The sequence below is a fragment of the Lytechinus pictus genome, unplaced genomic scaffold (assembly GCF_037042905.1).
Source record: "Lytechinus pictus isolate F3 Inbred unplaced genomic scaffold, Lp3.0 scaffold_20, whole genome shotgun sequence".
Classification (NCBI taxonomy): Eukaryota; Metazoa; Echinodermata; class Echinoidea; order Temnopleuroida; family Toxopneustidae; genus Lytechinus; species Lytechinus pictus.
The window spans coordinates 15,717,527-15,789,615 of NW_026974141.1; the positions used below are offsets into that span (position 1 = coordinate 15,717,527).

The 72,089-nt window shown below is 35.8% G+C and overlaps 2 protein-coding genes across 2 annotated transcripts; one reads left to right on the forward strand and one right to left on the reverse strand.

The window, feature by feature from the left end:
- Positions 1-757: 757 nt before the first annotated feature.
- Positions 758-20,617, forward strand: LOC135157818 (uncharacterized). Its single transcript, XM_064114762.1, has 4 exons — positions 758-883; positions 11,994-12,620; positions 14,526-14,688; positions 18,494-20,617. The coding sequence occupies exons 1-4, from the start codon at positions 758-760 to the stop codon at positions 18,775-18,777; spliced, it is 1,200 nt and encodes a 399-aa protein (XP_063970832.1). The 3' UTR covers positions 18,778-20,617.
- An 8,835-nt stretch (positions 20,618-29,452) lies between these two features.
- Positions 29,453-58,719, reverse strand: LOC129282971 (uncharacterized). The gene is made up of 12 exons (XM_064114715.1): positions 58,267-58,719; positions 55,549-55,676; positions 50,831-50,949; positions 47,005-47,050; positions 45,720-45,838; positions 45,090-45,156; positions 43,787-43,909; positions 41,022-41,110; positions 36,735-36,874; positions 35,294-35,933; positions 33,863-34,019; positions 29,453-33,317 (listed from the first exon to the last, which is right to left on the reverse strand). Exons 1-12 carry the CDS (start codon positions 58,445-58,447, stop codon positions 33,219-33,221), a joined length of 1,908 nt encoding a protein of 635 aa, XP_063970785.1. The 5' UTR covers positions 58,448-58,719; the 3' UTR covers positions 29,453-33,218.
- Between the last annotated feature and the right edge of the window lie 13,370 nt (positions 58,720-72,089).

Consider the following 72,089-nt stretch of genomic DNA (forward strand, 5'->3'; position numbering starts at 1 on the left):
AACACATCGGAGTTTCGGGAATGAGACACGGTACATGTCACTTTGTCCAATTTCTAGGACAGAAGAATCCAGTCATGTATTTTGCCTGCCTTAAGTAGAAACTATTCAAAATTTCCCTTCACGTTGTCTTTTAATGAGAACTTCCTAATTATTGAATTTTCCCCTTCATACTGGGCGTAAGACTTGCGTTGTTTTCTAAACAACATTTTCAGATCATTGGATGACGTCTGCTGCGGCGAAAAGGTGCGTGCCTGACCGGAGTATAGCCATACCAGGTAAAATTAGGCCTTTTACCACTTGTACTATCTGACTATTATGGAATTCACTTTTCTGCCAAGATCACAATCTCGGCCAAACAGGTGTCTTTTGAAATCACTGCATGATCTCTATCAAGGAATTAGGCTTAACATTGTAGTTGCCACAAGCTGTTAGTGAAAAAAAAAACGCGCGAGTGCATCCACGGACGATTGATAAATCACAAGGACGTCGTCTGCTACGTACGACAGAAATCTGGACAGTGTTTCGCTATTCTAACTCGTGTCAGTGTGTGTTTACATTGTCTTACAGTATTTCAATTTGATTTGGCACTGTGCCCCACATTATATCGCGTCTCAATGTGAATTCAACAGTTCTTGCTCGATCCATACATCATTCAACTTGACTTTATTCTGTGAAGTATACGACTCATTGTGGATGATACGCCTATACTTTCAGTAAATGTTAAGAGCATTGGTGTGACTTTAATCTTCTTGGTACAATGGCGACATTAAAGGAAGTGGCCTTGCTATACTCCCCCTTATCAACTGACCACCGAAATGAGATCGAAGAAAAGACAGACGATGAGATCATGGAATACAAAGGATGTACGATGTCCACTGAATCGGTACGATGTTTTTGTTTGTTTTTAATCTATTTATAAACCGACTTAATAATGAACGATGAATGATAAAAGTCAATGAATCAATCAATGCTTTTGTGCTTATAAATGCGCGAAATTTCGGGCACTCCACTAATTCTTCGCCGGGCTTAGAACGAGAATTATTGTTGATTGATTATCGATTGATCATTGATTGCTGATCATTGTTGATTATTAATTATTATGTTGGTCATATCGTAAGCTGGCACACACCAATCCAATAATTCGATCGTTTGCCAATCAAAAGTATTGGCTTGTATATGCTATTATAAACTGCTTGCTCTCACCGGTATTTCTTCATATTTGAATAAAAAGCGATATCAGGGTAGCACTGAACCTCTAAAATGATGACCTTTTTTCAAGCCTACCCAAAATATAGAATTTTATTTCAAATGCGCTTCACAATTTTCTCCATTATAACGTGTGTTAAATGACAAAAGCCATCTTCACTTTCGCTATAGGCGTAACCCTGATTTTTTTTCCTATCAAAATACAATTATATTTATTGTCTGTAATAGGCCTATAAACTAATTGTGTGCCCCTCTAATAATACAAAACAGTTAAATCCCCGGCAAGTACATACGTGACGAATTCGTACTTTCGATTAAGTCACTTGATCCATGTGGTTTGTCATTACTATGTGTTTATCATGATACATGTAATTAACATTACATGACAATTTCCTTTAGGAATACCACTTAAAGGCAGATATTCTACATTGAAATAAGACCCCCTTTGATTTGTGCTCATGGTATACCTGCTAGGAGCAATTGCAGATTATGGTGTTTTACTGATTTATTTAATTCAAATTGCAGAGAAATTGAAGAGATCATCCCACACTCAACTGAATGCATGTGTTGCATGTTATAACTTCTTTATATATATATATACTCTTCTTTATTATTTTTAAACACTTTTTTCTTTCGTCCTTTTTTACCAGAAATCAGAAGGGGTGAGCCCACTCCCCTCGATAGCACCGCCCCTAATAACCCATTCGTAAGGGGTGAAGATTTAGAGGAAATGCCAGTGTATATGTACATATTTTTGCTATTATGATGTTAGTATAATCTAATAATGCGAGTAGCAATATCGCATTCGACTGCCATAAACACTTGATGGTTTATCAATTTCATTGGAGACCGAAAGCAATGCACAGTAAAAAAATATTATAAACGCTGTTTAATATATGAACCATACAGTAATTGTTTAAACCGTTTAAACAAGTGTTTAAATCTTAAGCAACAAAGTTTAATTTTCAATATCTAATTTTCAATAAATTAAACATGATTGTTTAAACGGTTAAACAAATACTGTAAGGTTCATATAGTAAACAGCGTTGTGTAAAATCTTAAACAGCGTGTTTACTGTGTGGGGAGGTGAGGTGTGTCAGTTATTGAGAACGTAACTGCCGTTATTGCCACTTCCCTCAAAATCAATTACACCTTTAAAGGTGCTTTCTTAGGAAGCCGTTAACAAGGTTCAATAATTCATAACAATATACAAAGGGCATAATTACATGTGAACTCGAAACATATCCTTCTTTCAAATTGACCATAATTAAACAAGATATCCTGTTATGTTCTTCTTCCTCCTCTGAAATACCCCTCTTTCGTCACAATAACCGCCGTCGCCGAGGTCTTTTTTTCTTTTATTGAGTTAACACAGAGTTAAACAGACAACGCCCTTTCTCTATAGGCTTCTTCAAATGAGGAAAATGAAGAAAAAAAAAAGAATGGGAATCGAATCCTTTGAAGAATAAGTAAAAGAAATGTCATTATAATCCTACAATACTGTTTGCGCATTCTTCAATCAATTTTAGCCATATTCACGCTTTCGTTCAACCATCCATTAGTTTATTCATTGTCTCGTTTAATAATGTATCGACGTTGCTAATTGTATCGATGTACGCATTATGCTTATATGTAAATGTTCATTCATTCACGATTCAAATTATTATTTCTTATTGAATTATTTGCTTAATTCATCCATTACCTGTATTCATTTATTTAGTATTCGTTCATTGAATTCATTTAATATTATTCATTGATTTCCAACAATTCATCAATCCATCCATAAATCCACCCACCCACCCATTCATTCATTCATCAATTCATACATTGATCTATCCATCCATTAGTTGATTCATTGATATACTAATACCATTACTTATGAACTTGTAATTCTATTCATTCATTGCTCCATTCATTCAGTGAATTATATTGTATCATTTGTTCATTCATTCCTCAAGTTTCTGTTATCCATTTTACATGTTTTATTATGCATTTTTACCCAATTGTCTATTATTACATTAATTTATTTACAATCTGCTATGCGGATATGGAAGCGTTCGCGGTCAAGTTCTCATTCGAGTTCAACTTTCGTTCATTTCAATAATCTATGTCCCCTGATTAAAACTTTGACATGGACGTGCCTTGTTTCTACTAATCTTCATATCATTATAATCCGTTTGATAATATGGGTTTGATCTTTTGAACCCTGCACGTTCGTCGGAAAGTTATTTTCACATTTATTTTACGTTCATGTGGCTATACGTTAATCCCACATAAGGCTTAATAAATATACGAACGTGTGTTATAAGTGATTTTGTTTATTCAAATCCCTTCAGCGTAATGTTCCAAGTTCGATATTTGAAAGTAAATAGGACACGGGATTAAAATGGTGTATAGAGAAGCAAGACTACTTATCACTGGCGTATCTAGGATTTTCCAAAAGGGGGACACATTTTTTGAAGGATATTTCGTCCGGGAAAAAATTTGACTAGCAAAAAAAAAAAAAAAAAAAAATCAAGGATTTCTTACCAGATTTCTGCCCCCCTGCCCCCCCCTTAGGTATATACGCTAGTGCTGCTTATATATAATTGTATAATTTTAACCATAAATTCAACCCCAAACCCCATTTTGTTTAGTTATTTATATCTGTGGTAATGCATTTATTATTCCTTCTGTATTTAGCCTATATTAGGCTTTAAACCATTTATCAGTATTTGATGATATTTGTCCATCTAGCCATATATCTTTTGTTTATTTATTCATTCACTTATATACTACATTTCATATTGTATACTTTTATAATTTTACACGAATTATTTATCAATAAATCTAGTATTTATTCATTTAATATCATATTTTATTCATTCATTCATTATCTGCTTACGTTGTTCCGTGTTACGCCTATCTTTATATCATACTCCCCATGTCGAGAAGACATAATTAAAAATAAGATCTTGACCACCTCAACTTACAGCTCAATATCACCGGCATTAAATTACTTAATTTTGATGGACTTTGACATCCCATTATGATAATCATGAATTGAAAAAGTATCAATGTAACGTTTGTTTTGTGTTTCACTTAATTTTACTTTATTTTGCACCCCCAAACTTTACTTGACCACTTTGACATTGCATTTTGGTAGAAGAGCTAGCTCGTGTTTATGCCAATTTTCTGCTGATAATTATGTGACTTTAACACAGCTGTTCATATCTTGACATTCTATTTGGCATGGTATGTATTATTCGAGGCGACGGCATATAGCAGATGGCAAAAAACAATGTCAAATATTTCATGAAGAGAGATTAACGACATGCCATGTTTTTTTAATCAAAATAAAAACATACTTAGTCGAAAATAGAGTACAAATATACCAGTTTATTGGCTTTATTCGTCTAAAGATGTAGGGTTAGGATTAGGGATGGAGGTACGTCTTTAGTGTATACTATGAAGCTTCAGAAAGTGGTAAAAATCTGCGATGTCATTTTCGTAAAGAAAATATCCTTTATCCATGGTTATCGAGTGGCATCACTTACGAGACTGCAGTTTGAACGGAGTAGGTGCCAGTGGCTTTGATAATTTGAACTCAAACTCGGTATGAAATACCAGTAAAACTTTAGCATTTTAAGCCCCAACTCATTAGCGCTATACAAACACTTTAATTTCCAAGGTTTAAAAAAAAATAGATCGGTCGTGAATTGTGGCTAACCGAATCTTGGATTTTTTTTATTTTAATGATTAAGTTTTAAATCTCATAAGATTTAAATTGGATTCTTTTAGCCATATATTTACTCCCACATGTATAAATCTGCGTACAATATTCGCAGCCGATCTGCATATATTTCATATTAAAGGGGAATCCAACCCAAATAAAAACTTGTTTTTATAAGGAAAAGACAAATCAGACAAGTTGATAGGGCAAGGACTACTCTTCCATGTACTCCAATACATATCAATCATGGCTAAAATTTCATTTTCCCCAAAAGTTTTATTTCAAATTATATTTTTCTTTCATGAGGACATAAAACAATATACTACCTGGGTTATATTTAGATTACTGCCCCAGGGGCATGGGTACTTAGGAGAAAACCACAAATCCCTGATAATAAAGTACATGGCCTATGGGAAAGTTGTCCTTGCCCCTTGTCATAATTTACTTACCCAATTGCCAATTTAAAATCTACATAGTATTAGTGATCTCAATTTTAAAGCGGCTATAACTTTCTTATTGCTTGTCCGATTTCTTTCAAACTTTCACCATTCTGTTTTATTCATTTTTCTCCTTACCAACACAACATTTTATGGCCAAGGCTGGATTCCCCTTTAAGCCTTGGAATTTAGATACTTCAGGTTAGTGTCACTTGGGAATCAAGATGGATAGTGACCGAGCTGGTAATTTTGTTTTTACCTCCTTGAATTTTAAGTTAAACATATAAGCACATAACAATATCGGGCATTGTGGTGAATGGAAGTTTTATGCAAGGGAGTGTAGCGTTCGGGCGAAATGTGACATTTCAAGTAGTGAACGTAGTTTTACTTTTCATATCATAAATAGGGGTAGGGACTTTTCATTTCATTTTTTTTATTGCGGATCAGTAATGACCCCCCCCCCCTTCCATTCTCGGCTACGCCAATGATTACGATACACGTACCAACTACTTCTATTGCTACTGCTAATAATATACTACTGAAATGATAAAACAAAACAGCAACAATATCAACAACAATAATAACAATGACAGAAATATCACAAGTAATAGTAATAACCATAATCATGATAATTATAGCATAAATGATATTAAAAATTATATAATCAATAGCTTTAGCAAAAAAAGAATAAGAAAAAACAATTGGGCATACTTTTTTCTCTATAGAATGAAATGCATTAAACCGTCCCTTATAAAGAGCAGAACCCTTATGAGACATTGTCTCAAAGTCAATTCCTGATATTTTCTTTGACTTTAATCCAAGATCTTTCTGATAGATATTTTAGAACCCTCTATGTTAAGAGAAGGAATAACCAAATCAAGAGCCATTGTATGACTAATAATAAACCTTAAACACTCGTCCATCCATTAATAGACCTTTAAAGTCAGCCAGTAATAAAACAAATTAATGTTCTCTCAAATGTTATCAAATTAATCACACAGTCAAGTACATAACATAAAACAGTACATTATATATTTCAGGTTAGCCCCAAATAAATGATGGCATTATAAACGAGAAATGAATAAGGTGAATAACCAGTGGTGTAACTACGGGGGGCATGGGGGGCACGTGCCCCCTCCCCAATCGGCTGGCCAAAGGGAAAAAACGGGGGAAATTAGAAAAAAGGGAGAAATTAATAGAAACGTAATGGAAAGAATAAATTATTGTTCATTATAATGTTATATTAAATTATAATTATGCTATGTTACTGAATAAGAAACTTTTTTTTTTTCATAACTTTATGAAACATAATTTGCTCTGGGCCTATGTCTTCATTGTTCATGGTGCTCGCATTGTCTGTTTAACTAGATATAATAGATCAATTTTTTTAACACTATAGTTTTCAAGTATATTTGAGAGACCTGACGTTGTTAACTCAAATCAATATACACCAAATATATTTCCTCGCACTTCGAGTTATTATTGTTTTATGTAGTGACATATGGGCTATTCCACGGTTACCCACGTTACATTTGGAGACACCTTGACTCATACTTGGAGCTGTAACTCCGTTATTATTGATAGGAACTATACATCTCTATATCACAACATAGTACGCAGTCCGACTATCCTTTGTATAAAAACAAAACTTGGGAAATTTTATTATGCTCCTGGCAAATCTTTGAAATGTGTCGGTTACTCACGTTACATGATTTGGACATGCATAAAATGAAAAGTCGACATAAGTGAAAAGTGTCCTCATACAAGGCTTTTATGAAAGTTGATTATATCCATTTCAAAGAAGTATAATAGGGAGACAAACTTTGTATACAATTAAAAAAATAAAGAACACATGGTTTTTACTAGAAGTGCAGATAAAGTGGTTACTCACGTTACGGTTACTCACGTTACAGTTTGTCCATGTATTGTCAACAACATAAATGTCACTAAAAATTCAATAATGTGTGTAAAATGTTTCTGTTTCTGTAATAATATGAGTAGGATTTCAGACGCCGGTTTATGTTTAAAGTTAACATTCTGAATAAGTTTCCTCCTCTCTTTTACTTATTGGTCAGTATATTGGTCATGTATTCACTATAAAACTGTACGAGATCTGGCTTGGGCTGTGTAAATACAAAAATGTAAAACCCTCAATATCATTATTAAGAACCAGCTATAAGTAAAAGTAAGGCAAACACAATTAAAATGTACAGTTCAGATGGGCTATACAGTACAAAGACACATTGAGCTTCTATTTCTTGATACTCCCTGTGTCACTTTAACCTGCATTTTGACTGTACTATACAGCTGATTAAAATGTGTCTGTGAATTTAAAGTGTCCGCTATTATCAGCAATAGACGGTTGATCTAGTTTTTTTTACACGGAGAGTGTCAGTAATATTGATCCTTGCAGAATGACTGTCAAAGTAAAACTGAGATTCCGATACATGTACATCAACACTGGTAAATGAAAAAAAAAGCTAGAAACTGATCAACCATTCACACCATTATATCAGGGTTAGAAAAGGAGCAGGTTCTTCAAAGTCAATGCAAATTCTGTTTTCAACAAAAAATCATAAATGTATGATTATTTTTAGTTTTGCTGGTCTAAATGTATTTATTTTATGCCGTTTATGATCTGAGAAGAGTCCCCAACAAATTTAATTGAAAAAACAATGAAAAACAAAAATGTCAAAAAAACAAGGAAATACATAATGCAAAAAATAATAAAATAAATAAGAAAATTATCTGATATCGCATTTTTTTTTCAAGTACACTTGCTAGGAACACCAAAAAGAGTTTTTATACCAAAAATTGGAACAATTGGAGCTTTATGTAGGGAGTAAGAGGGAAAAGTATGATTTCGCTTACTAATTATGCATAAATTAGCATAATTGCTTAATACCAATTTGCATGAAATAAATTACTGTAAAGTTTTGTAGATTATGTCCAAGACGACCTCCGTGCCAATTTTCGGCCAATCGCGCAGCCAATGGCCGAGATCTCAAGGGGGGCCTCCCAGCCCCCCCCCCCCCCCCCCTGGCCACACGAACTCCCAATATACCCCGGCCTAGATAGAGTTACAGGTAAGGGCATTCAATGTATTGTTCAAACACTCTTTAAAAGTTTGGTTAATCGAAACTTTGAGTCTTACTAATGAACTCTCGCATTGTGAGTACTTCTACTTCTATTCAATTTTTTGTGTGATTGTATGACCACTGATATTTTGATGAAAAAAGAGTCACATCAAAGAGATGTACCCTCATTTTGCTTTTAATTAATCAAAAATAACTTCACAACTCACCATGAGACTTAAAACTTGACATTCCACAGAAAATGTTACCTAACTGCATAATTTTTACTGGTTACTCAAATTACATGATGGTTACTCACGTTACAGTTTTTCTTCATCATTTTTTATAAAAAATTGATTTTTTTTAATTTTGAGTCATCACCGTGTCAAAGATTGTTTGAAGGAAGAGAATTTAAAATCCCTCCAATTAACCGTGAAGAATTTTTCTCTCAGAAAACAAAGTCAGTTTTTTTGGTAACTCACGTTACATCACCTGAGCAGGTTGCAATATTTATTTTTGAATGAGTACTACAAATTTACTTGAAAAGCTGTTGTGTATTTAAGTAATTTGACTCTTCTAAACTTCAGAAATATATAAAGTGGTATAATGTTGCAATAACAAAATGGTAATAAGGCATATTTAATTTTTCACTATTTTTCTTGTATTTTGATACAGAATGGAAGACACAACTTTTGACTATTTTTTTCCAAAGTATACATATGAAAATAAACTTTTATTTTTTTTTCCTGAAACTATAATGTATGAAGGACTAAAAGTATTTAAAAATTCAAGAAAATATTGAATTTGAATTTTTAAGCTCATGTCCACCAACCTATGGAATTGCCCATATGCTTATTGTTCATGACTACTTAAAGTGATTGCCCCATTTAAGGTCTAAACATGAAACATTTCTTGTCCGTGCTTACGTTTGCATTAGTGGATTGGTGAGATATGTCTGCTCTTCACGAATTCCTAAAATCAGTCCTTAAAGGACAAGTCCACCCCAGAAAGATGTTGATTTGAATAAATGGAGAAAAATCAAACTAGCATAACGCTGAAAATTTCATCTAAATCGGATGTAAAACATGAAAGTTATGGCATTTTAAAGTTTCGTTTATTTTTCACAAAACAGTGATATGCACAACTAAGTGACATGCAAATGAGTCAGTCGATGATGTCTATCACTCACTATTTCTTTTGTTTTTTATTGTTTGAATTATACAATATTTCATTTCTTACAATTTGACCATTAAGACCAACTTGACTGAACCATATGATATTAAATAATGCTAATTCCACGTGTTCAGGGAGGAATTAATCGTTGTTTCACTTGACAATGATGAGAAAATTAGAATATTTCATATAATAAAATACAAAAGAAATAGTGTGTGAATGACGTCACCAGTCTCCTCATTTGCATATCGACTAGGATGTGCATATAACTGTTTTGTGAAATTAAAGCGAAACTTTAAAATGTCATGACTTTCTTATTTTACATCCGATTTTGATTAAATTTTCTTTCTCTTTTTATTCAAATCAACTTTTTGTTGGGGTGGACTTGGCTTTTAAAATGACCCCTTTTCTGATCTAAATATCAAAAATTTTCAGCTCGCGCTTCGCGCTCTCATCATTTGGTTAGTTAAATACGTATTGTCTTGGTGAATTCCTACAAACAAGCCTTAGAATGCCCCTCTTCGCGCTCGCAATATTTGATTAGTGAGATGCGTATGATGATCATGATTACAATGACTACAAAAAGTGATTCATGACTTGTGTTTATAGATGCAATTCTAACAAAATCAGCAAGCGCTCGCATTAGATGACTATGGTGAAATATGTATACTCTTAATAGATTGCATAAAAAATAGTCCTTAAAATATTCCTGTTTGGAGTCAACATATACATCATTTGATTAGTGAAATACGTATGGTATTCGTGAATTTCTACAAACAAGCCTTGAAATGCCCCTCTTCAGGTCTGAATTTCCTAAATTTCAGCTCACGCTTCACGCTCGTAATATAATTGATTAGTGAGATGCGTATGTTGATCATATCCGCTTAATGGCACTGTCCTTAAAATGTCTCTATTAGGTCTGTATACCTGGCAACTGAGCGCGCTTCGCGCGCTCACTAATTAAGTGACTAAAAATTGTTGCTGGTGCCCCCCAATGCCATGACCCACGGTACGTCACTGTGAATAACAATATTTTAAAATCAATATTCAGCCTTTTATACTTATTAATGATTCAGGTGATTGCAGTCACCTTTATCCAACGTATATGCACTTTTACATAAAATATTACCGTTGTGTTCACAAAATCTTTACATAAATCATTGTTGAACAATTTAAAGCAGTATACACAGACATATAGGCCTATGACTTATTGTATTTCTCCAACATCGCTATTTGTAACAATTTGCTAACTATTATGAGACTGGATATGCTTCTCATACCACTTGGTAGATAATTCCATAAAGAAGGACCTAAAACAAAAATTGATGATTTCCCCAAATTAGTGTTATTTTCCCCCAAAAAAAAATGAATTTTGCTTGTGATCAAAGGTAGCTTTATTTTCAACCAATAAATGGCGCGCATTTATAGTGACTTGCATTTAATTCAAACTCAACTATTTCTGAAACAGATCCCGAAACTGAATAAATTATGATAAGCAAGTCAATATGTATGGGCGAAGTCGTGTTTTGACTGTAGATAGTTGACTCATAATTGAATCACAATTAAGCATCCTCTAATAGGCCTACTTATTTTGAGGGAAGTGAACAATAATTATGCGTATAAGCCATTGGTGATTCTTAATTAGTGCCTGAACTAACACACGGTCCCTAACAGGCGGTACACATTGTACTAGCTCAAACCGACATCAATATATGTTTCCCCCCTTGTAAATGATTTACATATTTCCTTCTAATACTCATGTTTAAATAATTTAAAATAAATATATTCATACCCTGGTCGGTATGCAAATGAGGTAACTGATGCCGTTATCCAGTCACTAATTGCATTGTCATGTTAAATTTTTACTCATTATAATGCGAAACACTGTTTGATTCCTCCCTACACTGGCATAAGAAAAAAAAGAGAGAAAGAAAGGAAAAGACAAGACAAGACAAGGAAATGGTAAAATGTAATATATTTTCAAGAATCACGTGAAGAACCTTCTTCTTGCCAGACCTGCCAAATGGAAATATTGTATAATTCAAACAACAAAATATTTAAAAAAAAGATAAAACTGATTGACTGTGTGACATCATTGATTGATTTGCACATCACACATAATTTAAATATAACCCTGTTTTGAGAAAATAAACGATATTTTATGTATTTTTCAAGGTGTTTCACTATTAGAATGTATTTGTTTAATCATTTTTACTGGTCTATGGTTGTTCATTATTATTATTATTAAGACTTTAATGTTCGTTTCAGTGATTCATTTTGTTGCTATCGTTTTGTGTATCATATAATAGGCCTATATCATCGAATTAAAGCAATCCTTGACAAAAAAAACTTATGCATTTTCTCCCTTTTTATTTTTTCTTTTTATTCAAGATTTCACGGAGTTCAAACTGCACAAGCATTGGCCTTCATGCATGCGCAGTTGATATCAGACGTAACGTATTAGAAGCAAACTCTATCACATCTTTACCTTCGAGTCTTCTCGAGACATCATCCGTAAAGACATCGGCATTATCCGGAACGAATCGGAAACTCTCTCTCAATGACTCTTCGAGCAAACTCTTCGACTCGCCTAATCGAAAAGCTTCGATTCCGTTTGACATTGGTCGGAAGATTTCGCTCCATGACATCTCAGTCCCTCCTAAAACTTCGTATTCTTCTCGGAAATCTTCGTTGCCAGTCGGTGTTGACCGAAAGATTTCTCTTGGAGACTGCAACAGTTTGATCACCTCATCTCGCAAAACGTCGTTGGCATTCGATCAAGATCGGAAGATTTCGTTGAACGATAGTATCAGCTCGGTCACTTGCCGAATTTGTCTCGATGGAGAAATCCCTGGAGAACAACTTGTTAATCCGTGTTTATGTACAGGTAGTGCGAGTCACGTGCATATCACGTGTTTGAAAAAGTGGCTGATGACCTCCGGAAGTAATATTTGTGAACTCTGTCAATATGAGTTGGATGTTGGTTGGAAGTCAACATCGATGTGGAAGGCGCTCAAGGTAAGTTTGGACATGGCATGCTCGTCGCTTTCCATTCTCTAAAATAAACACATTGATACCTTCATCACTGTACAACCCCAATACCATCATCATAAGCAACAACAATACCATCATATCATTATTAACAACAGCAGCAATGGTAATCATATTTCATCACTGTCATAGTCTTGATCATTATCATCTTCACGGGGGGGGGGGGATGAACAAAAAATCACCATCAAGGCATCACCTCCATCACCATCAACACAGCAGCATTTTTGTATAAGTGTTGTGGCTCAGTGGATAAGTCTCCTGACCTTTAACTACAAGATCCGGGATTCAAATCCCACCATGACATTCTCGCCCTTTGGCAAGGCATTTATCTACATTTACCTCTCTCCACTCAGGTGTAGTTAATGAGTACCCGGTAGGAAGGAATTCCTTGAATGCTCGGGCGTCCGATCAGGGTAGCCGTGCCGAAGCCGGGAAATAGTACGCAGCTCTTAGAAACATTTGTATTAAGCACTATATAAATGTTGCATATTATTACTATTATCATCACCATCACCACTACTATCATCATTCTCTCCACCATTACAACAACCATCATCGTTATCCCCACCACCATAATCACCAACACAAACATCACCATCATCAAGACCATCATTTTCAAAACCATCAATACCACCACCATAATCATCATCATCATCACCATCATAATCATCATCGTCATAATCATCATTATCAACACCACCACCACCATCATCACCATCATCATCATCAAAATCTTCATGATCACCATCATCATCACCATCATCATCATCATCATCATCACCATCATCATCACCATCATCATCACCACCATCACCATCATCATCACCATCATCATCATCACCATCATCACCATCATCATCACCATCATCATAATCACCACCATCATCATCACCATCATCATCATCACCATCATCATCACCATCATCATCATCACCATCATCATCACCATCATCACCATCATCATCATCGCCATCATCATCATCATCATCATCACCATCATCATCATCACCATCATCGTCACCATCATCACCATCATCATCATCATCACCATCATCACCATCATCATCACCATCATCATCACCATCATCATCATCACCATCACCATCATCATCACCATCATCACCATCATCATCACCATCATCATCATCACCATCACCATCATCATCACCATCATCATCATCACCATCATCATCATAATCACCACCATTATTCACCATCATTTCCATTTTAACATGTTTAATAGGGGAAATGGAAACCAATTGGAGACCATCGCCACCATCGCCATCATCTTTCATCAAGAATAAATTTGTTACCCATGAAAACACATTTTTCGTCTGTTTGAAGTAAAGATATTGGAGGAAATTTGAATAATCATAATGCCATTAAAAAAAACCTATGATAATATCTGATAAATCTGATAAGTCTGATAAGTGGATCGTGTCGTTATCGTGAGAGAGTTATCAGAAATAATAAATGAGTGAGAACAAATTTTTATTCTACTCTGTTATTGTTTGGCATAAGGATTGAAATAGAGTAATATTCTATTTACTTATCAAATATCTAAATAAAATGTTAGAATAATTTTAAGGAAATAGAAAGAATTTCTATTTAAACTGTCACCTCTATCTTGTTTATACTTTCATTGTTACCTACTCTTCATGGTTTTTCGTATTTTTGTGACAAAAGTGCATGTACGATTATAGACAAGAGGTTTAGACAATTCAGTTTTACAATTTTGAACTGTAGTTGATGTTCAAGAAGTAACTATTTTGCGTAAAAATATCCCTACCTATACAATCCGCACTCTCTTTCTGTCTCATCTTTATTATTAACAACAATTTTCATATTTTCCCTGATATTTGTCATCTGTAGGAGCTTTCAAACGTGCGTATGACCAATCGTAAGATATGTTGGGCATTGCTAGTCTCCATCTCAGCCCTCACACTACCCCTTTTCTGTATCTGTATATTTGTTTTGGATGATGAGGATTTAAGACTACAACTCAGCCAACCAGCCAGTATAGCCGTTTCCTATGGTAAGATATAGTATTTTAAAGGGATATTCCAGGCTGAAAATAATGATGTCTGACAATAATAAAGTAAATTTACCAAACGTTGAAAATGTCATCAACATCTGATAAGAAAAATTATGAGTCCAACCAATTTTGGGCTGTAGTTTACCCAATGCGGGAAGCATATTGTGGAGTAAGATTAGAAAATAATCAGCAATTACTTTAGAAAGGGCAATTTTTTTCATCATACTGGAAAAATGAAAATTCCCAAAAGAAATGCCCAATGTTGGTTGGACATATAATTACCCTCATGGAGCACTTTTACCCAATATTTTTAGAATGCTTTTATACGAATAGTGCAGTGGCCTCCATTTAATATCCTATCCGAGGGACGGTGTGTTTTCCACTGTAACATAGCCCTCATCTATTGGACTTGGGGTAAACACATGCAACGCAAACTTTAGTCATCCGCCGCAATGGACTGGAACCGATGACCTTTGTTTCGACAGACAGACGCTTTACCGACTGAGCCAACTCGCTATTTGACGATGTTTAAGGGGAGGTTCACCCTGACGAAAAGTTTGCGGTAAAGTTACCCCCAAAAAATAATAATAAATATTGTGAAAGTTTGAGGAAAATCCATTGACCATTAAGAAAGTTATTTGAATTTCAAGATTTTGATTTGTGACCTTATATACGAGCAGCTGCCCCATAATTGTTATGTTATGTAATAAAAATGCATAACTTCCAATTTTTTAATGGTTCGTAATTAATAAGAATTTTATTCTTTCAGAAGTGGGTATGGAACAGTTTGTCTGTTAACATACTAAAGTACAATAAATCCAATTTTCAACTTTTTTTAGAAGAAGACATTTTATTGATATTTTTAATTCACGATACGTGGGAAGCTGCTCGCTTATGACGTCACAAATCAAAACATCAAAATTCTAATAACTTTTTAAATCTTTGATGGATTTTATTTAAACCTTCACCAATATTTTTCATTATTTTTTCTGCTAATTTTACAATTAACTTTTGTCAGGGTGAAATATTTGGTTTTAAAGTATAGCAGGCAGTATTGTGGAAACAGTTATATGCATGCTATCATGATGAATAATATGCAATATAGGCTGATGATGTCATGTCCCCGTTTCCTGTTCCTGTTTCTTGTTTTACCACATGAAATCATCATTATGTCATAAATTAGTTTCATACAGTCATTTGAGTCCTCCTATGTAACAAAAATTAATCCAAGAAAGGTGGCCTTACAAATTAAAGTAATTTTCACATTCTTGGAGGATAAAAAAAATTCATATAAAGAAAAATAAGTGACATATTGCGTATTCGTGAATCATATACTTGTTTCACCGAAATAATGCAAAATATTGAAATGTTATAACTTAGGCTTGTCCGGTGTATGTTAAAATGTCTGATTTTATAGTATCTGTTCAAATCATGAATGAGAAATAAAGTAGACTGCTTAAATCGACAATCCGTGAATTTAATGATACCCTTGATCATTTTTTTTTCAGAACCATATTATTCAAACATTCATTGTTATTCACAACCCCTTGTTCATGTAGTTGATTGTAACCATGGTAACCGAAGTCGAAGAGAATTTTATATTCCCTAAAGACAAATTCATCTGAATGAATGAAATATAAAAGATTGAATGAATAACTCGATTGATGGATATAGGGATAGCTGTGCAACTACACAGATTAAATTTAAAAAAAAGTAAAATTACAGTAATAAATGGACGGATAAGCAAAATTTACACAAACATAGTATATGCCTACATATTAGAAAAATGATGATGAAAAGAATGATAAATGAGTCGGACCGATGATTAAATACTGCTGTAGATTCATGAGTATATATATTTGAATTCGTGCATAAATGATGAATAAATGAAATATCTTAGTGAACAAATGAAATTAATATAGGTCACAAGGAAAAATTGATAAAACAATTAATGAATAAATTAATATGTTAATACATTAACGGATGAGTCAATGGAACAGAACAATAAATGAACGATAGATTTATATTATGCTTAATACAAATACATCAAAAATATAGTGATTAAATAAATACATGAATAAATACAAGGTAAATGGATCAATAAATAAGTGGAAAAATAAATAGATTAATAAATAAGTAAAAAATAAATAAATAGATAACTAAATAAATAAAATAAATTAATAACAAAAAAATATGCAAATTGATGACATAAGTGGGCATTATGGATGAATAGCCTCAGATTTTTTTTTTTTCCTGGCATTCGCCTTATCGCGATACACGATTATTTCCTTTTGAAGTCAACCTGTTATATTAAATACACATTATCTCTCCACTAATGACCGTGCTTACCAAGTTAAATTTTCACGAAATTTAATTATTACTTTCTTTCCTGTCAATGCAAGATCACAGCCATGGTCGGAAATCTGGCATGAAACTGAGACAATTGTGTTAGATTCCTGGCATATCATATCAATGAACTTGACGACCATCCAATAAAAGTCCTTTGCCCTGTGTATCAATAAGTGTTTGGAGCAGAGGTTGTGTTGTAGGGGGTGACATGGACGACTGCCCCTGTCATTTTTCAAGCCATTCCGGGGGGGGGGTATATAAAGAAGAAAAAAGGAAGAAATAACAGAGCTATTTCTGAGCATGTCTTGTAAGTCTGTATACTACCCGTTATTGATTTTAAAAAAAAATTGATTTTAGGTGTCATGACCCCCCCCCCCCCCCTCCATATTAAAATCCCCTGGTACCGCTCGTAATTTGATGTCATGATTGTTAGCACATGGCGATTTCCTGAAGGAAACTGTCAATTATTATTCACATGAACTCATGAAGAATACAATGCATATACCAAATGACAGATGTATGAGTGAATAACAACGTCAGCTAAAATATTGTCAAAATTAAAGCAAACTCTTGATGTGGCTGCGTTTACAAAATGCCATTCCACTTTTATGTATAGCCTTCACTATATCACAACGATAGCTCTTCTACCTTTTATCACCCCGTTCATCTCACTCTGCCCCCCCCCCCCCCCCCCCCCGTCGCGCTCCAAACACAATTATATACAACTTCAACACTCCCATGGAAGGTTCAAATTAAAGAAATCGATCGATGTTTACCAATTAAAATAACAGGACACATAATTTATGTTCATTGATTATTTTGATAAATCACTCTTTTTGTTCATGCTGATATTCACAGTAAAAACGTTGTTTAGAATTTTATAGAACGGTTCTTACATATATAAACCTTTCAGTAGTTGTTTCACAGTTTGAAAAACTGCTTATTTTATTGAGAACTGAATATCAAAAATTGAACTTTGTTGTTTAAACCTTTTAAGCAACTATAAAGATTCATAGAGTAGACACACTGTTAGAAGATTTATCCTTAAAATAAAAGAAGTTCCTGCAGCAGAGTCTCGAGAACACCTGTAATCTTACCAGATTGCGTAATCTTACAGGAAATTGGTATTTGGTGTGTGGAATCTTACAAATTTCCTTCAATAAAACACCCTTTTCCCCTTTTTAAACAGACCTGTTCTGTTAAATTGCAGAAAAATTCTAGTTTTATGGCTCTACAGAATGATCCTGTTATTGCTTTCTGCAAAATCTTATTTTTTTCTGTTTTTTTAACAGTGCAGCGCGATATACACATTTTAAAGAACGTTTTTTTTTTTGTATATGTCCAACACAATCCCATCACCATCATTTTTATAGTTTGTAATATTCAATTTGTTTTAAATTTGCATATCTTTAGTATCTCTTCTCTCCTTTCATCTCCCTATCGTCGTTGTATTCAGGTGTGATATTAATTTCCTGTGCTGCCTACCTCACCCTCCTTTTCATGGTGGCATACCTGACCTGGAAATGGGACTTCTGCCCGAGTATGTCACGATGTCACTTCCCAACCGAGATCGAAATCCGTGTCGAAAGTCTGGAGGAGAGGTTAAAACGAGGACGAACACGAAGAGATGGTTACTATAGTAACGCCACGCCCATTCTTAACCATGACGGGAATGGTGAAGATGGTCGAAATGGTGGTTTTATGGATCCTTACTGGATGAACGGGGGAGGGTATATCTAATATTAAAGATAAATTCCAGTTTTGGTAACGATCTAAAAATGACTTTTTACAGAATCTATTATAATGACCACCCAAGTGTCTGTTTGTATGAATTAAAAATATGTGCCAAAGGATTCTGGAAGAAATTGTGTAATTGCTGAAAAATAAGCAAAATAAGCGCGGATTCGGTCACTTCCGTCGGGTCTTTATTTTAGCAATAACAATACACTGTCCCACGTGTGCTTATCTGTGTTGGTGATCTTCAGTGTGAACATTTTTCAGCGTAGATTTCAAGATTTCACAAAGTTCAGTTTATGTAACTGTACCAGATCTAGATCCTCGATGATATACCGACAATTAAGCCTTGTTTTACAGACTTTCTCATGAAATCAGTGTTTACTGCAAATACTGGAATTTCTCTTTAAACTCGATTACTAGCACTGATGGTGTACTATGGGGAGGGCAATCAAATGGATGATAACCCATTTGGACGGACAATTTACCGATGGAGCTATAACGAATGTGCAATCTCCTATTTTTATAGAACAACATTTTTTATTGGAGTAAGCAAGTGAGATAAAATGCATGTACTGAAATGGGTACTCCGGCCAGTTATTAATTGGTATGTTCATTATAATCATTTCATGTTACTTTACTTTCCTGTATGGGAACACCTACAAGGATTATGTAGCTGTTTATTGACGGGTCGCCTGTTCGTGTGTGTTTCTTATTGCAATACCCCAAATTGACTAATAAAATTGAATTATTTTACACATAGAGTGAAGAGGGTGACAATCACCTCATTCGCTGAAGTTTTCACTGCATCGAAATTAAAAAGTTAGTTAAACATTATTTCGAGAGTTATTTCAAAAGCTTTTTAAAGGAAAATCCAACCCAAATAAAAATTTGTTTTGAGAAAAAAATCAAACAATTAGATAAAGGAAAGTTTGAACAATATCGGTCAAGGTTCAAGGTCAACCAAAAGGAAAGTTATGAATTTAAAAGTTGTAACAGTTAGTAATCACTATTCCAGTGGAGACTTCAAATTGGACGCATTGGCGACGTCATAGTCATCGTTTCAAAAAATTTACTTTTACTTTTAATTGTGTTTTTCTTTCATGAGGACAGAAAAACAATTTGCTGTATTACCACCCGGGGGAAATTTGTACTTCCAGAAAACTTCAAATCCCTGTTAATTAGTAGTACATTGCCTATTGGAAAGTCGTTCCTATCACCTGTCATAAAATCACTTATCCAGTTTGTAATTTGAAGTTCGCATAGTCTTAGGGATCGCAATTTTAAAACAACAATATTATTTTCTTATTTAGCGTTCTGTTTTCTTATTTTTCCTCTCTTTAATTCACATAAAATTGTATGTCCAAGGTTGGTTTCCACCAGGCTTTAACTTTTACATTCTTAATTCATATAAGTTTTTGTTTTTTCTTGTTTTTATCCCCTCCTCCTCTTTTTTTTTTTCTACCTTTCCTTTTCTTAAGGGGGGGGGGGTGTCAATCAACACATGTTTCTGAATAATTTTATGGTAACCCTATCTGGTAAGGACAACCTGTTCGTACTATGACACCAACTTTCATGAAACGGATCCCATTCCGAAGTTCTGTTTGATAATGATATTCGCATGTGTCTTCCATTATTGTCTACAGAAATTTTGAATCAATAAGTGAGTGTTACATGTTACCCTTTTGTTATAAGAATTACCATTATTAATTTTGATACATGATGCATATACAATGACGTGATGTGTATGATGATTAATTTCATTCAGAGGCATACATATTATTATTGCATGTTCGCAACTATAAGTATACATGTAAATAAAATGACGACTAGTCTCATATTGATCAAAATCCATGTCTAGGTTATAAAATGTTTTTTGCGTGTATGTTTTAAGGAGTACATATTATTGCAGGGGGAAGGGGCAAGATGGCCAAATATAGGGTTTGATTTATTAACGATAAAGGAAGTGAGTTGCTTTGACCAAGTAGTCTCTTTTCATTATTTTCTATTCCTTATCTGTCTCTTTCCGCCGTTTCGCCTGCTTTTTGCACTTTTATTGAATAACTTACAAATGGACGGGTTGGTCACCAACCCCCCCCCCCCCCCCCCCGAGGTGAGAAAAGGGGGTTAGTGTTGAACGAGACCAAAATAAAATGAAAGAAAGACAAGCTACGACTGATGACAAGAGATGGCGCTATTTTTAGAAATCAGTAAATTGCATAGAGTACTAGTATCTCCCGACGATGCCAAATTATGAAGAAGAAAAAACATTTTTTTTTTAATGATGTTTGAGCAATGTCACCATTCATTCAATCTTCCCGAATGTGTCATGCATCATATACATTTAATTTCTATTAGCCAATCAAATTGAATGATTTCAGTAGCTTTAAACTTTTATTGCAAGTTGTTATAGCAAACGGGTCCAAGGTACCTCCCCCTCCAATTAAATGCGTTGCAAGATACATGTAACTTATACAGTATATCATTTTAAAACAAAGGACGTGCTTTTTCAAGCTCAATAAAAATCTCAGAGTTCCCCTCGAGCGAATTTAAGAATAATGTTAATTCATATTTAATTAGCTTGATGTAAAACCTTGCGCTTTTAATTTCATTATGGTTTTTACGTGGCAGTCATGGGCCACTTTTCATCATTTTATGATGGCAACATCAGGTCTAAGGAACAATCTATAAAAAAAAATTTAAATATTTAAAAAATATGTTGGTTTAGGGCTAACCACATTTATTAAAGGTCAAGTCCACCCCAGAAAAATGTTGATTTGAATAAACAGAGTTAAATTAAACTAGCATAACGCTGAAAATTTCATCAAAATCGGATGTAAAATAAGAAAATTATGACATTTTAAATTTTTGCTTATTTTTCACAAGACCGCTATATGCACAACTAAGTGGCATGCAAATGAGACAGTCGATGATGTCCCTCACTCACTATTTCTTTTATTTTTTTATTGTTTGAATTAAACAATATTTCGGTTTTTTTTTTATACAGATTTGACGATAAGGATCAACCTGACTGAACCATATGGTATTAAACAGTGCTAATTCCACAAGTTCAGGGAGGAATTATTCTTTGTTTCACTTGACAATGAGGAGAAAATTATAATATTTCATTTTTTTGTACAATGAAATAAAAAAAGAAATAGTGAGTGGATGACGTCATCATTCTCCTCATTTGCATACCAACCTGGATGAGCATATTTCTAATATGTGAAATTAAGCGAAACTTTAAAATGTCATAACTTTCCTATTTTACATCCGATTTTTATGACATTTTCAGTGTTATGCTTGTTGGATTTTTCTTTTCTTTCTTTTTTTTAATTCAAATCAACTTTTTGTTGGGGTGGATTTGTCCTAGTAAGTTATGGAACAGGTTTCCATCCCCTATCTTAGCATGGCGGCCTCTATACGGTCAACGTCCATTTCATCAGCGCTATAATATCTTCTTAAGTATAAAGAATTTATTAATCCAAATAGTATTTACAGTGGCGTAACAACGGGGGGGGGTACTCCCCCTCCCCCCTCCTACATCGGCTGGACAAAAAAAGGGAGAACAGGAGAGAAAGGGGAAGAAAGAAAGAGAAAAGTAGTTGGGAAAGAAGAAGAAATTATTGTATATAATAATCATATAATTCATATTACATAGGATATATTTTTTCATAACTTTGTGAAACATGATTTGCTTAGGGCCTATAATGTTCATCACTCCTGGTGCTCGCATATTGTCTGTTTAAAGTGATAAATAATCCTGTTCAAAGGGATTAAATAGCACTAAAACATCCCGTTTGCAAGTCAATATACAATATATTTCCTTGCGATTCCAGCTTTTATTTTATGGCATGTGCTTCTTTTTATGACTATTAAAATCATTGATTGCCCCTTTTAATGTCTGAATATAAACATTAGTCCGTGCTTAGGTTCCCATTAGTGGATTGGTGAGATATTTTTGCTCTTCATGAATTCCTAAAACAGTCCTTTAAACTTCGTTTTGGTCTGAATATTAAAACAAAAATCAGCTCGCGCTTCGTTCGCATCATTTAATTAGTGAAATACGTATGGTCTTAATGAATTCCTACAAACAAGCCTTATAATGTCCCTTCAGGTCTAAATGAAACTTTAAAAAAATCAGCTTGCGCCTCGCAATATTTGATTTGTGAGAGACGTATCATGTTCATGATTACACTAGTACTACAAAAAGTGCTTCATGACTGTATTTAGACGTAGTTAAAAAAAAATCAGCACGCGATTGGCGCTTAGATGACTAAGATGAGATATACTCTTCATGAATTCCTGAAAAAACAGGCTTAAAAAGTCCGTTTAAGGTCAATATATATACAAATTTCAGCTCACGCTCCGCGCTCGCATTGTTTGTTTAGTGAGACTGGTACGTACCATGATTACAAAAATTTGTTTATAATGTCCCTTTTTTTTAAGGTCTGAATATCAAAAATTATCAGCTCGCGCTTCGCGCTCGCGTTATTTGATTAGTGAGATACATATCATTTTAATGGCACGGACTTTAAAATGTTGCTATTAGGTCAGTATGTATACCTGGCCATTAAACGCGCCCACTAAAGCGACTCGATTTTTTTTGCTGGTGCTCCCATGCCGTGACCCACGGTACGCCACTGAATATTTACCTATTGCAGATCTTGAAGATAAAAAAAATATTATAGACATCAGTTGGTCAATTACCCTTTCAGTATATGCGCATCTTTTTCTCATTCTTCATTTTTGAAGGGGGGGGGGGGCTAAAATACATTCAAGAAAATGCCCCTCCACACACAGGAAATTGTTAAATGTATAAACGTATAATTAATAAATAGATGAGGAGGGAAAGGAGAGAGGGGAAGGAAAAGGCAGGAATGAGGAGACAGAGGAGGCCATACAGGATATCATTATCAAACGTAATCCTACAAGGAACTGTAGATGAGAATACCAATTCACCAGACATATTGCTGCACACACTTGAGTCATTTTTTGAAATGTATATTTATATATTTATTAATGCGTTGATACTGCTTTTGACCAAACAGAACAAGTACTACATGAAACTGTTAGGTTAACTCATCTACTACCAAACCATACACAAACTACTTACCTTCCAAAATGAGCATATTATTCAAAGATTCTAATTCATTTAAATCCTTCATTTAAACCAATTAAAAGGAATAAATCAAAGGGGACAACTGTTTCATGCATGTTGTAATATGTTTGATTCTATAGGAGATCAAGAAATAACCTCACCACAGATTAAATAAATAGACTAGTTACAAATGAGACGCTTTTTGTTCTTGTCTTAAATATTTATACATTAAAAGGTACTCACTTATACAAAGTCATGGTTTCTAAGCACAATTATGCATACTGCATATAAATCAAAGAGAAAAAAAGAAAAGAAAAGATGGTTTCCATTTTGGCGAGTTAGAATCCAAGAGTCATGCCCATTCCAAAAGGTTTAGGACTATAAATAATGATTTGTATATTACAACTATGTATAGATAGGTCAAAAGACCCAACCAACATTATATCTAAATATATATATCTATATGTGTATACTTTAATGCACTTTTAATTTTAATTCAGGGTGATACAATTGCTGATGTATAATTACAGGAATATTAAAGTTATTTAGTCAGTAAACCTTACAAGTGTACAGTTTTTTTTCTTTGCATGCACACAATAAATGGTTATCAAATAAATAGTACAATGTTCCAACCATCAATAATACTAATAACCCACTGCTTTCATCTTACAAAACATATCAGTGCATGTAAGAGAGTGTAAATACACTTAGTTGGATATCAATTATAGATGAATAAATTATGATTTATTATCCAATTGCTTTATAAGCATAAACAAAACATTACAATATGAAAAAACAAATGTCTGGCAGTACTTAAATTATTTTTACAAAGTTATTCGGAACGACATACAAATACAACACGTAACCCAATGAGGCGAGGAGTAATGTTGCTTTCAGCTATAAGTATAGAATAATCTAATTGAAATGTATAATATTGTACAATGTCACAATATTATCAACGTAAGATGTACTACTACATTAATCATCAGAACACTCTCAGGGCCCCATACAAATTTATCACAATCCATGGTTAGTATTTAAAAAACTTGTGGAATCATTATAAATCCGTTCAAACCTCCCCTAGTTGGCGCATTACCAGAGTTTATTCAGGTATAGATTGAAGCGTGAGACTGAAAGGTGAACATTCTCATTCACTACATTCAACATTATACATGATAGTAGCAGTCTCTAACACATTCTGAGCAATGCTCAAAAAACAAATACCACAACTCAACTTTCTATAAAAAGTTTTCATCAAAAGTGGAGCACTTTAAAAAAAAATACAAGGCCTCGAGTGTAATTATCCTTGATTTAATTTTTCTTTTCTCCTTCATGACAAGCATGTCTATAACTAACAGTGCTCTTCATATGGGGATAACCAAAAGGTCACAAAATTCGGTAACCTCATGAATATTCAAAAGGCAATTACATGGCATCACATGACCATATTTGGGTCATCATTGGAATGGGGAAAAATAAAGAAAACAAAATAGAAAGATTCTAACATAAATACATGTATTCAAACAAATATCATCAACACTATTTATATTTGCATAAACATAAATATAAATACTACAGTGTATACAGGCCCATTACAGGAAAGATACCATATTACCATGTTCATATTACAGCATTGAAATGCATTAGTAAAAAAAAAAAAAAAAAGAACCAACACATAGCCGGGTATTCAGGAATATGTACAATCGTGGCTCATGCATCTATATACTTATTATACAGCTTATAAAATAAAACAAAAATAAAGACAAGTTGAATAGCAGACATACATCACAATTACATACTTATAAATAACTTGACATATATTAATGGTGCAAATGATCACAAGATGGCTTCTTAAAACTTCATTTACGAGATCCGGAGAGCTGGAGGTTTTGTTTTTCTTGTGAACTAGCTTTCAACTCGATACAAATAATTACAGTATACGTACGCCCATTCAAAAAGGACATACAAACTTGTTATGCAATGCCAAAACCAAGTAAAACTGGTACTGAAATACAACTGCTACAACCGAGTGATGAGCTTTCTTCAGTTATCAGATTTGAGATAGCATATTTATTACATTTTCATTTACATTTAAGTGATACATTCTATAACATGTTTGAAATATTGCCTTGATTGGCAATAAATAAAATGGGATAATGGCTGAACATGAGTAAGACAAGATGAATATTATCAAATGAAAGTTAAACTGCATCCAAGAATTTCAAACTTAAGAGTTTATAACCCAATTCTTCGCCGATACGTCACTTCCAGCAGTGATAAGATTTGTAATAACGCTGAGAAGACCGAGGTGTGCAGTCGAAAATTTAGAGGTAAATTATTTTTCCCGAATTTCAATTTGCATTTGGATCCAAATTTTAAAATTCTTAGAAGACAAATATTACATAAGAGTGTATAGAGTTGGTATGATCCAGAAAGAATTACAATCAAAGACAACGAAGGAAAAAAAAATCACACACAACTTGATATCTAACCAATGAATCACATACAGTATTATGGAACATACAATTTTTTTTTTTTTTACATGCGTTTAAATGCAACTCTGTCTGCAATTAGCCCCTGGACAATTTATCCAGTGCATGGCGCCAGTTCATATGACAAGCATATTTATCATTTAATATCTCTATCAAGAAATTGCATTTGTTAGACAAAATGGTTTCTTGTACTGGGGTGACTTTACTTCTGACAAATATTGGCATGTCTTTTGATATTAAACACCATCACTGTATTGGCAACACTCAAAGTTAAGATTCAAAATCCAGTCTAATTCAATAGAATTACTGAATCTTCTGCCAAGGAAAATGAACAGGACGAGTCACCAATTTAAACACACCATCAACATCCTTCAATGATTATAAATCAATGTAAGAAACACTCCCAAAATCCTTTCTAATGCTAGAACAATATTCTGATACCAAGGATGAGCCAGAATACATGTGAAGCATAAAACATGTGTCACGCACAGACTCAAGTGCTACAAGACATGAATCGTAGAATCATAAGAGGCTCTGTCTTTGTCTGTAACCCACTACGTCACACTCAACATTATCTAATCGGTTAAAAACACTCTTTTCAAGTCATTTACCTAAATTTATCTACATAGCTATACTGTACCTCTCACTTTCCTGTACTTGTTATAAAAATATTTGGCATGAGGGTTGTTAAATGAATACTGATAAGAAGTGAATAGTTGAAGAGTACCTTTATATTTAGCTCATGAAACAAGAACAGATAGTAATACCAACAGTCCAACATTAGGATACTGGTTGATCAAATAATAATCAAAGGCCCTAAAAACCATTGTAACTATGAAACAGATATCAACTCAACATGTCAGTGTAAGAAAGCCTCTAGCAACACGGATGAATTTAATAGTTGATTTAAGAGGAGCTTAGTGTATTCATGAATTGCTTAAGGGTGATATGTGGAAGCAGTACACTAATATTTACATGTAGCTCTAAATTTTTTTTACTGCAATGCCTATTTACAGAAACTGAGATAAATTTCAAAGTTGAAAGAGTTCCCAGCACAATCATTTTTCTCTGATAATCATAAGTAAATATTGTTAATAATGTCATTTTGTGGCACAAAGCTTTAGTGAATACGTGTAGGAATCTTTGCTGTGCATAGTTGCAAATAATATTACATATTTAAAAAGGGACAAAACAGCATCTGTAAAACCGTGTTCCAACTGCCCATCCATCAAGTCACACATGTTTAATACCTACATGTAGCCAATATTGGGCTTGGTTGGAATAGCTAGACAAGGTTCATCTACCTTGGTTGGGAAGATGCTACTCAGGCTACCTTAAGATTCAACTAATAATAATCTGGTTAATACTTAAAACGCGTTTAAGACATATTGTATGTATCTAAGCGCATACAGATTTATTGGATTCAAATAGTCGTTCCCGCACACACTGTATGCACATCTTCCACTCCATTTGGGCGCACACAATACTGGACAAGCTACAATGACTTTCACATCCTACCAGGTATCCATTTAGCACCTGGGTGGAGAGTGGCAAAGTGTGGTTTAATGCCTTGCCAAAGGACGCTAGGCCGCGGTAGGACTCAAACACACAATCCTCTGATTACAAGGCAAGAGTCAGAACCACTAAATCATGGCGCTTGCACATATTTTACAAATGTTTTGGCAATGTTGAAAATATCGCATACATTCGTAATTCCGAAGGTTCGTTAGTCCGAAAACGAAATGAGGTTCGTAATTCCGAAGGTTCATTAGTCCGAAAACGGAGTGAGGTTCGTAATTCCGAAGGTTCGTTAATCAGAAAACGAAATGAGGTTCGTAATTCAGAACGTTCGTTAGTCCGAAAACTAAATGATTAACAAACCTTATTTCGTTTTCGGACTTACGAACCTTCGGAACAAGGAACCTTATTTCGTTTTCGGATTAACGAACCTTCGGAACAACGAACCTTATTTCGTTTTCGGATTAACGAACCTTCGGAACATTGAACCTTATTTTGTTTTCGGATTATCGAACCTTCGGAATAACGAACCTTCGGAATAAAGCCACAAATGTTCGGATTAACGAACCCTTTTACGTTTTCGGATTAACGAACATCGAGGTGTAGGCAATTTACATGTTTCGGAATTACGAACCTTCGGAATAAAGAACCTTCGGAATTACGAACCTTCGGAATTACGAAGTGTAACCGAAAATATTTGTGTACGAAGCAAAAGTGATACCAATGAAGGTAGACTGACCCTGATCAAAGTAGTTTGCCTAGCTGAGTTAGACAGACCACACCTTAATTCAAGTTGAAACCTTGCATTATGATGGCTTACCACAAAACATCACAAAAGGCCTTAAAATGAAATTTCTCTCCATCACAAATGGTGGAGGAACATTAATACATTATTCATACACATATATTGACTAGCTGTGGAACTTCAAAATACATTTCATATACATCTGGAATAGTACTCATGTATGAAATCTACAATAGCATAATTTTCAGCTATTTTGTTGTTGCATTCTTTACAATTATTTTACAATGGTGAATAAAGAGAAGACAAGGAAGCATATCAGGATGAAAAAAGTTGGAGTCTTTGTAGGTGACAACAGGCAAGTAAACTAGACTTGTATGCAAAATGAAATAATTGGATGGTCTACTCATCAAAATGTCGCCAATGAGAACAAAACTGTCAATAGATAATGTATAAGTGAAAGTCAAGCTCCAAATCCAAGCTCCAGAGTCAGAGAAATCTAATTTCAAAACCTTACATTGCTTGAAAAAGCAGACTGTAGGCTTTACAAAATCAATCTGACAGAATCAATCCAACTCTTGATTTAAATGTTGAGGATTTTCCAAGAGATTAAGCAAGGAGGAAAAGGTTTAAAGTTTGAAGCAGTCAGAAAAAGAAATGGTATAAAAAACACCTGCATCTCCACTTTGATTGGATTTTAACAACAAATTTGTTTATAGAAGATAGAATGAGTTGTGCTTTCAGATAAGCCAATTGATTCCTCACAATCAAATGACTATTATGACTTACTAGAGAAAATTGACAGGCAACTAAATGTGGATTTTTTTTGCTGGATGATCAGTGTTCACATACAGGTAAAACAAAGGGAGGGTTCTATGAAGAGTTTTGTCAGTGATTTTAACCAACTAATTAGTTCCCAGCCAATCAGATGCAAGGAATTCCAGTAGCTTATAACATCTAATGGTGAAAATCACTGACAAACATTCTTCATGAAAAGCTCTCCTGTAACAACAAACTATGACCGCATTGGAATCACAAGTAAATGTTAACAAAGCTCCCCTGTGACAGCAAACTATGATTGCATTGGAATCATAAGTAAATGTTAACAAAGACAAAACTCATCTAATGTAACATATATGACACTTCATGAAACAAGTCATACAATTATTATCTAATCTAAATGGTAGCGTAGAGTTGCTTCAAAAGCAATCTTTCTTTGAGCACTAGATGAGTGATAGGAACTGAAACCCTGATAGAAAAGTAATGTTAAAACCAGTAAAGAGATATTTGCCTTACAGAGAATCTTGTTACCATATATTCTCAGTTTTAATGCCATACTAAACGTGCAAGAAACGTAAGTGTTCAACTTTCACAATATAAAAATAGGTATGCTTTTTTGTACTCATTTCATATTTTTTCTTTGAATCAACACACATAGCTACATGCATTAACTGTACATCATGACCAAGTATATCTGAAATGAATAAATGCAGGTCGAGCACAATTCAAATCAATTTCAAATGGTTGATTTTTTTTTTAGATATACACCATAAATCAGTGTGATTATTCGTACCTGTATACATAATTGTACCATGTGAGCTTGTATGCTCACTCTGAATTTTTCTTCAATGGAGTATAAGTTTTACTTTTTCTTTGAAAATCCATTCAAATGATGGTACCTTACATTCCATCATGTGAACTAAATTAGCAAGAAACCTACTTGCAATCAATAGTAAATATCAATAAAAGAATTTGACTTGCAATTGATCACAAGCAGCGTTCCTTCACACTGTTCTATTTCAGCCTGTTTGTCAATCATAATCAACCCTTTTCTCATTCTTCTTTTTTCTTTCTTTCCAAATCCATCAAAGGCCCTGCTGGATAGCTTGTAAATATATTTAATGATTGCATTTGATTAATGCAATCAGGTTTATGTAATCATATTGATTGAATGCCTTTAGGTTTATGCAAATTATGTCAATTGACTGCATTGAGCTTGTAATATGCGATCATATCCATTGAGTGCATTCAGATATATACAACCTCATCAATCAAATGGGTTCAGGTTTATACAATCATATCAATACAATCATCAAGCCTAATAAACACACATAAATAAAACCATGAATATAAAATTTTGCTTCGTTGCATATGAGACAAACCAGCTATTACTGTAAATTCTATAAATAAAGATGCAGGTCCAAAACAAAGTTAAGTTTCTAAAACTTGCGATAAAACCTCACACATTTAATTACAAAAATCGCTGAGTAACACCACAAGTATTACCTTCATTAAACCATCTTCAATAATTTAAAATTGGCATTTAGGGCCCGGAGGGGACACTTCCATTGACGAGTGGATACCATGCACGACCATGGGGTCTCGAAAAGCACCCTAAACACGTATTTTCCATATTCTGAAAATGCACCCCTTAACAAGTATTGGCGTGTGAAACCCTACCCTTAACAAGTATTGGAAACAAGTACTATTGGCAAGTATTCCCAGAATTGAGCCCCTAAACAAGTACAGCGATGTATTTTCCATATTCTGAAAATGCACCCCTTAACAAGTATTGGTAACAAAACGACTCTTGGCAAGTATTCCCTGAAATGAACCCCTAAACATGTACAGCGATATTTTATTGTTATGTCACGGGTCCGTCGGTTTTACCTTTATACACCATTTGATTTAGTACGGCCCCACCTTCCACACCTCGCACAAATCGGACTCTAAACACGTAGTGTTGGGGCAAAAAAGACATCCTTTATAAAACACTTTTTGTTTTATCATTCCCGCATATTTGTTCCTAAACACGTATATTTTTCTGAGTGAAATAGATACCTTTTTCCAATATTTTTGTGTTTTTGACACCCTGTGCCCTATCTTGAAAAAGACATCCTTTTTACGTGTTTTTTTGGATGCGCATGGTATCCACTTGTCAATGTAAGTGCCCCCCCCCCCCCCCGGATTTAGGGATGATTCTATGAATGACTCAATACATTCATATTTTAGTATGTTCTTTGAATATCATACTAAATGCAATCATTTTTAAACATACCATTACCCATTCAAATAACCTCCATAGATTTTACAGACCAAAGTGAAACCCCAAAAAAATTGCATTATCTTTATGCAATATTGCAGGAAAATTGAAAGACTTTCCAGCAGGGCCCTTATGGAAATTGCACTCCCTTTTACACAAGATATAGCACAATCACAATACCCCAAGTCAATCTCCTCTCATAAACTGGCAAGAAGCTAGGGATCATTTATTCACATACACTGCAACCACTGTCTGCCAAAATAATAACAGAAGACTTTTCACAGAGATCCCATCATAAGTGATCAAATGTAAGTCACACTTTGATCGGAATGCTAGTCTGAGCATGTCGTATTTTCAACAATAACATGACTTCTTGTTTAACAATCCGATTCCTACAACTACCTATCTACCAAAAACCTTGCATGAATGTTCTAATAATAATGCAACGTACAAATTGCTCGTACAAACTCTGCAGATTTCTTTAGGTGCCAGTTATCATTAATTACCTGGCTATAGCCAGCTACCTTCCAGCTTCAGAGACATTTCAAGGAATGAATTCCGGCAAGGTACAACACCTAGGTTGAGCACTGTATAATGTGGATTATTTTTCATTTTTTGCTGAAGAAGACACCATGGCTGGGATTCGATCTCAAAACCCTCTAAAATTGGAAGTCACTACCACAAGATTATAAGGCTCCCACCATTCTACTATAATGCATATCATATCACTGATGTCTTTCTTTTTTGTTACCCTGAAAGTGGAGATACATGCACACAGCACAATCAATTGTTCAAATTGGATGCGATACACGCACCCATTAATAATGAACCTTTATTGGAACAACTGGGGACCTCTTACGCAGGCATGCATGGCTTCGTCAAGTGTCGTGTCGTATGTACCTTTATCAACTAAGGACACACAATGTGCTCAGTGTTGCATCATATGTATCTTTATCAACTGAGGACAGACACTACTCAGGATAACCAATGACATTCACTTGTTATTAGGATATATAACTGATCTAAATATTCATATTTATGTGAGAGTTGAACTTTGACACTGAAATCTGAAGTGAAATTTGTGTATTTGCCAAGCTTTCATTGATAAAGAATAACCACATGTAAATTCAGGAAACCCATGTTGTCTGTGCGTTTGTAGAAAATGCCCCGCTGACTTCAGACAGGCAAGGCAGCCTTTGACTGAAATCCTTTAGCCTGTTATAAGTTTTTTCATAAGAAAGTGAGTCAATAGAAATCCCATACCTCCGTTCAATGTCTATATCCCATTCTGTCAAATCTGTCTAGAGCAGACAATGATAACAGGAATGCTATACATATATACAGGGTATACATCCTAATATACAAGTTACAAAGTCTCTAGATGTTGTATGTTGTATTTGAACACCCTATACAGAGTGAGTATGAATCTACACTAAATATCTTTCTTAGTAATTGTAGTTCTAGATATGTAGAATAAATGTTATATATAATGAATGATGGAGGGTAGGATCAGACAGGGGAGCAGGGGGGGGGGTTGGGAGGGGAGGGGGGTTAATTGTTCATTATCCCACCAGGGAACACAGCAAAGATGATTAGATAAAGGATGACCACCAGTCCGACAAGAACAGCAAACGCCACATTTCTCCATCTCTGTAAAAAACACGGAAAGAAAAATATGACACAAAATTTGTACATAGGATATAGACAATGAGTAAATCCTGACCACACTTCAAAGCTAATCACAATTCATTGTATATGATATCATTAACTAGTATTTCATAAAATTCATAAATTGGTATTGGACAAAATTCTTAAAATTTCTTAACGGTTAATGATGTAAAATGATCTGAAATTAGTTTGCTGGATGTCAATAAAACAAACAAGTAATTTGTTTATTCTAGACTTACAACTGTAGGGAGATTGAAGAAAAAAATGTCTAAACATTTTTAAAATACAGAAAATATGTGGCTATCAACACACCTTCCCATCACAGGCAGCTTCCATTCTAGATATCAGAAGTTTACAGCTGGACTTCAAGTATTGAAAACCAAACTGACATGTTTTCACTTACACCCTTCGCTTTAATAATCTCCAATGTCAGCCATTGACTGCACCTATCCAAGAATAAGCTGCAAAAGGGATTAAATCTTCAAGGTTCAAGGACACCTTTGTGAAATGTATTTTATTTCGCTCACCCGATTTGACCTGAATTTATCCATGACGCCTCGCATGTGTTCCGAGAGAGGTACATAACTGAAGCGTGCCCCACATACCTCACACGTCCTATTCCCTGATATCTGGATCCATTTAACCAGACATTGACGATGAATACTTGCTGCTGAACCAGTACACCTGCATGATAATGACCATATTCAATATTACTCAAAATGTCTAATCTCAGAAATTTTTGCATTGCTTAAATTAAGATTTCTAATATGAGTTTGGGATTTCTTTGTGTGTTTCATTACCATTAAATGAACTTTGGTGCAGTATTCATTTCAAATGAAATCGTCTATTCCTCCTCTATTCAGTGAAAAAAATGTACCAAAAAAAAATCAATGAAAATGCACCTACAAGTGTCAATTTTGTGAAACTTGATAAAAGTTGGAGACTTTTTCAGTAACACTCCAAATAAAGCATAACCAATGTATGAAAGCTGCAAACAAGTGGAGCACCTCTGACAGTCTCACCTGCATTACACGATTCAATATAGCAGCAGTGCTGACTTTGAAAACTACTATAAAATAATCATTAACTCAAACACCATTCATATAATGATATAATACTACATTCATGGACCCTAAATGACATTTGACCTTGGCCATGTGACCTAAGACTTGTCATCGATACTTGATTATCCCTATACCCACAATTCATAAACTATATCCATAAACTTTGAAAGTTATGACAGCAATTTAATAATTATCTCCAACATGGCCAAAGTTCATTGACCTTAATGAAATTTGACCTTGGTCATGTGACCTGAAACTCGCACAGGATGTTGAGTGATACATGATTACTCTTATGTCCAAGTTCTATGAACTATTTCAGAGTTATGATGGCAATTTCTGAATTTCTGAACAATTTTAGAGTTATGATGGTAATTCAACAAATACCCTCAAAATGGCTTAAGGTCATTGACCTTAAATGACCTTTGACCTGAAACTCGCACAGGATGTTCAGTGATACGTGATTACTCTTATGTCCATGTTTTATGAATTAGAACCATAAACATTAAAAGTTATAATGTTAATTCGACAAATACCCCCAACTTGGTCAAAGTTCATTGACCCTAAATGACATTTGACCTTGGTCATGTGACTTGAAACTCAGGCAGTAATATTTGATTACCCTTATGTTCAAAATTCATGAACTAGGTCCATATACTTTGTAAGTTATGCTGTCATTTCAAAAACTTAACCCTCGGGTAAGATTTGATCTTGACGTCACCACCGCCGCCAGAAAAGCGGCGCCTATACATGTAGTTTCTCTCTGCTATGCAGTTGAGACAAAAACCATGGTTTAGAAACAGATTAAAAACCACCTGCGTGAATTCAGTTCAAAATTCACAGCTCATTTTTCTGCATACATCGCTTACAATGAATATCATTCTGATCTTCACTCACCTGCAAGGTCTGATCAGTCTGTTCTTAGATGAAGTCTCTCCTTCAAAGCAAACCCGACACGTTGTCCCAAGTTCACTTGCTGACCTTGCTACCGATGTCATTGACACCATGGATGATGTATCACTAGAATCCAACCCAATTCCTAATGGAAGATGCTTACTCTCCAATGGGATACGTGACCCACAAGGCAATGTTGGGCAAGGGCGCCCCTGGTTCCAGACGATGACATCACTAGACACCAACTCCGGCTTCATCCGATCAAACGGGAACTTACTGGGGTGCTCAACAATCCCATAGGACGTGGAGGGCATGTCCAGATCGATTGTGGCATCCATGGTCGCGGTGGATGCATGAGGAGGTCGCGGAGATGGCGGTTCGATATCAATGGTGATCATCTGTTGCGAGGCCGAGGCACAGTCTGTGGGGTCAGCTATCGTGCCAGAGTCAGAGCACGTATCCGCAGGACTACATGGTGATGAGGAAGTTAGAGGGTCTTTGAAAGGAGGAGTGCCACTCTCTTTGGCTAGTCGTTCAATAAGATCTAACGTATCCTGCTGGACTGAGTCTACCATGTATGGTAAAGTCTGACAGGATCTACTACTCAGGCTGGTTGGTGATTTCATCTCACATTCACTATCATCTGTAAAGGAACAAGTTCATTTTTTTTTACATTTGATTCATATATATGACTCATTAACATCTAAAACCTTTAGATATAACACTGCAAGTCTAGTTTCAGTAACTGAAAAAATGATTTTAACTCTTTAATGTAAAAAAAAAATCTATGGGGTTTATTAATGATATTAGGTATTAACAATTGGCGACAGCGGTATGATTTTACCTAAAATCTATAAATTTGTCCATTAGGCCATATGAATACCGACCTAGTCTCATTGAAATTGGTGAACATTGACCTCCAAACAGTTATGAACCAGGCCCATGATTTTAATGAGTCCTATTGGTACCGTAGTTGTTTGGCCATACATATACCTTGGCCACTTAGAACCAATTCATGTCAAATTTGGTGAATAAAAACGTAATTCATCATGCTCTATCGCATAAGGGCATGAATGTGCTGAAGGGCTATGAATGAAAATTGATGACATCACCCCATAATATACTCTATAGACTAGGGTCCATATATCTTGAAGTCTTATTTAACATAGACCAAGGTCTAAGTCAGCACTAAAATTACAAGAAGCCATGAATGCCAAAACTTTACATTGTAAGCTTCTTACATGCATATTTATTAAATTGTATTCTTTTTCCAAACTTAATTGATGAAGAACAGTATCAAAGTTATCATTCCAAAACAGTTTTCAATATATCAAGCACTAAATGTGCCGGCAAATTGAATGTTAGAGATTTCTGACACAATTGGCTATCCATAGTTGAACCACCATTTTAGACCAGAGTTCAGAATACTGGCCTAGGAACTTACTGATAGATCCTGGAGTAGTGATGTCTTTCTGACTTTCCCGAGACGTACGTCTTGAAGCTACCTGTCCCTGAGGACTGGCCGTACCAGCTGAGGGGGTACATTCTCCAGAGCTTGCTTCATCTTCTAAAGCATGCTTTAACCTACAACACAAATAAAATCAAAAGTAATCAAAGGATGCTATTATGGAGTTTTTGTGATTTAAGTGTGACTTAGAGTCACACTTAGATTTCTAGTTGCGTGCAGTATACAGGCATCACTCAGTGGCAAACCATGCTAACAGGACGAGCGCTACTGCATGTTGATCGATAAGATTGTGTGTAAGAATTTTGGCATGACACTTAACCCTAAATAGACTGGGCTATTTTGATGCCTAAGAAGACTGGGGGGGGGGGGGGGGGACTGATTCAGCCCCCCCCCCCTATGATCTCGGCCGTCGACCGCGCGATCACAAAGAAAATTGGCATGTGCATTAACCATGGCATAATTTCCAAGACTGTAGGATGAAATTTCCGAAAAATCTCATAATTCATTAATTATGCTAATTTATGCGTAAAATCAAAGATTTGCTCTAATTAACTAAATAAGGCCTCTAAACTGCTAATTTTTTATTCACAGACTCTTTGAAGGATTCTGATCAAATGTACTTAAAAAAAATTCAATATCACAATTCTTAATTCTTTTTTTATGTATTTTATTGTTTTAAAAATTTCTTATGTATTTCTTTGTTTTTCGACTTTTTGTTTCTTATTGTTTTTTCAATGGAAATCGTCCGCTACTTTATTCTGACCAAGATGAAATTAATTGAGTTTGATAAGTAAAATTGAAAATAATGATACATTTATGAATTTTGGCTAAAAACACAATTTGCATTGGATTTGTACACAAATTCACGTTTTGGAGCAATTTCGGGTTGACATGCACTTACAAAATGTTGCATAATTTCGGAACCACATACCCGGGCGTCGCAAATTTGGTCTCAAAAGTTGCGCAAGACTTGAAAGAGAAAAGTCTTGGAACGGCCTGGCGCCAGCTTTTCGTGTTACAGATTTATCGCGAAAAATGTTGAGGGGGGGGGGGGCTGAATCAGCCCCCCCCCAGTCTTTTTAGGGTTACGTCGCACTTCACTCCTCGTGAAACAACCCCCAGGGACTAAAGCATCAACCTACCAATGTAGGCTTCATTGGACTCATTAGAAAATATTAACAGGCATTTGATTTAACCATTCAAGAGGTTTATTAACACCAGACCTGCCAACCTCTGGGAATGAAAATATGTATTCTGTAATTAAAACAAGTGGAATGCCTCTGGCGGTCTCACCTGCATCACGCGATTCAATATAGCAGCAGTGCTGACTTTGAAAACTACTATAACTCGCACAAGATGTTCAGTGATACTTGGTTACTCTTATGTCCACGTTTTATGAACTAGACCAATACACTTTCAGAGATATGATGGTAATTCAACAAATACCCCCAACATGGCCAAAGTTCATTGACCTTTGACCTTGGTCATGTGACCTGAAATGTGCACAGGATGTTCAGTGATACTTGATTACTCTTATGTCCAAGTTTCATGAGTCAGATCCATAAACTTTCAAAGTTATGATGGTAATTCAACAAATACCCCCAATTTGGCCAAAGTTCATTGACCCTAAATGACATTTGACCTTAATCATGTGACCTGTAACTTGCACAGGATGTTCAGTGATACTTTATTACTATTATGTCCAAGTTTCATGAATCAGATCCATAAACTTTCAAAGTTATGATGGTAATTCAACAGATACCCCTATTTGGCCAAAGTTCATTGACCCTAAATGACCTTTGACCTTGGTCATGTGATGTGAAACTCATGCAGGATGTTCAGTGATATTTGATTAGCCTTATGTCCAAGTTTCATGAACTAGGTCCATATATTTTCTAAGTTATGATGACATTTCAAAAACTTAACCTTAGGTTAAGATTTTGATGTTGATTCCCCCAACATGGTCTAAGTTCATTGACCCTAAATGACCTTTGACCTTGGTCATGTGACATGAAACTCAGGCAGGATGTTCAGTAATACTTGATTAACCTTATGTTTAAGTTTCATGAACTAGGTCCATATACTTTCTGAGTTATGCTGTCATTTCAAAAACTTAACCTTCGGTTAAGATTTGGTGTTGACGCCGCCGCCGCCGCCGTCGGAAAAGCGGCGCCTATAGTCTCACTCTGCTATGCAGGTGAGACAAAAACTGTATTTTCCCCCAAAAATACACTGTATGTATTGCGCGCACAGATGAAAAAGAAATATTGAAACATGTGTATATCTCACCCTGGTTTTAAGAACATGATTGAAAAAAAAAGTAACCTGAAATTACATTGATCCAATAACCATATTTGTGTGTTATGAAATAGACATATAGAGATGATTTTTCTTAATAATTTTTTTTTTTTGCAAAATCGTATTAACAAAAAAAACGTACTGTCGTATTTTGGTTGCAAAAACGTACTAAATATGCAAAAAAACGTACTGGTTGGCAGCTCTGTAACGTTTCGTGTAGAATTCACACAAACATTTCTTGTGTAATTCTTGATTTCTGTCCCATCATACAAAGAGTTACGATTGATCTTATCAACCTCAACTATGGAAATCTACATGTACCAATGTCATGGTTTTTCATACTAGAAATGGACACAATGTCCCTTTGTAAACAAAGAGCAGCACATTGAATCGTCAACACAATGATGCATGCATGGTATTTAACGGACAAATGCATCATTAGGAAAATTCTCATTTAAACTATCAACACCCATAACCCCCCAATTTCGACTTCCTAACCAGATCAAAAACCCCTCCCCCATCAGACACACTCGCCCAGATGTAATCCATCTTCCCCCCAGGAGAAGTGACCCTCATTGCCTGGCAGCACTGGCAGGGAAAGAGGAAGAGAGAGAGAGAGGAAGAGACATGCAATAGTCCTGAAGTTCTTTTGTTTTACTCATTCTAATTTCACCAATTGTGGGTCATTTGCATCGTTCAAACTTCCGTTTTGATTTTCATCTAAATTTCGAATTTCATTTTTGGATATGCCAATGTCCTAAAACAAATAGAATACAAATTATTCCTTGATTTCTGTCAGCCAGAACGGGCCAGGAAGCTCTTAAAAGTTTGTTTATACTATTACATAAGATGGACAGCTGCAATCCAACTTCACCTGCTGTGGTCATCATTGGTTGATGTGTGTTATCAGCTCTTATCAGCTGTCAGTCCAACCCTCCCCAGTTTAAACGAGAGAAATTAAACCCTCCCCAAAACTGAAAGTGGGGTGTCATATATCCCACTTTAGCTCCCATTGACATAACACACAAGGCAATGGGGTTCCTGTGTAATAAGCTGGTGGAGTATTCTTTAAACGGAGGAAACACTTCATGATTATAGATGTTGAGTTGCTGGTTTTCCATAGTCGTGGTTGATTAGGATCAATTGCAACTCTTGGTAAGACAGGGGGCCCTAATCACTCTCTTATACTCCTTACATGTTAGGTCATTCCGCTGTATAAAAAATGAATGCATGAAATGTTTTGATATTGTCTGTCATTTGACACTTCTAGATTCTTTGCGATATGAAAACAGATTATGAATAACAAAACTCAACTTCAAGCAGAAAATAAAGTTACTACGTGCGGACAGTAAAGTCATAATGGCCTGAACGATTTGGTTTACTTCCTCTTAGACAAACATGATGAAGGAAACAGGATATACACGGCTTTCATTCAAAGTTCCAAAGATTTCTTCTAAATACAAATAACAGGAAATTCTCTTTGATTTATGATATTACGGTATCCTTCATATGATATTCATTGTTGGTACAATATATCAGAATTAGGGTAGAATTTTCCAGCTTATTCAGTGACTGGGTGGTGTTAAATCAAGTTGTACTAGACCATTGTCATTATACCAATGATGTTTGCAAAGTGGTATTAGACCAAGTGGTAATAGACCAGGTGGGTGTTTCATAAAGCTGTTCGTAAGATAAGAGCGACTTTAAGAACGACTGGTGATCCTTTCTTGTGGTAAACGGTATATTCATTGGCGATGGTTTAGCGCGTAAGAAAGGTTCACCAGTCGTTCTTAAAGTCGCTCTTAACTTACGAACAGCTTTATGAAACGGCCCCCAGGCAGTGCTAGACCAAGACATGATAGATCAAGTTATGTTAGACCAAGGGGTATTAGACCAAGTGGCATTTGACTAAGTGTTGTTGACCAAGTGGCGCTAGACCATCTGGAAGTAAAAAATATGTAATACCTTGTGAGAATGGTGTCTTGCCAATACTGAACTTTGACCTCTGCCTCAGCTTCTTCTGACTTGACAGCTGACAAGAGATTCATAACAGCCTGGAGTGGGAGAAAAAGCATGAGAGAGAGAGAGATAAAGAGGGGGGGTGGGAGAGATAGCTTAGTAGGGCCACTGAATTCTTAGAAAAATTGCAACCATTAAATCTTTAAGCACTTGCTCATGCATTACATAATAGTAGCAAAGCATGATGGCCCCTCAAAGAATACCAAATGGACGTAAAATTACTCTTATCCATGCCTCATTGAATATTTGCTAGTCACAAAGCTAGTAGGTTTGTTATGTACAATGTATACCACAGAAATGGTGGCTCAATAGGCTTCAATCCAATGATTTGGAGAGATCTGTCTTTAAAACAAGTGGAATGCCTCTGGCCGTCTCACCTGCATCACGCGATTCAATATAGCAGCAGTGCTGATTTTGAAAACTACTATAACTCGCACAAGATGTTCAGTGATACTTGGTTACTCTTATTTCCACGTTTTATGAACTAGACCAATACACTTATAGAGATATGATGGCAATTCAACAAATACCCCCAACGTGGCCAAAGTTCTTTGACCTTACATGACCTTTGACCTTGATCATGTGACCTGAAACTCGCACAGGATGTTCAGTGAAACTTGATTACTATTATGTCCAAGTTTTATGAACTAGACCAACACACTTTCAAATTTATGGCTGTAATTCAACAAATACCCCAATTTGGCCAAAGTTCATTGACCCTAAATGACCTTTGACCTTGATCATGTGACCTGAAACTTGCACAGGATGTTCAGTAATACTTGATTACTATTATGTCCAAGTTTCATGAATCAGATCCATAAACTTTCAAAGTTATGATGGTAATTCAACAGATACCCCCAATTTGGTCAAAGTTCATTGACCCTAAATGACCTTTGACCTTGGTCATGTGACGTGAAACTCATGCAGGATGTTCAGTGATACTTGATTAACTTTATGTATAAGTTTCATGAACTAGGTCCATATATTTTCTAAGTTATGATGACATTTCAAAAACTTAACCTTAGGTTAAGATTTTGATGTTGATTCCCCCAACATGGTCTAAGTTCATTGACCCTAAATGACCTTTGACCTTGGTCATGTGACATGAAACTCAGGCAGGATGTTCAGTAATACTTGATTAACCTTATGGCCAAGTTTCATGAACTAGGTCCATATACTTTCTAAGTTATGCTGTCATTTCAAAAACTTAACCTCAGGTTAAGATTTGGTGTTGACGCCGCCGCCGCCGGTGCCGCCGCCGTCGCCGTCGGAAAAGCGGCGCCTATAGTCTCACTCTGCTATGCAGGTGAGACAAAAAACCTTCAAGTGCATCTTATTGGTTTTAAACCAAGATCTACATGCACCTGGGCAGATTCAGAAGGTACATTAAAGCTACTTATAATCATCTCCACTTCACATGGAATCTATGTTATTTAACATCATCATCATCATCATCATCATCGTCATCATTATCATTATCATCTTCATCATCATCATCGTAATCACCATGACCTTCATCATCACCATATCATCATCTTCATCATAACAATCATTTTCATTATCATCATCAACAACATGACAATCATCATTATCCTCACCACACCACCACCATCACCTTCACAGCTACCACCAGTCATGACCACCATCATTATCCTTACCATCATCATCACCACCATCATATCATAATCACCATCATCACCATCATATCATCATCATCATCACCATCACCACCACCATCATATCATAATCACCATCATCACCACCATCATCATCATCACCACCATCACCACTACCATCACCATCATATCACCATCACCACCACCATCATATCATAATCACCATCATCACCACCATCATCACCATCATCCTCATCACCATCATCATATCATCATATCATCATCACCACCACCATCACCACTACCATCACCATCATATCACCATCACCACCACCATCATATCATAATCACCATCATCACCACCATCACCATCATCCTCATCACCATCATCACCATCATCATATCATAATCACCATCATCACCACCATCATCACCATCACCACCATCACCATCATCCTCATCACCATCATCACCATCATCATATCATCATCACCACCATCACCACTACCATCACCATCATATCACCATCACCACCACCATCATATCATAATCACCATCATCACCACCATCATCACCATCACCACCATCACCATCATCCTCATCACCATCATCACCATCATCATATCATCATCACCACCATCACCACTACCATCACCATCATATCACCATCACCACCACCATCATATCATAATCACCATCATCACCACAATCATCACCATCACCACCATCACCATCATCCTCATCACCATCATCACCACCATCATATCATAATCACCATCATCACCACCATCATCACCATCACCACCATCACCATCATCCTCATCACCATCATCACCATCATCATATCATCATCACCACCATCACCACTACCATCACCATCATATCACCATCACCACCACCATCATATCATAATCACCATCATCACCACCATCATCACCATCACCACCATCACCATCATCCTCATCACCATCATCACCATCATCATATCATAATCACCACCATCACCACCATCATCACCATCACCATCATATCATCATCATCACCATCATCACCACTTCTACCAACAATCCAATGACCCTAACACTTGTGTTTTACCTCCACTATGACGTAAGCTGCTCGAGGTCCAACAAGGTAAGTGGCCTGTAAATCCCCCACCTGAATATCTTGTTGAAACAACTGCCTGTCTGAGCATGATAGGAGATGAGAGCATACTGAATCCTACAAAAACAAGGTAGATGAAACAGTTTGAAATGAAAACAATCAATTTATTGATGCAATTTTCATTTTGTTTATTCCATACACGTGTATGAAAAACAAAAAAATAATAAAGAACATAGACAAGGGTTATGAAGCCCTATAGTGGCGAAGAATGGCGAAAGTTTGAAAGAAATCGGACAAGCAATAAGAAAGTTATAGCTGCTTTAAAATTGAGATCACTAATAGTATGTAGATTTCAAATTGGCAACTGGGTAAGTAAATTATGACAAGGGCAGGGACAACTTTCCCATAGGCCATGTACTTTATTATCAGGGATTTGTGGTTTTCTCCTAAGTACCCATTCCCCTGGGGCAGTAATCTTAATATAACCCAGGTAGTATATTGTTTTATGTCCTTATGAAAGAAAAATATAATTTGAAATAAAACTTTTGGGAAATGTAATGACATTTTAGCCATAATATATATTGGAGTACATGGAAGAGTAGTCCTTGCCATACATCACTATGACATCCCATATGCGGCCAATTTGAAGCCTCCATGGGTATAGTGATTACCAATATTTACAACTTTTAAAAAATCATAACTTTCTTGTTGTTTGTCCATTATTGTTCAAACTTTCACCTATCAACTTGTCTGATTTTTCTTTTTCTTATAAAAACAAGTTTTTATTTGGGTTGGATTCCCCTTTAATAATATAAAAACAAAATTTGGAATGAACAATAGAAGATACTGTCAGTATGAGGTGAGGCTGTGGAGGCTACTGCACACTAATGTATTGCATTCATTCTCTTTATTTCATTTCAATATTTGATTTCTTATTTTACAGAAGTGCTTTTTTTTTAATAGCATATACTGTGTTTTTCAACTCCACATTGTATGTCTTTCTAGTATCTGGCTAATTTTACTTCTGTACATGGTTAAAAAGAATTGATTCATTTTTTTATTTGGACAATGGGATGGTTGCCTATCAGTGCTCTACGAACAGAATCAAGGATGCTTTATTTCTATCCTTGCAAATGTATCCATCTTTCCTACACCTGTCATAAAATCATTGGTTAACATTGAAATGAAAGCATAGATAAGTGTACGAACACAGAGCTCTATTTTTCAAATATTACCATGATCATCTTTGCCAAGTTCTATCCTAACTTTTTTTTAATCAAACTAAAAGTAGACTTACCACTGTTGGAAGGAAGTAGCTTTTGATTGTATCTGCTGTTAGCTGCTGGTAACACTGTCCAAAAGGCCTGCATAATAAATATCAAATCAAAATCATTATGTCAGGTCATATGTAATTCTTTTTGTTCATATTTCAATCATCATTCCTCAGTACCCCTGTAGATCTCATATTGTATCTTCTACATGTTTTCTTCTTCAAATGACTTCTCCCTTTCCCCTGCTGGTAAAAGTATATTTAATGTTATTTTTATTTGAATTTCCCTGATCATATCCCATAAAAAAATCTTCCTTCTTTTGATCTACCCCTGGGATTCATTTCCTACTTGTTATTTGTACTCAATCTATTTCCATTATTCAAGTTTCATTTTTTTATTTTCATAATAATTTCAATCTCTTTTAATACTTCATTTTCCTTCATGTATTCCCTTTCCCTTTTCTAGCAATTGTAAACTAGCAAAGTTCTTCCTCTCCCCATTAACCTTTGATATTGATCCTTAATAATCCAATCTAATCTAATTAATCAAAGTGTCCTTTCTCATATCACCTAATTATCATCACCTCAAAAGAGCTGTTAAATGAGCAATACTGATCCTTTCTAATCTAATGTACTTGTAGTTAATCAAATCCTCACCTCAAAAGAGCTGCTAAATGAGCAATACTGAGGTCTCTAGCTTGTCTCAGTCTCTGTCTGACTAGTTCAAACCCTCCACATGCACCAAAGTGGTTTATCAACTGGGCCAGTACTGAACTCTGCAGATAAAACATGTATGGTAATAGTAGACAAATCAAATAATAACTGTTGATGGAAGTGATGGGAAAAACTCATTTTCAACTTGATTTACACATCTTTCCTGAAGCTTCTACCGTCAAGCTGAGGAAAGATGGTGTCTACATTTATAAGAGACCCCAATTTTCAATGCCAATTCCATGCTCTTCAGTGTTCTAAAATGTTAGATTCAGTGTTCAGTGGTGGCATATATACAAATCATGATAAAGCAGTTGTAAATAGATAAAATATTTGAGAAATGTAATTTTCAATGCTTGTATCTGCACAATTTTGTGTCATTAGATTTTGCTTTGATTTTCATAATTTTTGAAGTTGTTGTTGTTGTTTTTTTTTGCTTTTCATAATTCTGTGAACTTTTTCAGTTTCTGTATTGCAGAAAAATTGTAAGTTTTAAGGCCACCGCACACCTTACGACTGTTCGCGATCCGATTTCGGAACAAATCGCATTTTGCTCATTTTCTGAAGATGTGAATGGAACATATCATTTTATTTGAGGTTAAAATTATTTGAAAGAATAATCTTATAACCATTTTGAAAGATTGCAAGCCTTTATTTTGGAGTAAAGGCCAAATTAGTTTCAAATCGTAGCCAATCGTACGACTGCTATGACGTCATTACGACTAGATATTAAATTCTCTTTTATTCTAAGAAGGATGATAGCATAGTCACATATTTGATCATAGGTATTCGTACGATGATTTATAACATTACACAGTAAAATATTCCAAGTCTCAATATTAGCATCAAATTCTACAACATTTTATTCTGAAATCGGGTCGCAGACCAGTCGTAAGGTGTGCGGTCGCCTTTAGTGTACATTCATACTGTGACTTTGACTCATCCACTGTATATGGGTCATTATTAGCTTTATATTCCACATAAATTGTAAAGAATTATTATAAACTATAAAGAAATAATATCATTAGGATGTTATGCATGTTAATATCAATCTTCATGTGATTGCATTTTTGTACAAAATTATGTACATGTGCTTTAAACACGTTAAACATTTTATTTATTCGATATTTAATTTCTTAATCTCATATTGCAATGTACACATAGGAGCCTAGATGACATAGTCAGTTAGTCACTGTCAACATTCAAAGTATTTCTAAAAATGAAATTTTACCTTTGAGAAAGAGGAACGAGACGACCAGGTATCTGCTTTGTTGAAGCTGGAAACATAGGTAAAAAGAGACAAAAGTTCATGGTTAAAAAAGTTTATATAGGGCCTACACCAAAGTATCAAAATACTGAACTACTGAATGACAATCCAGCAGGACTAACTCTGGCAGGAATATTTTTTTTGTCAGAAAATTTTTGATGGGAAAGGAGTTCCAGAAAATGAGAGCGGCCTTTAATATACATGTAGACCTCTTTGTTGTTGCTGTTATTTTTATACCAGAAATATTCTGCCACTGGTAACATGTTTTTTTCTAGAATATGCCACATGCTTCCAGGGCAATTTTACAATTGAGCGATCAATTTTATTTCAACCAATATTGAACATTTACAATATCAGGCAGTAAGGGGTGTTATGAGAACAACCAATTGCATGAATTTCTGTTGCAATCTTGCAATTAATACAGCATCAAGAAGCGGATCTATGGTCAATTTCAAATAATTACACAGCATGTACAGTATTTTGTGACCAGAAATACTATCAATGTGCCATTTATTGTACATAAAAAGTTTCATGCAATGCCCCATTTGTCATCTCAATGACTTGACTTGTTTTCTTAATGGGGGGGATAAGAAAATAAACTATGGTAATAGCACACCATAGACAGGAATGGAAAAAAATGAGAACAATACATGTTTTTACAATAGTTGCAGAACTGTAATAAGTGTGTCTGCCTATTGAAGCAGTCAATGCTAGTTCACGAGATAAACTAAACTGTAGTTCATTTGTTCAGGAAAGCGAACAGGGCATACATGTATGCATGTAGTGCATGTATTATGTATATTATCCTGTAATTATCCTGTAATTATTTACTTTTCTTCTTTGCTATTTACTTGTATCCCAATAATTTACTGTTGTTATTATTGTTGTTTGATATCGGAATTGAAACGAAATAAAGATTCATTCATTCATTCATGTACGCAGGTTTCTATTGTTATATTTTCAAACTACAGTAAAATGTAGCAATGGTTATTTTTCTACATACATGTACAGAAAAGATATTTTTTCCCCTGAACTGCACATCATCTCAATTACAGATCTAGATTCTCACTCCAACTCCTTCCCCCATCACCTTCTCCTCTCCTCCCCTCTGCCACCCCCCCCCCCCCCACATTCCCTTTCCTCTCTATTGCTTTATCTTGCATAACAGTTGTACATGTATATATTGCATTAAAAAAAAAGATATGTAATGGGATAACATCTTGAATATGGCATTGACCATGTCATATGGGTGGGTCTCCCGAACCTTTAAATACATTAGGATGCCAAAATGTGGATTTGATAATACATTAAAGAGAACTACATAAAAATACATGTGTACATTGCTAGATTAGAGCATGGAGGTAGAATCTTTCTACCTCCATCATTAGAGTGATGTTCAAAAAATTTACTGTTAAAAACACCAAATTATACAGTAAACTTGTTTCCCAAAGTCTATACAAGCTATATGAAGTTTTATATAGCATTTATGATATTGTTTTGTCTTGTAATTGTGCATTGTATTTTTTAGTTCAATTTACATGTACATGTAGGCCTGTATTTGAATCAGTGACAATTCTTCATTTGGAATATTTCCATGCTACAATACATGTATGCACATACAATACATGTACACATATGTTCGGATGAAACTCAATTATAAAAAAACATTCCAGGACAGTATCTCTTTGAAATTTTAGTATGGCACACTTCAACATATATAGGCCTATTTCATTTCAAAAGTTCAAAGCGGTTGTGTACAGTGACCAGCTGAAAGTTACACGTACATGTATGTAAATTCAAAGTGTGAAACTAATCTTAAGATCAAATGACTGAATCCTTATTATGATTTGAAAATAAATCCATACATGTGAAGGATTCAAAACACATGTACCTGTACATGTAAATCCTACGTTAAGCTGGACAGTATTCAGAGGTAAGCTTGGGATTTATTTGAAATTCTTGAAATTTACCTTGCAAACTATAAAAAACACAAGTTTTTGTAACTGTACATATGCAATGATTAATATCATGACTTTATAATAGACATACCCAACACATGTAGCTACATGTACACTTAAGTACATGTACAGTCTGCCTCCCTCTTTCCACACTATTGCTCCATCCTACAGTTTAACAAGCTATCTTTGTTGTATTTGAAAATCATTTTCATTTTGCCAGATGAAAGGCAATTGACCGAGTAGTCAGAGAAGATAGGTTCGCTCGACCTCTTTTTTTTCTCCTCTCATCCTTTATGACTCATCCTTGTCTCGAAAATGCATTTTATTAATTTGACCCAATTGGCTTGAAATAACACACACAGCAGAAAAGAGAATTTGAACTGAAAGTATTAAGTGTCATTCCTGGGTAGAATACATGTAAATCATGCTTCCATGTAGAGCAATATTACTCCTTACAGTGTACATACAAGATGAGGGGAATTTTCTTTCAATTTTTTTTTAATGAAGACCTTAAAGGTTTTTGCAATTAAATGCAGACTTTGGGAGAGAGATTGATTGAGGAAGATGAGAGGAATAAAGGAAAAGAAAGTGGATGAAGATAGTAAAAGAACAAAGGAATGACACTTACATACTTGTACCCTTGAATCACAATTTTAAATAGGTTTTGAAACATGTTTCTGCAGAAACGTGGAAGAAGGGAGGTTTAAGGTTCTGAAAGACGCTCCTTCAGAATCACATTTGAAAAGTTTAACTAAACATAATGGTGATTGAATCATGATTCTAACATGACGTTGTTGTGTCAGCCTATTTCCATGTTCTTGCTACAATGTACAAGTATTCTTCCCTATTGCTTCACAAAGTAGCCATATTAAAAATCAATGTTGTGTTTCTTTCACAAAATTAAAACCAGTGCAGAAGTTGACCTATAATTTCTGGGTCAAACTGCATACTTCAATGCACACTGGCTAGGCTTGAAGTGAGGGAGAAACGGCGGCGTTAGAGAGAGGATCGAGTAAACCCTGATTCTGTAGTTACTGTGATTTATATTTGTTTTGAATCGTGATTCATGCTTGTGATTCTAGCTTATGAGGTCACATAAATGCAGCCTTAAAAATTTTAGATAGAGACACTATATCAATAAACCCACTTATGCATCCCACCAAAGGTGACAAACAAAAAGTGTCAAAATCTAGAATTACTACTTTTGACAAAACTTTGCTGCAATTAATCATTGCAAAAATGAAAAAGAAAATGAAAAAATAAATGTGAAACCTGAATGCTACTTGAATGTGATCAATAATGTCCATTAAAACATGGTTTATAGAAAACAAACAACAGTAAAACACAAAAGAGTAAAAATAGACCTACATGTACATTTATCTTTGGTCATAGTGGAAACAAAGACTGGTGTTGAGACTAGAATGAGTACATTGAGGACCTACATATAACATATGTACAACACAAATTGTTTGACTACACAGCAAGATGAATAGCATCTATCCTATCATGCAATGAGTGTTTCACACTTGCCCCATCACAAGAACTTGGCAAGCGTGAAAGTAAACATGAAAATTCTCAAGAAAATGCCTCAAGAAAAAACAAAGTATTACGTAGTATTAAGGAACATAAATAAATAATGCAATTTTGACAATTGTGAGAACATGGATTTTTCTATTAAGATCGCAGGGATACATATGTACACATACTTTATGACAGAAAATTATGTGAATGTTTGACATTACGTGAGGCAAGAGGAACGATAGCCTTTGCTCTAGGAATAATGAATCTTGAGACTTGGCAAAGTCAGACTCAGAGAAAGCTGGTAAACTCACCTTGCATGAGGATCAAGCACCACAGAGAGGAGTAGTAGAACTTCTAATGAGATGATCTTGTTGTCCAGACGATGTGAGCAGTACTCCAGAACTTGTTCCAAACGAGCCAAGAGATTAACCTACAGGTTGGAGGGATGCAAGGGAGAGGGGAAAGGTATTTTGGACAGGTACATGTATGTTAGAAATAGCTGGTACATGTACATGTAGATGAAGTTCTATGTACATGTACATCTACATGTACATGTAGTTGTTAATGGACTCTCTTTCATAATGTTGGCCATTAATGACATCAAGGGCTACCGGTACATTTTCTCCGAATTTAGACTCTCCCAGAATAAAAGGCATTTTCTGTGGAGATCTGCATTTTCAAATAACTTGTGAAAAACATGGACCTACAATACATGTACATAGCCTGTGGCTATGTGCTGGAATTTGAACAGACTGAGTTAGATATTGATTTCATTTCTTTAACATAATTTATATGCAATCCAAGTGCACCTCACAGTCACAATCACACACAAACACTCATCCACACCCGTGATTCTAACCATGAAAAAAAACCTTAAAAATTATTTATTTTTTTCTAAATTTATTATTATTTGATCTGAATTCTGATTTTTTTTTTGGGGGGGGGGATTCATTGTTCGTGGTTCATCAAAGATGAAAAAAAATAAGCCCATGTGTGTGTGGTTGTAAAGAGGATGTGGAGTGAGGGTGTCAAAACACACTTAAACATTTAAATTTAAACATTTAAAATTTCTTAAATGTTTGAATAAGCCTATTACTTAGCATGCTATTCATGTACTAATTAAAAAATTGCAGGAGCTGCGCTTACTATAAAAAAATTTGCAGTGTGGTTCACCGTTATATTCTTTTTTTTTAAATTGCCCCTGGTTCCTGTAAAAAGCCCGTGAGCCGGGGGGCAATTTTTTTTTTTAATTAGCCCCTGGTCTGCAGCTGCTTATTTCAAGGCTTGGCACTTGTGACAAAGGCATGAAAATTAAATTTCTTATGAGTACATAGGGCCTACATGTAATGGACATACTATACAAACAATCACTGACCATACTGTACATGTTTCACTGTACATGTTTCACTGTACAGTGGTAGATCTTATTCTGCATCAATTTCCTAGAATCCATTGTCACAAGTCAAACCTCTGTGTTGACCTGACCTACTTACGACAGAGACTCTTTGAAATGTAATTCAATTTATTCTAACCTAAAAATGTCACATCAGCTGTCAAATCAAGATCCATGTGAGATATACAGTCATTTAAATGTAGAAACTTGATATTGGCTGATCACTAAAGAAAATATATCCATGTACATATACATAAAAGATCTATAGCCCTGCATGTAAAGAAATTATAATGGTACATGTAGGGGAAGGCGGGGTATTAAGTTGTGACCCCGGGGGGGCCACTTCCATTCACGAGTGGATACCATGCGCGACCATGGGGTCTCGAAAAGCACCCTAAACACGTAATTTCCATATTCTGAAAATGCGCCCCTTAACAAGTATTGGCGTGTGAAACCCTACCCTTAACAAGTATTGGTAACAAAACGATACTCTTGGCAAATGTTCCCTGAAATGAACCCCTAAACAAGTACAGGAATGTTTTATTGTTACGGGTCCTTCGGTCGTCGGCTTTACCTTATTTGGTTTAGTACGACCCCACCTTCTACACCTCGCGCAAATCGGACTCTAAACACGAAGTGTTGGGGCAAAAAGGACATCCTTTATAAAACATTTTAATTTTGTTTTATCATCCCCGCAAATTCGACCCTAAACACGTAATTTTCCTAGCGAAATAGATACCCTTTTTTCATTATTTTTGTGTTTTTGACACCCTTATCACGTTACGTACGTAACGTGCCCTATCGTGAAAAAGACATCCTTTTTACGTGTTTTTTTGGTCGCGCATGGTATCCACTCGTCAATGTAAGTGGCCCCCCCGGGGTTGTGACACTTTTTGCATGTTAGAATTGATATGATTAATAATCTTATAGAAATAAGTACCTTGCTTTAAAATTTAATTCTTCTGAAATATTTTTCACCTTTTATAACTTTCTACCCCTACACTGAAAGTTATTGTCACCTTTGAAAAAAGAGATCTACAGTACATGTATGGCTCAACTTGCCCTGTCTGTGGGGTACATAATGTATGGGGGAAGAACCAGCATGTCAATTTTTTATTTAAAGACTCATAATATTTTGTGATGGGGGTGTGCCTCACGAAACTCTGAAATGGGGGTCTAAGGAACTGACTACAAGGGTAAAATGCAGGGTCTTGGGAACTAAAAATATACCGGAGGGTATAAAAATCAGGGTCTACGGAACAGGATCACAGAACGGGATCGCGGCACTGTAGGTATAGTGCTGTGCATGCGCTAGCCATGCATGGAGCCGCTTCTAGTTATATGTAGGGAGTTGCGAAGCCATACATGCATCCTCTCGCATACGATGCTCGTGCTTGACAATTTTGGAAGGGCTGGGGAACTGAGATGTCTCGTAACGGGGGTCTTGCGAGGTGGCTTAACGGCTTCTGAACTGAAATTTTGTCATTCGGAGTATCTAGAGAACTGAAAATTAGATCTGAAAAAGGGGGTCATCAAAGCGGCACGTCCCCGTATCACCAATATATGTGAGTGCCCCCCCCCCCCCCCCCGGCACACACCTCTACAAAACTGAGATACAGGGTACAGTGTATCGATTGGAAGATTGTGACTTTTAATCCAGTTCCAGATTTTCAAAGCAAATTACATACTTTTTTATAAAAGTCAAATAATTTCAGTAATCTAACTGATCAAAATCAGATTTGAAAAAAGGCAATAATGTGTTTTATTCTTCATTTATCTTCTTTTTGTTTTGTTTAAACCTTTTCCCTTTTTATACAGGTACTGTAATTTTGATATTCATTACCACCTTTTCATAATCTTTCTTCTTCGTTCTAATTGGGAAAATTTAAACAATGAATCAACCATTTAAAAAAAATACAAAAATTTTCTTCTGATCTTTTAATAAATTTTCAGTCAAATTGGATAACTTTTATATGCCCTTTTTTCAAACTTCCTCATTTTGGGGTTGCAATGTTTTTACAGCCAAGGTTTATATTTAATACAGGAAAGTATAAAACTTTTTTCTTTGCATTTTACATGCATTACTAATCATTTGCTTGAATGCATTCTGCACAGGTCTGCTCACAACTCAAACTTACCCCGACAGGGTCTGGTATTAAAGGTGTGTATACATAAATGCAGAAAATAATTATTTGGTAATCGAGACGGTTTGCTCACACCTATTGAGATAATACAGGCAGAGTTGTATAAAAGGCTGTGTAAGTGGTACGTAAGGTAAATTTCTATGGCAAGCCATGTGGGCAAAAATGAAACGGCTGTGTATACATATAATACACCGTCCCGCATGTGCTTTTTTTTTTATCTGGGTTGGTAGTCTACAGGTGGTTTCAAACCGCCTCGATCACAAGAATCCCCGTTAAATTACGAGAACTTTTTTAGGCTGAAAAATACCCATTAATTTTTCCTGCATTCACACCGCCCTGAAACATACCCTTCGGGATAAGTTCCTGAAGTTACGAGCATGCGCAGTATGGTCTGATAAGGCAGCAAGGCGCGAAATTCAAAATCACTAGCCCAGCAGCAACCCATGCACGGCGCCGCACCCAACGACACGCTAGGCTAAAAGTTCCCGTAATTTGCTTTCAGACCGCCAAAATACCCACGACCTTGGAAAAATCCCCGCGAAAGTTCTCGTAATTTCGCCAAGTACCTACTATTTATCGGGTATTTTCTTTCGGGGATATTACGCGTAGTTTGCTTTCACACCGCCAAAATACCTGGTATTTTCTGATCGGGGTAAATTTCCCGATCAGAGAATACCTGGAACTGGCGAACTTCGAGGCGGTCTGAAACCACCTTACATGTACAGTGTGGTCGTTCTTTTTTTTCAGCTTAGATTTCATGATTTCACAAAGTTCAATTTATAACTACTTGTACATTTCATGAGAAAGTCTTTAAAATCAAGGTTAAATGCTACCATAATAATAATAATAATATTCCGCATTTATATAGCGCTTAACACATCGGAACGACATCTCTAAGCGCTTTACAGATATATTATTACCCCGGTCATCGGATCCTTGCATGCCCGCATACAATGTATGCACCTTCTCCACTCCCTGGGGAGCATTCCAACAAGAGTTCCAAGACTCAATTGCTAGGCATACTACATAGGCTTTCGCATCCTACCGGGAACCCATTTAACACCTGGGTGGAGAGAGTGGCAAAATGTGGATTGACGCCATGCCAAAGGACGCTAGGCCATGGTGGGATTCGAACACACGACCCTCTGATTACAAGGCAAGAGTCAGAACCGCTACACCACGGCGCTTCCACCATATTATTATCTAGTTCTGGGACATTGAAATAAACTAATATAGATGTGAATACATGTGGGATAATGTACATGTGTATAACCGGTAATAATGTTTTATTATGAAATTCAGTGCATATTTTGCTCATTCCTCAGTAATTACACCTTTTTTTTTTTAGCCATTTGGCACATAATTTTTATTCATAATGTAACTTGGGTGGTAATTTTATTGGATTCTGTTCGAACTCATTTTAAGATCCACATTGTAAAATCAGTGTTATAACTTTACAATACTTTCATTTTATCCTTTATTAAATACTGACCTCAATCTCTGTTTCCTCCTGGCTATCTTTGTCTTTCTTGCTCAGTTCTGTATCAAGATGGACCATAGCATGATAGAGCACCTCGTCTACTGCTGTTTGTTGCTTAACAACAGCATCAGATTCAGCATCTAAAGAAACAAGTGGTACAAATCACTTCAGGATTATCAGATTACTCAGTAATGCAGGTTGGGCGCCTTTCCAAGGGTGTATTCAATGTCGGTTTCCAAATTTAATCGGCAACATGGATCATGATTGAAAACGTGATTACAAAACGTGGATATTATAACGAAAAACAAAGGGTGTGTTCAATGTCCTCTATTCTTGGTCGTAAAAGTAAAAAACGTCTTCCAAATCATGATTGGGAAGAAATTTTAACGTCGAAAAAGATGCAATTGTAAACGCACTCAGCTCAAATTTTACGACCTTGAGCATCGTGAATGCGCCATTGAACACAATTGAGTTTTGAAACGTCTTTAAATTTGCTCCCCCAGTGGTAGCCTACACAAACAGTTGCCATATTAATCGACCTTTCTTCTTACATGTAGTTTTTGGGGCTTTCATATTTAGTGCAAAATGCGATTGATTTAAAAATTGAGTTGCATCTGAATGCATAGTGTGTGCTGGGATTTGGCGCAAGGAGCTTCGTAAATCGTAATACATGTCCAATACATGTACATGAAATTATGTACATGTATGTACTGTACAGGGGAGCGTTTCATCAACAATTTTGTCTGACAAGTTGTCAGATCTGACATCTTCCCTTCATTCTGATTGGCTGAGGGGTACTGTTACTATGGTAATTGTCGGATAAAACAGTACTTGTCGGATAAAACGTCCGACAAGTCCTTTCATGAAACGCTCCCCAGGTGTATGTCAATTGACACATCCTATCTATGGGAGTTTATCATTTATTTTAAACGCTTAATACCTATTACATGTACATACTGGAGCAGGGTGCTACATAAAGCACTTGCCCGATTGCCCGTGGCAAGTAAAAGTTAGAGTCGGGCAAGTGTTTTGAAGTAAAGACCAAAACTACTTGCCCGAAAGGGGCAAGCACATTCTCATAGTAGATTGACCAAAATTAGGTTCAATACATGTATATTGACCTTAATTTTGGTCATGGCAGGCAAGATAAAATCACTTTGGAAAAAGAAATGCAATAACAAGGTAGATCATTTCATGTCAAAAGAGAAAAAGGTCAATGGTTCATAAAACCACAAAACTTTCTATTGAAGAGGTAAAACTTTTTTTTCAAGGATTTTTTCGGGCAAGTGAAATAGATATTTGGGCAAGTATATTCCAACTATTTAAAAATTTACTTGCCCGACCGGGCAAGTGCTTCTAAAATGTTATGTAGCACCCTGCTGGAGATTAAGCCCCATTATCTTATTTAGCACAACAATTTCCTGCTGAAGTCAATAGGCGGTTTCAAACCGCCTCGATCACAAGAATCCCCGTTAAATTACGAGAACATTTTTAGGCTAAAAAATACCCATTAATTATTCCTGCATTCACACCGCCCCGAAACATACCCTTCGGGATAAATTCCTGAAGTTAGGAGCATGCGCAGTATGGTCTAATAAGCAGGCAAGGCGCGAAATTCAAAACCACTAGCCCAGCAGCCACCCACGGCGCCCGCGCCCAACGACACGCTTGGCTAAAAGTTCCCGTAAATTGCTTTCACATTGCCAAAATACCTGCGACCTTGGAAAAATCCCCGCGAAAGTTCTCGTAATTTCGCCAAGTACCTACTATTTAGCGGGTATTTTCTTTCGGGGATATTACGCGTAGTTTGCTTTCACATTACCAAAATACCTGGTATTTTCTGATCGGGGTAAATTTCCCGATCAGAGAATACCTGGAACTGACGAACTTCGAGGCGGTCTGAAACCACCTAGTGAATATGTGGATAAATGTACTACCCCCCTTGTAATCCACTGACCTTTACATCCAGGTCTTTTATTGTAAACAAAGTCCAGACATAGGATTAAAGAAGGATTATTTACCTTGAGGATTAGCTGAGGACAAGGAAAAGATATGGTTGTCATTAATCAATGATGTTACCAGACACCCTTTCAATGTCATTTGAATGTCATTTGAGCTCCTAATTCCCATGTACATGTACAGTGTATGTTAATTATGCCTCTTTATTAAGAAAACAAGGCATACATGTAAATTATGTTGCATGTCTCGCTAACTTGTGAAAATAACCAGAAATAATGTGATATACGACAGCACGCAATAGAATTGTATAAAAAGTTCATTGTGAAGTATTAAACTGGGATGGAATAACATTTGTCATAATTAAAGAGTCTTGCAAGTAAAATTTAACGTTCACCTCAAAATGACCTTTGACCACCTCCAAATAACATGCAGACCTGTCTCCTATATCTACACCCAAGTTTGGTTTAAAATGAGTTTACGGTTGTGGAGTTATGTGTCATATTACAGAGTCTTTCACGTAAACTTTAACGTTGACCTGGAAATGACCTTTGACCTTTACCATATGAACTATTAAAGACTGCATCATAACATGCAGGTCCCCTAAGTACATCTACAATCCAAGATTGGTTGAAAAGTGACTTATTGTTACAAAGCTACAAGTCACAATGTTTGTGACGGACGGACGACATTTGGATCCTTTAGTCTCGCCTTAAACTCTGGTGGGCGAGAAAAAAAAAGGAAAGAAAGAAAACGCGTAGGCGCGTAGCTCACCCTCATCATGCAGGCTTTCCCTCTGTGTTTTGAGAACAGTTGACAAAAGGGTTTCCACCTCCCCTCCTGTCTGGGTCAATCGACATTCAATGGGCGGGGTCATCTCACACCCCTCCCCTGCATCTTTGACCACACCCCTTAGCTTTATCATAGATTCTTCCACAGTGCAATCCATGATCATTCTGAGTTCCTAGAGTGCCACAGTCTCCAGAGTAAAATGACACTGATTGTACATGTATGAATGGCAAACACTTGTTCCGTTTAGCACCACTTGATTCCAACAATTTTTATGTTACAACAGCAGAATGATCAAATCATTTCTGTCAAGTATTGATGAAGGCAAACTACAGAGGGCAACAGACAGCTGAAGGCACTTTACGAAGCGTCTACTCATAGACCTTCGTAGTGAACACAAAGACACTCATCTTCATCTCTTCCTTCGATGTGAGGAGCCTATAAGTATGAAGAAAAAATAAATCAAAAGAATTATTCAAACTTCATTTCACAAAAAATTTTGGAACAAGGTGAAATATCATAACGGCTATGTTCAATGATTTATCTTTTTTTTTCAGCCCATCGAAAAAGTGTTTTGGAAAAATAAACTAAAATCATTAAAGGTTATTTCTCATAGATTGTGAAACATGTTTGAGAACTTTAACATACAACTGTGCATGCACAATATTGTACATAATAACATGTACATGTATACATGTACATGCAAAGAAACTTGCTTTTTGAAATCTTTATCCTGGAATTCTTCATAATAATGATTTATGGTTATTTTGTAAGTAAGAATGAATCAGGATTCAAGTTTGCTTCCAGAATGAAATTTTATTTAAAGGATTCTTGTAGGTTGTTTTTGAAAAAGGTGTTTCAGAGAATTAAAACTTAATGTGTTTTAGTCAATTTGTTGTATTAAATGGAAAGCAAAAAAAATATATCCTTCATGTGTTTTTATTGAGCTGAAGCAGGATCCAATGTACATGTCGATAGTGTAACATGTGAAAACACATTACACTCAGGTAATTCAGAGAAAATGGGATGTTTGAAGTCATGTGGTTTACGATGTATCCTCTATATTACGATCTGCTGCAGGTAACTGCAGCAACAAGACCACAAATCTTGGCCTACATACTATCATGACTCTGACAGCCCCTCCAATTTAATAGTGGAGTCCCTTCCACTATTAAAATAATGAAGAAACCAATAATTGTTGAAAGGATGTTAGAATTATATAACAATGAATACACAAATAAATGTATTTTTTAATCATTTTAATACATAGGCGATTCCATGGTCAGTAATAAGTTTGGTGCTGCCAGTATTACAGCCCTGGGTGAGTCTTTCTGTCAAGTTTATACTGTACGTATGTACTGTCAATTTATAACAACCGAGGCTTTAAAACGATACAGAAACGTTGTATGCTGTACATTGTGGATGCCATGACGTCCCAAAAATCGGTCTATCGCATTACACAAAAAGGGCATAGAAGGAAAGTGACGGATTGATTTTTAATCAAATCAACTCTTTTACCACTTTGAATAGCTGAAAACATTTAATACTTACATAGAAGTATCATGAATTTGGGAAGCAACTATAAGTCTCTTTTGTGGATAGAAAAACTCTGGTATTAAAAGTCGCATAGTTACACTTTGTCCGGCACCACAAAATTGACATTTCTAACCCTTCCCGCAATATTTGATTTTTTTCTTTGATGTATTAAAAATGATGACCTTCAGATTATCCAACTGAAAATTTTACAAAATAAATAGCATTTTTATGAAATTAAAGTATATACTATGTAGTCCAGGATTTGTTTGTATAGTTCGGATTCTCCTATAAAGAGACGCGAAAAAAAATTGAGCCATTACATGTACAAATTTTTGGAAAATGTGTGCTTTTGCTTGGAATGGCCCTTGTACATTATATGTAGAAATGTGACTTTACTTTCTACAAAATCCATGACCCTTTTCCTGTTAAGACATCATTTGAAAGACAATGAGTACATCTCATTATCTTGCACCCATGCCTCTTGTACTGTACACAGTAGACACCCCCTACAACATGTACATTGTACAGGAGTGGACTGAAACAAAAGGTCAGGACGTAATCAAATTTTCCCTGTAAATTACATGGTAGGTTTAGAGAGGGCTTTATACTGGGAATCATCAAGGTATAAATAGTCGCAACGTCCCAGACTGAAATAACAATACACAGCCTGTCTGTCTCAAACAATATACATTGACAAAATTCCTGTGAATTGATGTTCAATAATATACATGTACACAGTATCATCAGTATACATGTATGTATACTGTACATGTATACTGATGATACTGTACCAAACCCCTCTCCCCTTCCTTCTTTCTGCCCCTGTACATGTGGGGGGGTTATATTTTTTTTACACAATTTTTTAACTGTTCTACGTAAATTCATGAGAATTATCCAGCTTGTGCAGAATTATTTTTTCCAATAACCTTTGATTGCTTTGATCTGAATTTGATTCTCTCCCTCTCTCTTCTCTGATATGCTCTTTACACTAGCAAAAATTTCCTTTTCTAACCCTGTACTATATAAAGGTGGGGCTAAATTGCCATTTGAGCGAGATTGGTTCATCAGAACAGTTCATGTACCAAGGCATGTATATGTACCTGTATGAATGAGGCATGGTTGGCCAGAAGCTTCCATTGGGATTCCACGGACATTATTTTTAATAGGAAAAACCTATCACTTGAAATATTTCCTCTATTGGTTGGTTAATCAGGACATGCAATGATTAGGGCCTTAAATTTGAATAGCTAGATTTTAAAAGCCTTTCACTTCAAGCACATTTAAGTCACTATCAGATCAGGGAATAATTTTGCTTTACAAATTTGAATAGCATTTTTGGTCATTGTACTCTATGTAAAAATATGCTACAGTACAGTAAACAAATAAGACTTTATGCATACATGTAGCAGTCTTTCAAAAATGGGGAGCAAATTTCAATGCGATACCAGGAAAATTATTCAATTATTCAATGTATTGGCATTTGCCAACATAAAAAGGCACATGTGGGACAGTGTTTTGTCTGCCAGGGGGGGGGGGCACTTCCATTGACCATTGGATACCATTTATATAAAGCGAAAGTGGGGTCCCGAAAAGCACCCTAAACAAGTATTTTCTATATTCTGAAAATGCACCCCTTTGGTGGGTAAAACCCTACCTTTTAAATATTGGAAACAAAACGATGATACCCTTGGCAAGTATTCCCTGAATTAAACCCCTAAACAAGTAGGGCCTACAGCGATATTTTAATAGTTATATGTCACGGACATCGGTTTTACCTTTACCTACATGTACATGTACATCATTGGGTTTAGTACGGCCTCACCTCCCACACCTCGCGCAAATCGGACACTAAACATGTAGTGTTGATTGTTGGGGCAAAAACCAAAAAATACATCCTTTATAAAACATTTTAGTCTTTTTTATACCCTCACAAATTTGATCCTAAACACGTAGCTTTCCTAGCAAAATATATGTAGATACCCTTTTTTCATTATTTCAGTGTTTTTGACACCCTTATTACGTTATGTACGTAAAGTAAGCCTGAGTCATATCGATTATTTTGAAAACCGGTGTTTGACAGCTTTAATTCGATCGATGCATCGAATGTTGAAGGCGGGAAAATCGAGTCAATTTTATTTTGATCCGGCCGTCGCGTCGATGCGCTATGCACACGCTGCACTAGCACTGACGACGGAGCAAAGTTCGTTTGCATTTTCCATGATCACAAAACACAAAAAAAGGCCGAGGACCAAAGCAGAATTCTTCCCAAAATATCTTCAACAATGATATTTACAGATGACAACATACAAGTTTAAAATGAAACAATATTAAAGACATGAATCACGCAGAGTCGATCCGAATGATTTTCGGTCAACTAGCATTCGCAATCCAGACTCGCACACACCTAGCCGCCCCGTCCGCAGCCCCGTACCGTACACTCCTCTCCCGAAACGAAAGGGGTGCTTGCCAGCCACCAAACAAATTTGTGCACCCAGCGGAGAGCACTGTAACTTGCCTGAGATCGTGTAGTTGGATCCAAAATGAGCTCCAAATTGATGAGAATAAATATAATGCGTAATTTTCTCTGGATGGTCATTTGAATTGGTATTTGATGCTGATATAACGATTGTGAGGAAAGATTGTGGAATATGAGTTATGACGATGTTCGAGAATTAATCCTGATATGATAATCCATTTTTTTTATTGTAGACACAATCTTGAGCATGCGATCGAAATAAATACGAATGTCTCGGATCGAGCTCTGAATTCATATAAATTATTATTGGATGTTTAATAATTACGATTTAATAAGATTTTATGGCCATACTAAAAATATTGACGATGTCAGCAAAGTATGTTATGTTCATATGGAAGTATTAAAACTCATTATTTTTATTTTTATTCCATCAAGACGTCTCCGAGAAAAGAAGCACAACGCGCATGCGCGTTCGATGACGTAAGACATATTTTCCATTCATGAAATCAGAGCCCAAAGTTGGGCACAATCTAGCTTCAAATTGATGGAAAAAAAATATCAAACGCAATTTTTCTGTTTTGTCATGTAAAATGTTATTATATGGTGATATTACGATCTTGAAAAGAGTTTCTGCATGTTGACAATGTTCGAGAATCAATCCTGACATGATAAATTTTTTTAAAGACAAGTGCACTCAAGTCGATCGTCATGTGATGTCCGTCATTGAAAATTGAAACGAAATACAAACGTTTCACATCAAGCTCTAAATGCATATTAATGATTATCATATGAAAATTATTGTTAAATATTACGATTACATATGATTCTATGGTCATTATATTAATATTGTTCATGAATGCAAGGTATATTTTATGTTGATCGCGTCAATTTCCCGGCAATTTTCTGGTTTGATTAAAGCAAAGTACTGCGCATGCACGATCGATGGCAATGACTTCCAGTCATGAATTCATCGTGCATAAATTATTTCGGCACAAGCAGACGAGTAAGACTCAAACTATGATCGAAATCATCGAAATAAACTTCAAATTAATGGTGAATAGGCATATAATTGCACGATCGGTTTCATTTTGGGGGAATATAAATCAAGTATTAAGTAGTAGTCAAGTTGGACATTACTGTTTATTTTGATGATTGTGTGAACCAAACGAATCGGCCGGCTGATCATTTTTTTTTTTTTTTCGATGCACCAATTTTGCAAATTCTGCACCGGCGCTCGATGACATCGATCGAACACCGATTTTAAAATCGATTCGACTCAGGCTTTGTGCCCTATCTTGAAAAAGGCATCCTTTTTACGTGTTTTTTTTGGTCGCGCATAGTATCCACTTGTCAATGTAAGTGCTCCCCCCCCCCCCCCCCCCCCCCCCGGTTTGTCTGGAAAAATAATATTATGCTAATTCTCAGCAATGATGCTGTTTCTCTGAAATCAGACACTTTTATGTATAGGTCATCATTTTATTGGATTCAGTACAAACTCATTTTGAAATCATCACCGCACTTGGCATATTTATCCTTTTTAACCTTACATTAATCTACATACTGTGTACATTGACAGTTTCAGTTTTTGTCATACCGGTACATGTGTATGTAATACCATAAACACATTTTCACTTCTTTTTTTTTTTTAACTATGTTTATCAAAACTTTGAAGTACATGTAGATGTACATGTACATGAACATGTGAAGTTTAATGAGTGTCCAGTGTATTATGGAACAAAGTACAGAATCACTTTCGGCCCCCTACTCAAATGCATACATGTGTACATCATGTACACATACATATGCGTTTGAGTAGGGGGCCTATTAAAGTGATTACATGTTCAAATTCAGGATTTCATTGGACATACATGTACAGAAGAGTACCTTGAAACTTGTTTAAAAAATATGTAGGCCTGTACGTGTACTGTACATACATAGCTTATTATGGGTAGGTCTATATTTCAGAGCCCCATGTACTGTACATGTATGTAGTTTTGTATCAGCACCTTCTGGTCAGTGACCGAGATCATAATTGCAGGTACATGTAGTACACAACTAAAAAACTTATCCAGGTCAATGAGATGCTGTAAAGCTTCAAACAATGGACTATAAAAACTAAAACTGGCATTATTTTAATGGGATACTTCCTTTTCTTGTAAACATCCCCTGCCAATGAGAAACAAACTATTTTGTATTTAGGGCCAACATTCATAAAGCTCAGAGATGCTAACGTTTCGAAATATTGAGCAAATTGTATTCTGTATTTTTAGAAAGGGATGCATACATGTGATACAATCTAGGGTACATGTACATGTACCTATCCACCTGTAGGCCTTTACAAATACTCTCATTTCACGTATTACCGACATGAAAAAAAATCAATCTGTCCACATCTTGACAAGACTCCTATAAACATGAGACCAGTCAGTAATTAACAAAATACAAGGAGACCCGCCAAGAACTACATCAGTGGCAGGTCCTTTCTTCTTTACATACATGTACATACATGTGTACATTACATTACTGTGCATTTATAATATTATGTCTCCCACATTTAATCTTCCTCTCCCAAACTCTACCCCCCCCCCCCTTTCCTTGGCAGGCACCTGTACCATGATGTCTCTTTATATCCCTGTATTTTCCCGATCACCCCCTCCTGCATCGGCCCCCCCCCCCTTTTCCTTGGCAAGCACCTGTAGAGGGGAAGGAAACCCCTGATCAGAATAGAGAGGTGTGATTATAACATGAACTGGCAAGACGGAAGTCTTCAAGGATTGAGACTTCTGATACATTCAACACTGCTAACATTCAACACTGCTAGAGCATACTATGTGAAGATAGTGCAGACTGTGCACATTACAAACTGATGAACTTTAAATACATAATATATCCCTTACTTTTATAAGATTGTTGTATTGAGAGTGTACACAAAAAGAAATGTTCATTTTCCTTGCTGACGTCACGCATAGTCCATTTTTTCCCTAGGGAAAAAGTAAACTATACGTTTTTTTACCCCCCCCCCACCTCGCGATTCGCGAGCTGTGCGGCGCGATGCAGAGCGCTGTTCAGCCAAATGGTGCTCTCCACTGCATGCCACGGGAAACTTTCGGCGAGCTGCACTAACCAGGTGCGCACGCTGAACAGAGGATCCATACGGCAAGACTTATTATTTTCTCAACTTCTCAACGATTGTTCTATATCGACTTATTAAAAATCGTTTCGCTGTATTAATGGTAAGAGTGGAAGGGATATAAAACAAATATACAATGACCCATTCTCGGAACAGGCTAAAACTATTCGCACTCAGGAACATCACATAGTAGTACTATTCTCCCCATCATAAACAAAGTTTGACTTCAAAAGAATTAGCAAATGATGAGTAAGTCAAATCTGCAGAAACTTACATGTATATTGCATGATTCAAACAATACAAAAGATATTTTGTGAGTGACATCATTGACTCTCTTTTATCCTTGTGTTGTGCATACTACATACATGTATACATGTAAGTATAACTTTAGGTCTAAATATTTTTGTGACATTTTGAAAGGAAATAACTCGAATTCAACATTCGATTTCAACCATTTTAACATAAATGTTTGTTGATTTTTCTTTTTTTTTCAACTCAACTTTTTTTGGTGAGGTTGGCTTGCTCTATCAGATTACCGGTAAACAAGATTTTATCATTGTGTATAGGGACAGTGATTTTCCGCGATCACGGAAAACGGACGGAATTCACGGAAAGGGCCTTTTGAAATGGAAAGTGGCATTTCAAACGGAAAATCACGGAAAACGTATTTTCCCTCAAAATACACAGAATAGCAACAGAAATTACTCAAAAATCACAACAAAATGAGAATATTAAATGGCCACAAAACCCCAGAAAACATGATCGCACTTCGCTACTATCATAAAAATTCACACATCGTGACTGCACTCGACATCAGAACACGATGTTGTACCCCGCACCCGTACCCGGCCGGCCGGGTTGGGCTTCACATGCACACATATCGTTCAACTACACGGTCGTGTGTTGCTGCCCTCTACGTTTGAAGATGTAACAGCACGATATCGTGGTCTTAAAATCCAAGATGGCAGATTAGCAAAAGCCGTTGACTGATGATAACGATGTCAAAAAAAAACCCAAATTATCGATGAAATATCATTTCACCGTGAAATAATGCTAATAATGTGAAAGGTGAGGATGTATGCATGCCAAATGGGTTTGTAAAAATATTTTATGCACCCGCATAGATCCGATTAGAATGGATTCTATTGTGATGTTGGTACAGTAGCAGATACAAATTTTGACCAGTGCGAGTGTACGTGTTGTGATTTTGCTATTCAAAGTGTAAACGGAATTGTCACTTTTCCGTGTGTACAAAGTCTATGGGGAAACGGAATTTCCATTTTCTGACATGCTGAAATGGAATTTGAGATTTTCTGAAACGGAAAAGGCAATTTTTTGAAACGGAAAATCACTGTCCCTATGTGTACATCAAATTTTAAGTGTATATACATGTATGTATTGTTTCTTATTTCCATCATAGATGAGCTATAGAAACAAAACTCAAATCAAAATATTGATATGACCTCTCGTATTAATTGATTTTTGTATGTACATATGTACATGTAACAGCTGCTTTTTAAATCATTCTTTGTGTAAGTTTTCTATTATTCGCCAATCAGATTAAATGTTGGTAAATTTTGTAAGATATCAAACATTTCCTAATAAAACATGATAAAAAAAACAAAACGTCAGTGAGTTTCTTAGTAACTACGGTATGGTTTGTCATTTTTAATTTGAAAAATAACCCAACAAGCTGTGTACATCTCACTAAAGCAGAGCATTCAGTTGAGTGTCTTCAGGCTTGTGGTGGTGTATCATGTCTTTAAAGAATATCAAATAAGAACCAAGCCCAGCAACCCATTCGGTTTAATAGCCAGCAGGTTAATTTTAAACATAATAATCTGATTACACTGTATACATGTAGGTTGGCTGACAAATTAAGGACTTTCCCCAGAAAGACTTCCTTACATGTATTTCCCCTCCACTTTAAAAAAAAATCTACAACAAAATCCCTCACGATTGTTATCTTTTTTTTTTTTCTACTTTCATACTCCAGATTGGCCTAAGATTTGAACTGGTTGCAGAACGGTGCATCTCTAATCTGTTGTCTAACTCACTATTAAAGGCTGTGTTTATGCTTCCACTTTTCAGGCCAGAATCGGCGTTTTCATACCTGATTAGTCCAAAACACGGTTACATCCATGCTTACTTTCATTTAAACGACGTTTCAGAACACCGATCGTAAACTTAAATACAAAAAGGTGGCTTTCTAAACGTTGTTTGACCAGAATCAGGCCTTCAGTGGAAGTATAAACAGGACCGCGATCGTAAACGTGTATGACGTCATTTGGTACACGTTCGTGTGAGATAAAAATCCGTGGGCAAATACAGTTGGATGGTTCTACCTCGACGGCATTACCTCTCATCTCTCTCTGGTTATATTAATGTCAATGTATACAGTGTAGTTGCAAAGTTAAGTACTATCACTATTGCTATTACTCTAATTTAGATTTACACAAAAAAAGGGAACATGAGTTTAATGAGGAGACATCACTGAGCCAAAAGCCCCAGTAGCATAAACAAATAGATGTCTTATTATTTTCTTAATATGTATACTTTAATATTCTTCATTTTATCTTACTATTATCCTCACCATGGTGAAAATTCTACAGCTATGTTAAGTAGCTCCATGCAATACTTAAAGATCGAAAATTGTTTGAAGTTAAAATAAGTGTCGACCATATGGCATAACCAACACTCGGAAAAAAAAACCTTTTGAAAAAGGGCGCGCCCAATTTGACCTCGCTTTCCTGCTCAACAAAAATTACGATGCAAAGCCAGCTGCAGATCGCGATTTAGCCTCTGAAAAATTAAGCATTAGCACCTCCAGAACCACGTTTGGGATCGGTGTTTTGAAAGGTTTGAAAACGCTGATTCTGTCTACGCTGTGGAAGCATAAACACAGCATGAGTGAGCAGGAATTGCTGAAAGTTGTGGGTTTCACAGTGATTATATTACGACTACATGTAGTTTAGTCTCCAAGAGTACAGTGGATTTATTTTTCTGACTGAAATATAAACCGATGCCATAGGGAATTGCACACACTCGATAATTTGACGAAATAAAGCCATATTTTGGTATACCGTACGGGGGTGGGGGGACATAGAAGTCTTGCCCTTTCCCCCACAGACTCTCACTTGTCTAGCTACATGTAGCAACTGACTTTCAAAACATTGTGTGGACATTCATGTTACACCATACACAGGGCTCGACATTAGCAGTGGCCCGGTGGCCAGGGGCAACCTTAATTGTGAGTCGGGCAACAATTTTCGAAAACCCACATCTGGTGGCCCGGTAAGGCTACAAAAGTTTTTGATAAAATTGTATAAATGTTCTCTATTGTTTTCAGGCCACCAAATTTGCAATGCGGGCCACCAAGAAAAAAAGTTAGTATGGAGTCTTGCCATAGATGTACATCTCAAAAATTGATATCTTGAAAAACCCTTGAGTCTTGACCATCTTGTTTTCTGTTTGGAACTTTGGTAGAAACATATTACTTAAAGACTCTTAAAGGACAAGTCCACCCCAACAAAAAGTTGAACCTAACATGCACAACACTAAAAATTAGATCAAAATCAATTTAAGAAATTTACATACTATGACATGTTTAAGTTTTGCTTAATTTCACAATGCACATCCAGCTCTGACCCTCGCGCATGCGCATGCAATTTTTTTAAATCGGCAGCAAATTATTTATATATGTACGTGTGAGGAACTCGATGTTACATGTAGCTCTAAATCACTAATTTTTAGGCTAACCGGAGGATGGATATGGAGTGAAATTAGGATGAAAAGTACAAAATTATGTTTCTTATTCTTTTTAAGCTCGTTTCGGTTTAGGATTTTTACAATTTTTATAAATATGCATTTTTTCCCACATGTACCTTTGTCACTCAGAGTATCAGAGCGAGTTCATGGGCTTGATGTTTGGGTAGGTGGAGCGTAGTGTAGCGGTAGTGAAGTGGAGTGGAGCCTGCACGACCATCACTTGAGGTAGACCTAGATCTAACGTTATATGTAGATCTAGTTTTACTACTAGATTCTACACATGTAGACTTTTCATCATATTGTGTTTTTTTAGTTTAGATTGATGACACTGCATTAGCCTTGAGGACTCTGTGATGATATTTTTTAATATTTTGACAGAGGTATACTTTTTCATCACAAAGCCTTGAAACCCTAATTCCCATACTTGCCTAATAAAGCGGGATATATAAACAAAGATGGATTTCCATCTTTTAACCTACAAATCACATAAATTTGTTACATTTTATTTATAAATCTATACACCTTCACAGGTCTGCATATGAAGATGCAAAAAAAATGTCTAATAGTATACATGTACAGTGTATGTAAATATGAAAAATGAGAGGTTTCTTAGTTCTTACCAGGCACAAACTGGACCCTCAAAAAAGGAAAAGTAACACGTCTATTTTGCGTTCGTTTTGGTATCAATCGGCCATTTTGTTTTCAATTTTGACAGAAAGAAAACGAACGAGACAAAACTTTTCCTTTTTTTTGAGGGTCCAGTTTGTGCCTCGTTGTCAGGATTCTGTGTCACAATAGACCTTCATCCCTATAATCGAGGTACATGTAAGCGCATAATTTATTTTTCCCCTTTTTAGAGTGCAATTGTGACCCCATTCTACCCCATTTTGCAATTTAGAAGAGGTACCCGGTCTGCCTAGTATTACACGGACGAGCCTGGGTTAACATGTCAATGACAATTAATGGACTGTAGATCTAACGTTAGATCTATAAAAAATGCAACAAATTTATGTGATTTGTAGGTTTAATTAAAGATTGATTTCGGCATGCCTGGATTTCTAAGTTAGGGAAATCCATCTTTGTTTAAAACTATAGGCGTACGTCCCGCTTTATAGCCTTACCCTAGGCAAGTATGGGAAGGGAAATTCAAGCCTTTTATTTTCAAGGCTTTGTTTTGGCCTTTTTCTGATTCTGATTCTGATAAAGTAACTCTCACAGGAACTCGGCACTGCAGCTTTCTGCCGCATCAACACCAAGCTGGCTATAACCAATTAATGTTTGTAATGTTTGTTTGGCTTTGTCTTTGAAAAAGTACCGTATAGAATCTACTAGGACTCACCCACGGGTTCATATCATCTCGCGTGCGAAGGAATATCAGTCATATGCACGCGACACACACGACACATCCAAAATACACTGTATACTGGGCTTTTGCCCACATAAGATATCACGCATAATCTGGTATTTCACATTCTGCTAGACGACACTTACCGAATCATTTAGATCCTTCCGTGACTTCTCCTTGAAGTTTCTTTTTAAAAATATGTATATTTTCTTGATCTTTAGTGAAGATTTCACAGAGATAAAAATTGGTCAGCGTGGATATCAATTTTCGCCTAAAGAGGGCGCGCAATTTATATTCATATCAAAGACACGACAAGGGAAAGACTAGGCACCTACACTATTTTACATGCAAATCGACGCAAGGCATTACGCGAAGTCCGTGAAGTGTCCAATCTTTTCATTGTATAGACTTTGGTATACCGTATTATTGACGTTCGTTAAAGCTTGTACTGCTGGTTTTGTTCCAGGCATGTGTATTTATTTCATTTTTTTTTTATTAGTCATCGTTTTAAATTAATTGCAAAAAAGTGTTATCATCGCCAATAGTAATCTTGAATTATGTTTTTGAAGGTGTTTCATTTATTGGTGCCCATAATTAGTAAATTAATCATAAGAATTGCGCATTCAAAGAATTTAGACACAGTTATAAAATTACCGAGGAGCTGAATCAAGGTTGTGAAATTTAATTTTAGCACCACCAACGGGCTTCCTTGTATTTCCGTAGAAGAGACAAACGAAGTCACTTGCTAGGCCGAGGTAAGCGAAATTTGCTCTTTTTGTAATGAAATTATTTCCAAATCATATGTATAATTTTCTTATGACTGTAGTCTGTATTGCTACTTACCGGAAAGAGCCCCGGTGCGTAGCGAGAAGGAGTTTCGGCAAATATTACTTCAGCAATGAAGCGATGTTTGCCGAATACTTCGAAATCCAGGGTGAAACACGGTCCCTTGTACAAGGTTTAATAGTATATATATATACTAACCTCGTATTAGTGACTAGGTCTAGGAGTAGGACTAGGCCCTAGGCGTACATTTATGTCAAAATATTAAAAATATCATCAGACTTAGAGTCCTCAACTTCAAGGCTAACTGGTGCATGGTGCAGCTCAGCTCAGCTAGCTAGTAAGTAGTTAGACCAAAAGCTTCAGTCTCTGTATTTTGGTTGTTCCGCTGAACTGCGTTGGCTCACTGACCAATACATAGACTGAAGAGGATGGGGGCCCGTACCTACAGCCAACGTATAGTGAAGTAGCATTTTATAGATCGCGATTTAAAACTGTTTTTAAGCAAATTTAAAAGTTTCATGGTTTCTATTATCAGGGAAATATAAATAACTTAAGTAATTGCATACCTTGGGCCGGAGTTATTGAAAAAAATCCTCTGGATGATTGAGAAATATGTCATTTAAGACATTTTCACCTGACCTGACGGTTTTTCTTGCAAGTTGCCATCTTGAATGACGTCATTATCGTTATTAAGTTTTTAATGTCTCGATATATCGCGATTATAACTAGTATCGTTTATCTTCGTGTAGTGTATCGTATCGTATAAT

Bases quoted from the DNA above. Each gene is read 5' to 3' on its own strand.
- LOC135157818 (XM_064114762.1), top strand. From the start codon at position 758: ATGGCGACATTAAAGGAAGTGGCCTTGCTATACTCCCCCTTATCAACT. The intron at 884-11,993 runs GTACGATGTTTT...TTTTTATTCAAG, and splicing joins GTACGATGTCCACTGAATCG to ATTTCACGGAGTTCAAACTG. The intron at 12,621-14,525 runs GTAAGTTTGGAC...TGTCATCTGTAG, and splicing joins CGATGTGGAAGGCGCTCAAG to GAGCTTTCAAACGTGCGTAT.
- LOC129282971 (XM_064114715.1), bottom strand. From the start codon at position 58,447: ATGATCATGGATTGCACTGTGGAAGAATCTATGATAAAGCTAAGGGGT. The intron at 50,950-55,548 runs GTCAGTATTTAA...TCCAACCTGTAG, and splicing joins AGGAGGAAACAGAGATTGAG to GTTAATCTCTTGGCTCGTTT. The intron at 34,020-35,293 runs GTGAGTGAAGAT...ATTATCATGCAG, and splicing joins AGACTGATCAGACCTTGCAG to GTGTACTGGTTCAGCAGCAA.